The sequence below is a fragment of the Anthonomus grandis genome, chromosome 11, assembly GCF_022605725.1.
Source record: "Anthonomus grandis grandis chromosome 11, icAntGran1.3, whole genome shotgun sequence".
Classification (NCBI taxonomy): Eukaryota; Metazoa; Arthropoda; class Insecta; order Coleoptera; family Curculionidae; genus Anthonomus; species Anthonomus grandis.
In genome coordinates, this window is record NC_065556.1 from 20867784 (window position 1) to 20925160 (window position 57377).

At 29.8% G+C, this 57377-nt stretch overlaps 2 protein-coding genes across 2 annotated transcripts; both read left to right on the forward strand.

The window, feature by feature from the left end:
* The first annotated feature begins 1272 nt into the window (after positions 1 to 1272).
* LOC126742291 (LDL receptor repeat-containing protein egg-1-like) lies at positions 1273 to 52725 on the forward strand. Its single transcript, XM_050448923.1, has 11 exons — positions 1273 to 1611; positions 35860 to 36013; positions 40462 to 40593; positions 48241 to 48365; positions 48421 to 48666; positions 48722 to 48851; positions 48902 to 49113; positions 49163 to 49346; positions 49398 to 49518; positions 49572 to 49741; positions 52330 to 52725. The coding sequence occupies exons 1-11, from the start codon at positions 1576 to 1578 to the stop codon at positions 52362 to 52364; spliced, it is 1545 nt and encodes a 514-aa protein (XP_050304880.1). The 5' UTR covers positions 1273 to 1575; the 3' UTR covers positions 52365 to 52725.
* Positions 24786 to 26157, forward strand: LOC126742293 (uncharacterized). The gene is made up of 2 exons (XM_050448924.1): positions 24786 to 25254; positions 25313 to 26157. The coding sequence occupies exons 1-2, from the start codon at positions 24840 to 24842 to the stop codon at positions 26101 to 26103; spliced, it is 1206 nt and encodes a 401-aa protein (XP_050304881.1). The 5' UTR covers positions 24786 to 24839; the 3' UTR covers positions 26104 to 26157.
* Positions 52726 to 57377: the final 4652 nt, after the last annotated feature.

The window sequence follows — 57377 nt, forward strand, 5'->3', positions numbered from 1 at the left end:
AAATTGAACTATTTTCCAATATTAGTAATTTTATTAGCTTAATACTCTTCAAAACAATTCCAATAATTGAAATCGTTAAGTAAGCACTCGTTTTTAGTAAGTTATGTCAAAGTCAGATTTGTTTGAATAGTATTGTTTGAATTGTTCTTCCTTCCATGGCATTCTTATTTTTTATTACTTTTAAAACATTGCTGTTATAAATTATTACGTTATGCTAATTTGTCTTATCGAAATTAGTTTTAATCTCTGGGAAAACATTCAAGCGACGACTTTCGTCTAATTTTCATTGCTTAATTATAGTTTGGTGGTTCTAATATTTTATTATGTTATGTTTCCGGGAACATGCAATAAAGTGCTTTTAATTTTTTATCCTGCAAACGAAGAGAGTTATGTATGAAACTCAGAAGACAAAAAAAGTTGTATTTTTAGCTGCCTAATTCGAAGCAAATAAAAACATTGAAAAAAAGTCTTCCGGGACGCTACTGGACGTAATAATTTTAATTGGGGGTAAATTAGCCTCTTTGCCCATAATATCACTGGTTAATCTAAACAAAATCGACTCAAAGCTTATTAATATATTTAGGAAAAACGAGTTGACACCCTGTATCTTGAAAATAAAGCATTTCTGGACCTATGTTTACGTGAAATTTCATCTTGAAATTACTCGAATAGAATCACCTCCTGAAGTTTGGCCACGTATTTAAATAACACCCTGCATGTACTATCCCTCCACAGGAAATTTTAAAAATGAAATATATGCCTTATTAAAAACTAGAAAAAAAAGTGTTATTTATTTTAAAATATGTGCTCCGGAATATCTGACAGATGTGAAAAATTGAACATTCTCTGCACATCCATTAAATATATGCCAGGAATATGGCTTTTACATATACGGTATTTGGCATATTCGTGCGATATTCTAGCGTTGATTGAAAGAGTTCAGAAACTCTTTCAGTCAACGATTCTAGGCATATTGCAAAATATTTCATCAAATAAGATATAGATGGCTGATTCCACGGATATTAGGTGCCATCTAGGACCAGATCTTTTGCTCTAAATTTCCTTATTAAGGCGATTACTGCCTCTAACAATAAATAAAGAATTTACTAAGATTAACTTATCGCTATAGCTGATGCTCTTATCCCATTGCGATTCTCTTCCAAGGCCCCTAGGGCTCTTTTGGTGCAGATTTTCTTGATTCAAAAAGGGGGACTGTCGTCGTCGTCATCGTCGTATACTAGTAGTTGTCGTCTGCTTCTGCTTGTGCCATCCTCATCATTCACAACCACCAGCAAACAAACATACACACGCACATAGAGAGAGAGCAAAGCGGCAAAAGATTTTCTTCTGACACGGCATTCGTCGGGCGTGCTTTTGCCGAAACGGAACTCTTGCTGGTTTAGAGGGAAAAAAACGCGGTTTGCGATCGTTTTTTTGTTTGTTTCTGTTTTTGCCGGAAAATTTTACGTGAAAAATTTAAATTATTTAATTTTTTTATATGGAGATTTATATTTAGTTTTTGTGTTTGTATATGTCGTAAGAACTTTTTTTTTTGAGGGAAATTTGGGTCGAAAGATGAAGCGACACATTTTGATTTGTGTGATTTGGATGGTATGTATTGTAGGCACTAAATTAATTGTAATTGTTTTTTGCCTTGAAAATTGATATAAATTAATTTTTATTAATTAATTTGGTCTTTACATACAAAAATAACGAAAAGTTTGAAGTAATTGGAAAATATGTTAAAAATGTTTTATTAAAGGCACCTAATTTATCGTAATTATTTTTAACTAAGACTATATTATTAACTTTTTCTTTTTAATTAATTGGGTTTATGTTTACGCGAATTCCTGGCAGCCGTAATTTTTAAAAAATTTGGAGTAAAAGTTATTCTTATTTTACTGAAATTTTTTAGCTGAAATCTTAATTTAGAAATGTTATTGCATTGTTTTTTTTTTAATTTAAATGTGTATATATATTAATAAAAAAATAGGTTTAATTTTATTTTTTTTACTTATTACATGAAATATCATAATTTAAAGATAATTTTAAGAAAGAAAAAGCATAGAAAAAATATTAAATAAGAGACACAACAAAAGATCAAATATATAACATTGAAAAGTAGCAACAAGTTATTTTGTTTTTATCAAATAAAGTATAAAATGAAAAATATGCTAAAAAAGTCTTATTCAAGGCATTAAAATAATTGTAATCATAACTAATCAAAAGCGATTTATAGATTTTTACTTTGTACCTAATTATGTTGGGAATCCCTGGCACTTTTTGAAAATTTTAAAGAAATGGAGTGAAAATCATTTTAGTTTCACTGGAATGTCCTAGCTTAAATATTAATTTAAATATGTTTTTATTTTCTTAAATGTGTAAATAAATTAAAATAATAAAAAAAAATCTTAAAGAGAAGTAATGAAATTAAGGAAGAACTAACCTCCATAAAAGGTAAAAAAAAAATTTAAAAATCTTTAAATGAAAAAAATTATAGCAGGGCGAAAAAAAAGTAAAGAAATAATTTATAAAACAAAAAAATAAAACCGTTTTATTCCCCTTTTTTTATGGAATTTTTGCGCAGAAAACTAGTAAAAAGTTTTTTTTAATAAAATAATATATAAAATGAAAAACATGTTAAAAAATAGTAATATTGATCTTTTTACTTATTATATTGCAAACTCTTGACGCCCTAAATTTTAGACAATTTGTAAGAATTAAAAAATATTTTACTGAAAATTTCCTACTAAAATATTTATTTATTGAAGTTTTTATAGTGTTTTTTAGTTTTTTTTTAATTTATATATGTAAATAAATTAAAAAAATTATAAAAAATTGTTTTTTGGTTTATAATTATTAAAAAAAGGAAATACTGTTAAATAAGGGAGCTACCGACTCACGTGGCTCAAAAGAGTGAATGAATAAAAATGGTAATTAAAAAATAGAAAAAAAATAAATATAAGAAAAATTATTTTGAATAAAAGAAGTTTATTCGTTTGAAATTTTCAAAATTCTGATTTTTTCTTACGAATTTTGCCTTTTATGTACATAATTTAATTCTTCCTTAATTTTTTCAATTAATATTACTTTTCTTTAATTTTTTTTTCTGGAAATACAATTAAATAAAGTTTTATTAAGGAAACAAAGATGAAAAGAATAAGAAAATATATCACAAAACAAATAGAAGATAAAGTCGTTTTCTGAGTCAAATGATCAATGTATAGAAAACGCCTTTTAAAAAGATATTTTAATTTATATGGAGTTTTACGTCAAAAATTGAAAACACTTTATTTAATAAAGTAAAGTATAAAATTAAAAATATGCTAAAAAGATCATATTTAGGACACTAAATTAACTATAATTATCCTTAATTAAGACTGTGTTATTAATTTTTACTTTTTAAATATTTATGTTATGAATTCCTCATTCATGGACAATTTGGGAAATATTGAAGTCAAAATTATCAGCTAAAATATTAATGTGAAAATTTTTATTTTTTTTTAAATTTAGATTTGTGACTAATTAAAGACTTTTGCGGAGAAACTAAATCACGTGAAAAAAGGAATTTGTAAGAAAAAATTAAAACAATTCTAAAAATTTTTAATTGACGAAATTAATAAAAAACATCAAGAAGTAAAGTAATATAAAAGAAAATAAAAGAAACGAATGTTAATCATGAAACAAAGAAAAAATACAGTTATTTTGATCAAATATATATTAAATATCGTAAACATCTTTTAAAAAACAATTGTCTTTTTATGAAGTTTTTAAGTAGAAAAGTAGCAAAGTATTTTTTTTATAAAATTAATTATAAAATAGAAAATATGCTAAAGAAATCCTTTTTTAAGGCACTAAATTAATTCTAATTAAACTTAATTAAGAGCGTTTTATAAATTTTTACTTTTTAAAAATTTTTAGAATTGTGGTAATTTTTAAATTAACACAATTAATAAAAAATATTTTGGATTTTACTGAAAAATATAATTATAATAGTTTTCTTTATTAGTGCAAAATTTATGTTTTTTTGTATATTTCTATTGGTCCTATTTAATTACTAATTTATTTATTGGTTTAAAGCTTATTACGTATATATTTTTTTAAATAGTTTAGTCTTGTGTATTTATTATATCTTTATTCCAATTTGACAATCTGTACACGATTTTTTTTTTAATTTTTGGAATTTCTTACGCCAGAATGTTTTACGATTTTTTAGATTCCAATGCGGCAACCTGCACAAAAAACAACGATTTTTTAAATTTTGAGGTTTTGCAAATATATGAAGAATATAATATAAAAAATTAGTTAATAATAAATTTGTGTAATAAGTTTAATAAGTTTTTTACATTTTTAGCACTGTAACTGTTGGAAAATGTAATTTAGGTGACAAATTTTCAAATTTTATATTTAATTTTTATTTACTAAAATTATTTCAAGTTTAACCTGCACTATAAAAACAAAACATTCTCCTCTTAATAACTTCTTATCTGATAACAAATTATTGATTTTATCTATTTTGGCAAACAATTATATAATTTTTAAATAGCATATTAACTTTATCTATGTTTATATATTTATTACTTATAATCATTTACAAACTCAAACCCAAATCATAATACATTTAAATATTTATTTAACTAAGTAAATAAATTTTTATTCTTCTATTTTGACCAAACAATATGAAAAAAATAGGCACAAAAATTTATATTTAAATTCAAGAGAAAAACACTTTAAATATTTATTTAAAAAATACAGAGCATTTTAGATAATAGGGCACATAACATTTTTATTGAAAATGCCATTTTTGGAGAAGTCCTATTGCTCTATTCAACCATAGAAATTCATATATTCATTAGGCTCAATAAATCGAACTTTTCAATCAAAAAACAGTTTTGCACATGATTTTGGCTAATTCAATCTCTTCCAAGTTTCTTCAAGAAGTTGAGTTGGTATTGCTGGCTTTAGAGTAGAAAAGGAAAAATGGATAAACTCTCTTTGGCATCAAATTATCCTGGTTTAGTTACTTGAGTACTTTCAAAAAAGAGGGTTGGTCTTTCATCATACTATTAAATTCTATAATAGTCGATCTCCTTTATAAAGAGCCTTAGCCTATGGTTCACCTGCAATTAGCATTTCTCTTAGGCGCTCGAGCATCGCATTTCCCCGAACTGAAATCCGATCGTGGATATCAATAAAGCTAGAAGAAAGATCCGAGAGAATCGGGTATATACCTAGGCATGATACCAATTTAGGTGAACAAGACGGGTTTACAAAACGAGATGTGCCGTTTAATCTAGCGGATCGTAAGCCCACAATGATCCTTCAGAAAACCTGCACTGCTTATTTTTTTTTAATAATATGACCGTGACATGCTGACCAACAGTTAATTAGTTTATTTTCATGTTAAGGTGCTCTAATACTGGTATGTTTAACCTTAAGTGCTGTATAGCGGTGTACGTATGGCTCATTACATGTCTTAAGTAAAGTGTTGTATAACATCGTTATGTCGGTTAATAACCTTTTTTATACTAGACGTATGATGTTTGTTTAAGTAATTTTATTCAATCTGTGGTACAAATTATCACCGTTTTTTTTATAGCATTGAGAACCGGCTTCGTGACTTATGAATTAATTACGTAATTTTCTAATTTTGAACGTATATGACTCGTGTTTCTGGAGCGATTCACGATTTGTCGCAATTTTCTGTTCTTCACCTGCACGACTGAGAAAAAGATACTTTGGTGACCTTTTTTTTGTGTATCTACCTGATTTTTATCTATAATCCCAGGCATAGTATAATAGAATAAACAATAAAGCGGGTTTTCTTTGAAAAAGGTTATACTTCACAACGTACAAAAGGTACTATAGCTAGAAGGGCTAATATTAAAATATGAAAGAATTGTATACATTGTAAGGTGATATATAAATTCAACAGAAGAAAAAAACCATTTCACTGGCCACCCAATTCTCCTGATTTTAATCCTATGGATTTTGGTTTTTATGGACTTTGAAAAATATTACGTACACAAATAAAAAACTCATGAAACAAAGTCATGCAAGAAGCGACGGTATTTAGGTTAAAATCAAATAGTATCGATCGAAAATATTCGCTTTTTAGGATAAAATGCTTTTATTTATTGGCCGTCCTGTCTTCCTGATCTGAATCCTATTGATTCCAGTTCTTGGGGATTTATGAAGGATTTTATGTACTTATTAGTTTTCTCTATGTACTGATCAAGAAACCAAACCACTGAAGAAGCAGCGGAATTTCGATTAGGATCCAACATTTTCAATCTAAAATATTCGTCTTTGCAGAGAAAATGCTACTGATGGTCACTGGTTACCCCGTTCTCCTAACCCTAGTTCTATGGATTTCGACTTTTAGGGACTTATAAAGAGCGAACAATTTTTGAATATAGTGACTCGTTTTCCATCTTAAATATTCGCTTTTTAGAACAAAATGTTTCCATTCATTGACCACCCTGTGTCCCTGATCCGAATCCCGTCGATTTACATTTTTGGGGATTTATGAAAGATTTTATGTATCTAGAATTTACAAAACAAGTGTAAGAATTTGTGTTGTGATTCAAAAGCTTCAATTAAAAATATTCATTTTCCAGACAAAGTTTTCCTACTTACTGACCATTTTATTCTCTTGACCTTAATACTATAGATTTTGGTTTTAAGAGACTTAGAAACACCGAAAAATTTTTCAATAATATTCAAATAAAGAATATTCGCTTTTTAGGACCAAATGGATCCATTCATTGGCCACCCTGTTTCCCTGATTAGAATCTCATTGATTTCGGTTCTTGTGAAGGATTTTATGTAGTTAGTTTATATAAATAATCAATATTAGTCAAAGAACAAAATAACTCAATAATCGTCAGAATACGATTAGGGTTCATCATTTTCTATTCAAAATATTCGCCATTCCAAACAAGGTTTTCTAGTTACTGTCTCACTCCGTTCTCCTGATCTTGCACCAACAGATTTCGGTTTTTAGGCTCCTAAAATATTACGTGCCCTTGTTTCTTATAAGGAATAAAACGTTATAGAAGAAGTCAAGGCAGTGTAATTAAAATTGATTTAGTGGAATTAAAAGTGGAATTAAAATGATCGAAACAATTCGCTTTTTAGGACAAAATGCTTTCATTTATTATTTACATTTTAATATTACAAAAAAATTTTAACATTTTGTAGTAAATACTGAATATTTACAAAAAGTACTATTTTCTTATCATTTAATAAAATGATTTTAATAGCCAATGAATCAAACTTAAGAAATCAATGATCACAGAATAAGTTTCTAATTTAAGTCTGATTGTAGAAGAATTAATTTATAATTTATTGATGTAGAGATATTTACAGTTGATTATGTCAATCATGATTAAATTATGACCCAATATTCAAAAAAATCATTTTTTTACTGTGATTTATTAAAATAATTTCTAAACCCAATGAATTACGCTCAAGGAATCAATATTCAAAGCAAAAGTCTTTGATATAAACCTGATGCAACTGGTTCATAATTTATTGATTCAGAGGTATTTATAGTTGATTATAAATTCTCGGTTAAATTTTAACTTAATACTTATAAACTAGTTTACTATGATCCATTAACATAATTTTTAAAGCCAATGAAATACACCTAAAAAATCAATAATCAAAGCATAGATCTAATTGATTCCATTCATGATCATCCTATTTCTCTGATCCGAATCTTAATGATTTCGGTTTTTGGGGTTTAATGTCAGATTTTATAAGATATACTTCATTCTTCTAATAAACCAAGATCAATAAAAGTAAAAAATCACTGAAGAAGTAACATTAGCCTAAAATATCACGAATATCTATAGGGGATCCAGGTAAAAATAAAAACTCTGTATCTACAGTATTAGTTAATGTCTTAAAATGTAGTAGTTACTCAAAGACGATAACCGATACTCTAGATTTAGAGATCTTATTTTAAACTATATTAAAAATTAGTATCTTAGAGAACCATGGATGACTTTTTTCAGTTATCCACACGTGATATGCATTACTGTCATGAGTGTTATGCCCAACTTCAAGTATAAAGAAATATTCTCTTGCTAGGACAGAATGTCTCCATTCATTGGCCACCCCGTTCTCCTGATCTTAATCTTATAAATTTCGGTTTTTAGGACAAAATCCTTCTCTTCATTGGCCTGATTCGAATCCCATTGACTTAAGTTTTTGGGGCATTATGATCTACTTAGTTCCAATAATAAATCAAGTCTATTAATGGATTTTAGTCTTTAAGAGCTTATCAGAAATATTATGTATAGTTTTATTCTATCCTTTGGCCACCCTGTTTTCCTGATCTAAGTCTGATTGATTTTAGTTTTTGTAAATTTATGAAGGATTTTATGTATTAAGTTCGGATAATAAATCGAAATCGGTCAAAGAATAAAGTCATAGAAGAAATTTAGGAATCAACATTTTTGATCAAAAATGTTCGCCTCTTTAGACAAAGTTCTCCTAGTCACTGGCCTCTTCGTTCTCCTGATCCTATGGATTTCAGTTACTAATTTTCATGACAAGAGACTCCTATGTATTGCCCATTCTATGTCCCTGATTAGAATCCCATTGATTTCCATTTTTTTTTTGTTTCTTGATTCCTTTAATGAACCACGACCAGTTAAAGAACATCACTGAAGAAGCGTTGAAAATACGATAAAAACCCAATATTTTTGATTGAAAATATTCGCCTTTCCAAACCAAGTTTTCCTAATCACTGGACACCCCATTCTCCTGATCTTAATCTGATGGATTTCTATTTTTAGGACAACATCCTTCTATTCATTGGCCTGATCTGAATCCCATTGACTTCAGTTTTTGGGGCATTATGATCTACTTAGTTCCAATAATAAATCAAGATCTGTTAAGGAATAAAATAACTGAAGAAGCGTCGGAATTTCGAATAGGATCCAACATTTTTCATCAGATAATTATGAGAAATATTATAAACACTTTTTTCTATAAGATATTTTTTTAATAGGAATATTACCTTCTATTATTTAAAAAAACATATTGAAGATCCACAAATACAACTAATTTGTCTTTGTTAAAATTTTCGATTATTCCTAAACCCTATTTGTCTAATATATAAATTTTATGTTGTCTAAGTATTGTCGTAACTGTAGACATACATTTGTAGACAATAAATTTATTGGTCGAAAATCTGCTGGAATCTTTAGACTGCTTACCTTTGGTTACCACTTTTCTCCAGTGGATATACACGAATTAATTAAACGCAATAAATGACACTAAATAAATCTTTTACTAATTTCACACTTTCACTAATTCTTATAATTTTTTAATCCAAAATCATCTTATTTAGTTGCGACAGATAGGTATTTTTAAAAAGTGAACTTTGGATATTCAGAGAATTAGTTATATTAGAAGTTCATTTAATAATCTCAATACTTGCAAAAATAACTTGTATGCCATCTGAATAAAATGGACTAGTTTTTCTCCATACTTGCATAGCAGCATTTTCGATCAAGAATATTCACTTTTCCAGACAAAGTTACCCTCCAGATAAGATTCCTGGTCACTAGTCACCCCGTTCCCTTGATCTAAATCCTCTGAATTTCGGCTTATGAGAAATATTATCTGTAATAAATAAAGAGAAAACAAGGATCGGAGTCATAGAAGGGTGCACGAATTTCAAAGGCGTCAAAAACACTCCTCTCAATTAATATATTTTAGGCAATCTCAAAAAAAAAGAAACTTCTCAATAGACAGTGGCTATCCTCATCATCCTTCCCGCCTCACTCTTCATTACGCGTTAAACGTTTTACCTCTCTCAATAATAAAATCTCATCACGCTAACCTGGTTTCATCCTCCACCACCCCTCATATTCATTAACATCTCTCTGGCCAGTGACTGGCTAAATTTTTAATTAGCAATTGTGAAGTTTTCGGGACCGTTTGCCATACATCACCCCGGGTGACAAGTGAAACGACCGGACGGGGGATAAAAGGCTCGCCAACTGTTACACACTTTAATGAATAATTCTATTTATTGACGAAACCTGGACAACACAATATACCCCTGACCGCTCCACTATGTTAATGACAATCGATGAGTTTGCTTTGAAATTGCCGCTACTGCTGCTGATGCTTTATTTGAATTTTCAGTAACGTTTCATGTCAGTTTGATAATGCAACTATTATTTGAGTTTCTTGATTTAAAATTGAAGGGCATAGGGATTTTGAGAAGAATTGATTTAATTAGTCCAAGAGTTAAGTCCTAAAGTTAAGATTGATCAGATTTCTTCAGATGCAGTATCTCTCTCTGTGACTGCTTTAATATATCTCATATAATAATAATAATAATAATAATAATAATAATAATAAGAAGAATAATAATAATGGCTTTATTTGAAAAAATACAATAACAAATACAGTAAAGAGCTATTACTACAAGATATAATATGGCGCAGTCTAGCTTAGAAGCTACTCTACTGAACCATTTGATATTGGTCTAAATCTAAATAACAAATAACAACACAGATCTGTCATAATAATTAGCATATAACCCCAAAAAGCATTCACCTATCAGAAGAATATCAATAAAAAATAGCAATATGTATAAGTTAATAAATAAACATAGGAAAATCAACATTTCATGTACATCCAAATTTAAATGACCTTACTTACAGTATGAACCCAATTACAGCAACCATTTTCATAAAGAAATAACTATTGTATATATATCTATATATCTCGTATATATTTATATATCTGTCAATAATCAATAATATTCGTAATAGACTTGTTTCAGCATAAGATACTGAAGGCAGTAGAGTACTTTCATATACATATATCAATTCACGTAAGACAGAGGGATCTCTGAGGATGAAATTGCACAATGAAACGTTCTGGTGTAAATTTAAAGAGGTTCTCTAAGTAATTACCCAATACCCTGCAAAAGGATTTTTTTAAATTCCAACACTAACTGGAAGAAAATGTGGAAAAACTTGTCTGGGGATACCAGACTCAGCCAATGATGATAATCAGCGCTTTGCTTAACCTGGTTGACCTAGAGAGGTGAAATTCTGTAACGAGGTTTGTTGTTAAGTGACTCAGCACCATGTAAATGTATTTTTTTAAATTCTCACCCTAACCAGGATAAAATTTATGAAGACCGCTTCGTCTAGGGATCTAAGGCTTAACTAAAAGTAATAGATAGTATTTTACATCCGCTGGTCGGGCTAGAAACATGAAATTTTATAGAAAGGTTCTCTATGTAACCCAGCAAAAGGATTTTTTAAAATTCTGTTCGTGATTAGAAGAAAATAAGGAAAAACTTGTTCGTCTAGGGATTCTAGACTCAGCCAATGATGATAATCAGTGTCTTTCTTAAACCGGTTGACCTAGAGAAGTGAAATTCGATGAAGAGATTTATTATAGAAGCGCTCAGTACCATGCAAAAGTATTTTTAATAAATTTGAACTTTAACCGGATGAAAATTGGGAAAAACTATTCAACTATTCAGCATCATACAAAAGTATTTTGATAAACTCTGACCCTAACCGGGATAAAATTCAGAAAAATCTCTTCGTTTAGGAAAGTGGGACTCAACCAGAAGTGATAATTAGAATTTTACATCCACCGGTTGATCTAGAAACATAAAATTTTACAGAAATGTTCTCTATGTAACTGTTCAGCACCATGCAAAAGGATTTTTCTGAATTCTAGTCCTGATTGAAAGAAAATATAGAAAAACTTGTTCGTCTAGGGATCTCATATTCTTCCAATGATGATAATCAATCTTTTTCTTAAACTGGTTGACCTGGAGAAGTGAAATTCAGTAAAGAGGTTTATTTTTAAAGCAGTCAGCATCATACAAAAGTATTTAAAAAAATGCACACCCTAACCAGAATAGAATTTAGGAAAACTTCTTCGTTTAGGGATCTAAGACTCAACTGCAAGTCATAATTGGTATTTTACATCCACTAATCGACGTAAAAACAGAAATTTAACTGGATGAAAATTGGGAAAAACTTATTCGTCCAGGGCTCCCAGAGTCAGCCAATGATAATATTGAGTGTTTTTATTAAATTGGTTGACCTGGAAAAGTGAAATTTGGTAGAGAGATTTGTTATCTAACTATTCAGCATTATTCAAAAGTATTTTGACAAATTCTGACCCTAACCGAGATAAAATTTAGAAAAATCTATTCGTCTAGGAAACTGAGACTCAACCAAAAGTAATATATACTTCGGATCTTCCTTTAGTCGTAAATAGTTTTAAGGTGTACCAGTACGCTGACGATACTCAGTTAATTCATTATTTCGACCCAGATAACATAGAACGGGCTTCTGAAAGTATAAATAGAGACCTAAGCTTAATCTTGCGCTACTCGAAAGAACACAGTCATAATATTAATGCCAATAAGACTAACGTTTTACTTTTTGCCAATAAAAATCGTCGTGCTTACGTTGAAAAAAAATATATACATTAAATATGATAAGAACCGCTTGGCTTTTGCTAAGAGCGTCAAGATTCTAGGTTTAACTATTGATTCTTCTTTAAGATTCCAAGGACATGTTAGTGCTGTCCTGCAGAGGTGCTATTTGCGTATGCATTTGCTCTATGCTAACAAACATATTTTAAATTTTAAGATAAGAAAAAAAGTCTCAGAATCGTTAGTGTTATCCATTTTAAATTACTGTTTTATCGTTTACTATCCTTCTCTTCATAAAATAACTCAGCAGAAACTGCAACGTGTACAAAATACGTGTTGTGGATTTGTGTGTAATTTAAGAAAATTTGATCATATGTCCATATATATCTATCGATTGCAGTGGCTATAAATGTCATTTCTTTAAGTTTCATTTTCATACATTTATGTATCGGCTCTATAAAAGCCAAAAGCCAAAATATCTGTTAAAGAAATTAATTCCAAGAAATGCGATTCATGATAGAGATTTAAGGCATAAGACTCTAACATTGTCACATTATAGCACAGCTCTTTTCTCACGTAGTTATACTTACATTGCCGTAATAATTTATAATCGATTAAGACCTAATTTTTCAATTCTAATATCTCGTTTTAAAAATGATTATAAAACTTTGTTTTTGGAGGAACAATTGCACGATTAATTTTTTGTTCTCTGCGAATTTACAAGTGTATTTAATTAATTTTTTTTCTCTCAATTTGCTCTGTGGTTAATTTTTATATTACTATTACTGCTTGTTTGCCAAAACATTTGTAATTATTATTATTAGGGTTAAGAGATAAAAGTAGCTTTAGCTAATCTTCGCCTTATAGGGCAAATGTAATGTAATGTGCATTTGATATCAAATAAAGACATATTTATTTTGTAACTACTCAGCATCATGCAAAAGGATTTTTCTGAATTCTAATCCTGATTGGAAGAAAATGTAGAAAAACTTGTTCGTTCAGGGATCCCAGATTCATCCAATGATGATAATCAATGTTTTTCTTAAACTGGTTGACTTAGAGAAGTAAAATTCGATAAAGAGGTTTATTTTTAAAGCGGTCAGCACCATACAAAAGTAATAAAAAAAATGCACACCCTAACTAGAATAAAATTAAACAAGGAAAACTTCTTTGTTTGGGGATCTGAGACTCAACTGCAGGTGATAATTGGTATTTTACATCCACTAGTCAACTTAGAAACATGAAATTTGATAAAGAGGTTCTATATGTAACCGCTCAGCACTATGAAAAAGTATTTTTTTAAATTTCAACTTTAACTGGATGAAAATTGGTAAAAAAATTATTCGTCTAGAGATATCAGAGTCAGCCAATGATGGTAATGAGAGTTTTTGTTAAACTGGTTGACCTGGAAAAGTGAAATTTGAAGGACAGGTGCGTTATTCAACTATTCAGTACCATATAAAAGTATATTGATAAATTTTTACCTCAACTTGGATAAAATTTAGAAAAATCTCTTTGTCCAGGAACCTGAGGCTCAATCAGAAGTGACAATTAGAATTTTACATCCACTGGTTGGTCTAGAAACTAGAAATTTTGTAGAAACCTTCTCTATTTAACCACTCAGCATCATGCAAGAGGATTTTTCTGAATTCTAATCCTGATTGGAGGAAAATTTAAAAAAACTTGTTCGTCTAAGGATCCTAGACTCATCCAATGATGATAATCAATGTTTTTCTTAAACTGGTTGACCTGGAGAAGTAAAATTCGGCGAAGAAGTTCGCTATAAGATCGCTCGCTATTAAACATGCAACAGTATTTTTTTTAAATTGCAACTTTAATTAGATGAAAATTGGGAAAAACTTATTCGTCTAGGGATTCCAGAGTCAGCCAATGATGGTAATGAGTGTTTTTATTGAACTGGTTGACCTGGAAAAGTAAAATTTAATGGAGAGGTTCGTTATTCAACTACTCAGTACCATACAAGTATTTTGACAAAGTTTCACCCCAACCAGGATAAAATTTGGAAAAATCTCTTCGTCTAGGAAACTAAGACTCAATTAGAAGTGACAATTTGAATTTTACATCCACTGGTTTGCCTAGAAACATGAAATTTTATAGAAAGTTTCTCTATTTACTAACTCAGCACCATGCAAAAGGATTTTTTTGAATTCTAATCCTGATTAGAAAAAAATGTAGAAAAACTTGCTCGTCTATCATCCTCGTCATCTCAGACTCAGCCAATGATGATAATAAGTGTTTTTCTTAAACTAGTTGACCTGGAAAAGTGACATTCGGTGAACAGGTTCGTTGTTTAAACCGCTTAGCACCATGCAAAAGTATTTTAAAAATCGCTTACCCTAACGAGAATAAAATGTATAAAAACTTCTCCGTCTAAGGATTTGAGACTCAGCTAGAGGTGATAATTATTATTTTAATTTCACTAGACTATAGACCTAGGACTATGATACTTAATAGAGAGATTCTCTATGTAACTACTTAGCACCATTAAAAAGGATTTTTTTAAATTACAATCTTAATTGGAAAAAAATAAAGAAAATCATGTCTATGATCCTAGCAATGCGAATTCTTTGAGAATTTTCCATACTTTTAATGTAACAAAGGTCTGGTTGTTAAACTTTAAATTATTTTAGGCATTATATAGTGGGGTTTTATTCAAATCTTAGGCTCTTTATAATGAATTACTCATAAGTCTTACGGAAATTTTAAACATTTATTTAACTAACTAAGAACACATTTTAGATTCTACGTCTCAAACGAAATACAAAAAGTTCTCCTAAAAACACTACAAACGCCACTAAATGTCCAAATAAAAGAAAATAAAATCCAAATTTCAAGCTTTCATAGTCCAAAATGTTCCTTTTTGTATACAACTTACTGTAATCATCAAAAGTGCCCATGTTCTTCAAACGAGGATGTCTCGGTAATTTTGCCCATTTTTTTGTTAAGCCTGATACCACGGCTTGCCTAAGTAAAAAATTGACTTTTTCATAACCCCAGAACCCTTTTTTCATAATAAAAGTGGTTTGCATCGAAGCAACTCGCTCTCGAATGGCTGTCAAAAGGTTTTCTTTAGACGAAGACTTAAATATGGGTGCCATGTATTTAAAAAGACTTTGCTGGATCAGATAAGAAACATTTTTATGAACAGCTGACATTCTAAGACACTCTTCATACTGAGTGACTCCGCAAATGTTTGCTTTCTGCACCAATTGAAAATCATCAGTATCGTTTTCTTGAAAATATCTTTCAGCGTTCGGAGTGATGTATACTCCCAAGTTATGAGCCAAAATGTCGGAAGAACTTTTATATTTATCAGTATATTTATCAGAGTTGGTCAATATGCTTACCAAGTATGTGGTGTAAGTAGTATTAAATACCAATGCAAACAGAACCACCATGGTGAATATCCATCTAATAGCGAATGATCTCGGAAGCGGTGTTACTGGCAAATTAATGATTGCAGTAAGGGTAAATTGCACTACTGGGCCAATATTTTTGTAGCAGCTTTCTTCGATAGTGTTATTTCTTCCAGCAAATAAAATCAAGAATATGCTGCTACATATGAGGATGACCAAACTTATCCAGACGTCTTGGTGAACTCCTTCTAATAACCCAAACAGGATACCTAAAGGTACATGCTCATGGGGCACCACCCAAATCAGAATCTCTTCATGATAAGGCGTACTGACATCAAACGTGCGCATCCTATGAAAAGTTTGTGCATAACCTCCAATAGACAAGTCAGCTTTTCCTTCTAAAAGCAACTTTAGAGACCCAGTCACCACTTTTCTCGCATCAATTGACCCAATACTGTCAGACAGTATGAACTGCAAAGTTACATTCATGCAAGCAAACAAATTGGTTACTATTCCAATATCTAATCCGTGGTTAGCAAAATCTTTGACTTCTAAATGTGAGGTGTTACGTGACATATTGACAACAAACGGTGGAAGTTCTATATAAACCACTCTCAGTTGGCAAGACTTAAACGTTCTGGGAATGACAAAATTATGCCAAGGAGCTTCGAACTTGTAAGAACCATCAGTACAAGTATCAATGAGCTCTATGTCCGTTTCCATGTTTACATGACAGGATAAATTCCGAAAATGTATCAGTTTGTAAACATTGAAAGTCTGGTTAGCTGTCGCATGCCTTATGAGCAAAACTGCATTGCCAATGGCGAATTCTTGAAGAATTTTGAATACCTTTAATGTGATGAGGGTCTGGTTAATGAACCTTAGGGGGGACACCACCACAAACTTAGCCCGAGTATTTAGTATTTCTAAGTCGATTAAAGTTTGCAAAGTTTTCCTTACGTCTGTGGCATTATGAAAACTTATTACGTAGTATTTTATGGTTTGGGTTTCTGTTATTATTAATCCTGGTGGTGTAAGGGCTTCATTTAAGTTTAACGTTAAAATCGTTCGGCTTCGAAGGTTTGTGAGATTTTTAATTAACGTTGATGTATAGTCAAATGATTGCTGATCAGTTTCTTGAGAAACTGGAAATGATACTAAAACTGGATTACTTAATCTGTTGATGCCTTTTAAAACACAGCTTATAAAAGCAACTTCTTCATCATCACAACTTGCTACTGCTGAAATTAATATCAATATAATTAAGTACATGTTCACTTTATAAGCTAAAAGTCACAAAGAGTCCTAGGGACTAGTACATACCCTCTTTATATACACGTTTTAATTACAATCATGATAAAAACTTTTAACGGGTTAATAATCAATCAAGCCTCGCATTGGTTGTCCCAAGACGTTAAAATAACATTTACAGTATTTACGAGTTAGTAGGATATTAATAACGTTAATGTAACGCATTATTGTAGTAATCTGCATTAACTAAACAAATAGCGATGACCTGTTGATATTAGATTATCAGATGGGATTTTTAATAGTTGATCGTCACGTATCAGGTTCTATAGGGTGATGAGAAGATTGGGTTTCACCAGGAAGATCCACTAAGACTTTTCCAGTACTTGCGATATGCAATAAGATGATTTTCAATTGTTTTGAGGTTGCCACCACTGACACCACTGGTTTACAAACATTATTTGTTGATAACAAATGCTGTCGTTAGCTCCTATTTCTACTGACGTCTGATTAAGCGAGATTTAAGTAATATTTTGGCTTGTCATGGTGAATATTGGCCCTTATTAAGTCTCTGTGCAGGAAAATATTAGTTTAAAGTTTAAGGATGTTTAATAATAATTGATTTATTCTTGTAATTCCTTAGGAATCGCTTGTTGCCATTTTATTTTAACTTTTTGTTATTTGGAGTTGGATAAACGTGATATCTTTAGTATAAAAATTTCGAAATTTTACGACAATAATGAGTTTTGCTTTATGAGGTAAATTGTACTAGTAAACTATATAAGAGCAATACACGTTCTTTGCATGTTGGAATTTTTCTAAAAAATTACGTCGCTGTTTGACTGCTAAAAGGCAAATTTTTACTACCTAAGACTGAATAACAGACGTCCATTTAACGTTGGATTTGTCTAAGAAAATGTTTTATGGTTCGGTTAGTCTAAGATCGATAAATAACGTTTCATTAATTATCATGAAATCTGCTTCAAGAATTACGTGGTCGTTTGACATTATTAAGGAAAATTTTTAAGATGAGCTATTGACGTTCATTTAACGTTAAATTTTAACGTTGGTTTAAACAAAAAGGTTTAACCAAGTTTCCATCTAGAATCGATAGGCTAACGTTCAAGTATCATTGAATTTGCCTAGAAAATTATGTGATCATTTTACAGTTAATAGGCAAATTTTTAAATAAATATCTGTATAAGATAAAGAAATTGATGTCTATTTAACGTTGAATTTGTCTAAATAATTCCGTTATCGTTTGCTGAATCAAAGACAAATCCTCAATCAGGTTTTTACCTAAAATCGATAAGCCAACGTTTGATAATCATTGAATTTGCCGAAAGAATTACGTCGTCGTTTGACAGTAACAACGTCAATTTTCAACCGAATTTCTACCTAAGATACAGCAATTAATGTGTTGTGTTCTGACAATTAAGTAAAGTTAAATCTTTACTCAAATTTTTACGTAAGATCCAAAAACTAATGTTTGATTATCGTTGAATTTGATTAAGGACTTATGTCGTCATTTCACAGTTAAAAAGCAATTTTTTAAATTATTTTTTATCTAACGTCACTTTAACGTAGTATTTCTCCAAAAACTATTCCATGGATTGATGATTTGAATACAAATCTTCTGAATACAAATGGTCTAATGATTCAAATAAATTTCTTCCGAGAATCAATAAACCCATGTTCGAATATCATTGAATTTGCCTATGAAATTACGTTGTTATTCGACAGTTAAAAGTCACATTTTTGACTGAATTTCTACCAAAGACTGAGAAAGTTACGTCCGTTTACCGTTGGATTTGTCCAACAAATTATATAATACTTTAATGGTTATAAGACAAATTTTTAACCAAATTAAAATCGATAAACCAACGTTTGAGTATGATTGAATTTACCTAATAAACTATGTCGTTGTTTCACGGTTAAGACACAAAACAGAAAAAACTGTGAACATTTTTAATTGATTTCCTATCTAAGGTAGAGAAACTGATGCGAATTTGTCGTCATGAATTGATGGTTTCAAAACAAAGCTTCACCCCTGTTTCCACCTAAGATCAAAAAACCAATGTTTAACTATCTTTGAATTTACTTCACGAGTTGTACTGTCGTTAAAAGATAAATTGTTAATTAATGATTCCTTTAATAATTGAGTAACTGACGTCTATGTAACGTTGGATATTTCCAAGATCATATTTTTACGTTTTAAAGATAAATCTTTATTCAAATTTATACTTAAGATTGAAAAACTAACGTTTGATTATCATTGAGTTTTCCTAAAAATGTATGTAATCGTTTGATAGTTACACGGCAACTTTTTAATTAATTTTATAAAACATTTCTTCTCTTCTTCTCTTTAACTAAATTTTTAATCTTAGGTAGAGCAACTTACGTCAATTTCACGTTGAATATCTCCAGCAATTGTTTTATGGACTGACGGTTTAAAAACAAATTTTTACTATTAGTAAAATAAAGCAACGTTTGATAATGATTAAATTTGCCTAAAAAATTAATTAACTTTTACCTTACTACCTACCTACTAAGTCTTTGTGACGTCAGATTAACGTTAAATTAGTGCAAGAAAATACATCATAGTTTGATGGTTAAATTATAAATCTGCTTTCAAATTTCCACCTAAGATCAAAAAACCAACGTTGAATTATCATTAAATTTGCCTAAAATTTACATTGTTGTATAACAGTTGAAAGACCAATTAATTTTTAAGAAGGCAAAAAAATTAAACGGTAATTAGGAAGAATATAATTTAAAAAAAACTTTTAAATCTTAAAGCAAATATTAAGTATGTTACAAATTAAATACTTGTAACACTTAAGATTATTTATTTATACTTAGATAATTGTAAGTTACCAAAGTACTTAAATGCTTAGAATTATTATTTTGAAGGTACTTAAGTTTTACTTAATTTTAATTGCGTGAAATAAATATTTTTAAATTTTAATGCATTTTATTATAGTAACTAAATTTCTACGTGCATACGTAAGATATGCACCTAAAATTGATACCGATAAAAACCAATGTTAAGTATAATTAAATTTGGCTAAAAAATTATGTTATCGTTTCACAACTAAAAAGCAAATTTTTACCTAATATAGAATAACTGGCATTCATTTAACGTGGGATTTTTAAAAAAAGTAACATAATAGTTTAATGATTCAAAGTCAAATGTTTACCCCAATTTCTACTTGAGATCAGAAAACCAACGATTATCATCGAATTTGCCTAAGAAATTATGTCATCGTTTCACAGTTAAAACGCAATTTTTAATTTATTTTTTATCTAAGGAAGAAAAACTAACATTAATTTAACGTTGGCTTTTTTCAGAAATTACGTTATGATTAATAGACAAATCTTTACCCAAATTTCTACCTAAGATCGAACATCCAACGTTTGACTATAGTTGAATTTTTCTAAGAAATTACGTCGTTGTTTGACCGTTAAAGGACAAATGTTTAATTCATTTTCTATTTAAGATAAAGAACTGACCTCCGTTTAACGTTGAATTTATCCAAGAAATAACGTACTGGTTCAGAGACAAATCTTTAACCAAATTTCTTTTAGGAATTCAACGTTCTAATATCATTAAATTTTTCTAATAAAGTACTTCCAATTGTTGCTAAAAATTTTTTATTTGATTTATATGAATTTAGAGGAAAAATCCAGGAACTAAAATATTATTTAATATTTACATGGTAATTAAGTTATCTAATTTTTAATCTAAAGTTTAATTTTTCTTGCTCGTTTTCTATGTATACCTACACTTAGCAGGTTAATATTCAAAAAAATACGATGTGGTTTGATTGTTAGTCCACAAATATTTACCCAAATTTATACCTGATAAACCAACGTTTAATTCTCATTGAATTTGCCTAAGAAATTACGTTGTCGCTAAAAATCGTCGTTAAAAGACAATACTTTAACTAAATTTCCACCTAAGACGAAGCAACTATCGTCCGTTTAACTTTAGATTTTTTAAAGAAATTATGTCATGGTTTGATGGTTAAAAGACAAATCTTATCCACTTAAAATTGATAAACCAAAGTTTGATTATAATTGAATTTGTTTAGGAAATTACGTCGTCATTAAAAGACAAGCCTTCAGATATATTTCTAACATCAAAAATGGATTTGCCCAGGAAATTATGTTGTCATTTGAAAGTTAACCCTTTAAGTCATGGTGTACACTACAGTATACGCCTACTTTCATAAGATTTAATCCGTGTAGCTGGTTTCGAATAGGTGATGGTAACGTTGTACACGAAAGTGTTGTAGTGTCACTTTAATTCTCTAGCATCAAGTACAAATATTAACGTTTGATAATATTGATGTTTGTGTGAACAGTTTCCCGGCATATTCTCATTAGACACGTGCTTCTTTAATGTTTACAAAGTTTTTTACGCTATTTTTTTTTACAAAAAGGCGTCAGATATTTTTATTATAATAATTATTAGATCAGGTAAGCACAAAATAATAGTATTTTGCAAAAAGATTATTAGATAAGTAGATATGATGAATTAAAATTATATACAATATAGTGTACGTCATGACTGACAGATATTGGACTAAACCATTAGGGGACAACGAGTTGCTTGAACTCATCAATGGGGATGATTCCGAGTTAGAGTAATTGGGGTTAGAGGATGACAACGGTTGGAAAGAAATAGATAATGTATCCTCAAGAGGGATAATAACATAAAAAAAGTTTTATTTTTCGAGTTATTGCAAACAAATTCTTGTATTTTAGATGAACTTTTTGAGAGTCCTATTAGCCCTTGTCTCTATGACTTGGAAGATTCTTCATTCAATGAAGCCATCCCAGACCCGAGTGTAAGCTCCGAAAAATCTGAAGTTGCTTCTTGCCAGACAGCCTCTGAATATGCCAAGCAGTATTTTGATTCACAAAATCTTATACAAAAAAAAGATATAAGGTGGATAAAATGAGTGTATGAAATGTCATCTTCAATTCACTTTTTTCAACCCTCTCAATCCGAGGTAAGAAATTTGCCATCACCTTTGGATTTTTTTCCAAATATTTTATTGACAAATTGCTAGAGTCCTGTATGGAGAAAACAAATTTTTACGCAGTACAAAATGCTGTAGCTAACTTTTCAGCCACAGCCGTTCCTGAGCTGAAGACATTTTTTGGAATCTTGCTTATTATGGGAAATTTAAGTTATCCAAGGCCAAAATTTTCTATATCCCTAATATCTGAAAATATGTCTGTGAATCGATTTTTTAAGATAAGAAATAACATGCATTTTACTACAGAGGATGACAAAAATTCCGCAGATCGTCTATGGAAAATACGACCTTTATATAACTCCATAAAAAAAGGTTCAACTTGTTGGATCCCGAAGAAGTATACAGTGTGGATGAACAAATAGTTCCATTCAAAGGCTCCCTAAATATAAAACAATATATTAAAAATAAGCCAACAAAGTGGGGCATAAAGTTATTTTTATTATGTGGAGAGTCTGGAATAATTTATGATTTTATCATTTATCAGGGTGCCGCTACAGAATTAAAAACAAAATATCAATTATTTGGCCAAGGACCTGCTGTTGTTATGCAATTGTCAGAACGGATGCCATTACAATCTAAACTTTTTTTTGACAACTACTTCAGCTCGTATTGGCTTTTTGAGTGGCTATCTAAAAATCAACTTTATGCAGCCGGGATGATTTGAAAAGATCGATTTTCCAAGGCACCATTTACGGACCGCCAGGAAAATAAGAAAAAATTAGAGAGAGGAATCATGGAAAAACTTATGTGTCAAAATTCCGGTGTTATCTTGACCAAATGGGTCGACAGTAGTGTGGTTACTCTTGGTTCAAATTTTGTTGGAGTTTCTCCACATGACATGTGTCAAAGATGGGATAAGAAAAATAAAAAATATATAGAAGTTCGAAGACCAAAAGTAGTGTCACTTTACAATAATAGAATGGGAGGTGTGGATAAGTGCGATTTTCTGATCTCCCTTTAAAGGTTCTTTATTAGATCAAGAAAATGGACATTTCGATTTATTTCACATGCCTTAGATGTGGCTGTTGTAAATTCATGGTTAGAGTACAAGAAAAATGCTGAAAAGCTTGGTGTACCTAAAAAAATGTCATTGATCTAATTCACTGAATCTCTTATATTATGTGGAAAAATACCTACAAAGAAACGAGGAAGACCAACGACTTCTTCAGGTGTGGCAAGTCCTCAAAACACTCCGTTGATACCTACTCAAACCATTAAACAAATTAGACCTGTCTTAGATGTACGTTTTGATAATATCGGCCATTTTCCTATATTTTGTGACAAAATAGGGAGGTGCAAAGAAGCTCAGTGTAAGTCCCGCACATATATAAAATGTTCTAAATGTAATATATCTCTTTGCGTTAATAGAGAAAGAAACTGTTTTCACGGTTTTCATATCAAATAAACTGATATAAAGTAAGTTATAGAGTATTTTTTATATACACTTTGTCAATACTTGGTCATGGTGTTCACATCTCTAACCTTGACGATCTAAGGTCATAGAAATCTGCAAATAGTTTTAAAAATTTTTAAATATTACCAACAGTTAAAAAAAGCACAAACAAAAATGTTCACAAAGCGTTCATAATTCGTGACTGAAAGGGTTAAAAGACAAATGTTAATTTTCTACCTAGAATAAAGAATTAACCTCCGTTTAACGTTGAATTTATCCAAGAAAAAATCATTTAATTTTCATTAAATTAGTAATTTAATGAAAATTAAAAATCATTTAATTTTCATTAAATTTGCTTTAATCCAACATTCCAATATCATTGAATTTTGCTAAGAAACTACTTCTAAATATTTCTAAATTTTTTTTAATTTGATATGTAACTAGAGGAAAAATCCAGGGACAAAGTTAGTTAAGATTGTAATTTTTTCAAGAAAGTTGAGGCTATGATTTCTTTCTTTGGGATATTTTATATATTTCAGGCTTCAAGTGCCATTTTGATGAAATATTTTTTTTAGTGTTTAAGTCATCTCAAGTTTAATTTTTATCGCTCGTTTTTATGGTATTTAAAAAACACTGAACAAGTTAAAATGATTAGATTTAATAATAAATGAGCACATTTCAACAACAAAAAAAAATTAACTCAAGTGAAGAATTTTACCTTGATATTGAAAAATCTTTTTTAAAAATGGATATTCTAGGAACAAACATGCCCATATCTTTAAAATTTAGGAAGTTTGTTTTTAATCAAGAAAATAAAAAACTAAAAATAAATTAAAAACTCCTATGAATAAAACCTCCGAAACTAGAAAGAATAGAAACAAACAATAAAGGACAAATACAAACTTGAAAATTAAAAAGCAACTTCTTCTAATCAAATTATTAAAGTTTCAGCTTTTTCCCACATAAAAACTTAAGAGAGAAGAAGTCTTACTTTAAAGCTCCTAAGGACCATATTATCACATTTTTTTGCAATGCTTTAAAATCCAAAACGATAAGTAATAAAATGCAATTTAACTTATTATATTATTATAAGTAAAAAAAATCAACTTCATGCTTATCTTATAAAAAAATCTCTATTATCACAACTGCATGATCTTCCGCTCTCTCTCCTATCAATAAGTACTACAAACGAAAATGTTCAATTATCCGTGAAAAAAAAATAATCAAATTATGTTTACAAGGTCACGACTATCTCACAAAAACGTTCAAATTTTTTAATTAACCACTTTAGGTTCAGTCGTGGTTTATCCGTTATATAAGTAACACATTAGAAAATGGTAATCGAAGATCTCGACGGCCTCTTACGTCCTCACATCAAGGGAAAAATAATCGATAAAAAAATCACAAGACTGACAGCACCCGGTGAGAACTATGGCAGTTTAATGTTAAAAGTGGATCTTATAGTGCAAAAAGATGGTGAACAAGAAGAGGTTTTTCATGCTGTAGCTAAATGTGTACAACCCAATAAACATATGCAAGAAGTCTTCAATACTCCTACGACTTTTAAAAATGAAATTGGATGGTACGAAGAGGCGATTCCCACTTTAATTCAGTTTCAACAAGACAAAGGGGTGGAACATGTTGCTGATTATTTTATGAATTTGTTTGGGGCACGAGTGAGTGTTGACCCTAACAGCGAAAATGTGGACGATACTGCTGTCATACTTGTGGAAAACTTAATTGAAAGAGGTAAATTCATCTTGTAGTCAGAAATAGTTTTTCAGAATGTTTGTCTATTTTTTTTTAGGTTTTAAGAATGCCTCTCGCTTAAAAGGATTTAGCCTAATCCAAAGTCAAGAAATCCTTAAAAAACTAGCAAACTTCCACGCTACCACGATAGCCTTAAAATCAGAAAATCCTGAGCTACATAATAAGAAAATCAAACAGTTTTGCATGCAAAAAGACAAATTCGAGCCTCCATCTACGAGTCTATTTGATGCAGCACTACGGTTCCTGGAAGAACAACCTGACACTGCTCCTCACGTCGATTTAATAAAGAAGAACTTATATACTCCCAAGGAGGAATTTTGCCGTCAAAATGACCCTCTATGGACAACTGCAGTACATTCCGACTTCTGGGTGAACAACATAATGATATCAGAAGACAATCCCCCCAAAGTGATCATTTTGGACCTTCAAGTTTGCTCGTATGAGTCAGCGTTGGCAGATTTAGTCTTTTTCCTTGGAACCTCATTGGAACATGAGGTCAGTGAGAACCACTTCGATGACCTAATTCAAGTTTATTATCAAGAGTTTATTAAAACTTTGAGGGAATTAAAGTTTGACCAGAGCAAACTAACTCAGTATACACAAGAGAATTTTAAAAAAGAACTTGAGAAAGAAGGAAGAAAAGAGTTCAGCCACGTAATGTTTTTCATACCTGTTATAACGGCTGTTAAAGAGACAATAACCGATCCTACTCACGAAGAATATAATCTAGAGGATGGACTGAAAAACATGTTTAATGTTGTTTGGGAGCATCAGAAGGAGAAATATAATGTAATGATTAAAAATTGGGTAAAACATGGATGGCTGTAAAAGTAACTTGTACATTTTAAATTATTATTAAATAAAGGCGATTTTCACTTTGAAGTTACGTGTATATTATTTCATTGGCTGCTTAATAATAGTGCCTTAGTTATGACTATAATTGTCAATCTGAGTCCAAAATTTGCCTTACAACTAACTCTCAATGAATCTATTTATTTTAGTAGAAATTGGTTTCAAATGAATTAGTTTGCTTTATATTTATATATAGCCCTATCTGGGTCTTAAAATTAGAAGTGGATAAGAATATAGTTATGTCTTTCGGGTATAAAAGGTATAAACCCGCTATGGATGAAAAATACCATTTCCAACGGATCCAAACACTTCTTAGAAAATGAAACAATGCTATATAAAATAGATGGAAAATGGAATTTTCATTTATGTATCCCTTTCTTATTTTAAAAATTTAAAGAGGATAGAAATAAAATTATGTTTTTCGGGTGTACTTATGCACATTATGGAAGAAAAACACTATTTCCAGCTGTTACCATTATGCAACCACTAGTTAGAAAATGAAACGATGATACATAAAATAAATAGAAAAATCGAATTTTCATTTATATATTTCTATCTTAGTCTGAAAATTAGAAGTAGATAAGAATGAAATGATGTTTTTTGGGTATAACTAGACACGTTATAGAAGAAAAACACTATTTCCAGCCCATCAAAATATCAATCAATCAATCAAACAATCAATGCTTTATTATCATAAAATTTAAAATTTTGTCGACAAAGCTATTATTTAAATAAATCATACAAACAAAATATACACAAAGACAAAACAGCAAATACAAATATATAAAAATAAAAAATACAACAAAACATACAAAAAACTCAACAATTTTATAATAAAACCATGATATAAAATAGGTCGAAAAATCGAATTCTCATTTATGTATCCCTATCACAATCTAAAAGTTAGAACAGGATAAGAATTAAATAACGTCCTTTGGGTATAATTAGACATATTACGAAAGAAAAACACTAAATCTAGCAGATTCAAACACTATTGAGAAAATGAAACGATGATATATAAAATAAGTTTGAATTAAATAAAATTGAATTTTCATTTCTATATCCCTATCTCAGTCTAAATATTAGAGTGAAATAGAAATGAAATTATGTTTTTTTGGAAATAATTAGACTTACTGCGGCAGAAAAACACTATTTATAGACGATTCAAACACCATTTATAAAGTAAATTGATGATATAGAACATAGATAAAAAAAAATTTTAAAAACAACACCCATTTAACCATAAGACAGCGTTTTGCTTCTAGTATAAATTTTTAGGTTAGTTTCAATTTCTAGGTATATTTAATTAGAAGACTATCTTGCAAATGTCATATATGTAATTAATTTTTTTTACTGAATCTTACGTTAACCCGGCGTTAATTTCTTTCCTCTAGTATCTGTAGATTAATGGCTCACAATATCATTTAGAACGTTAATTTCAAATAGAGTATTACGTCAATTTTACCAATTATCAATTGCTTTACCACTAAAAGACAACGTCTATTTAGCCTCAATACCAAATTTGTCAGCAAAAAAAAATAACATTATGGTGTTACAAAAGTGTAATTGTTCATTATTCTCATAGTTTTTGTAGTGTTTGGCTCGAATTTTGTACTTTAATTCAATTAGTTCAGTTTATTTATGGTTCTACTGACGTTTAGTTTATTATTTTTACCTATAGTGTCTAGTTTTTAAGAAGTTCATCTTATTCCAAATTTGGTTTATATAGGTTATATTATTGTAAATACCTGCAATTTCTAGAATTTACATGGTTGCTTCACATTAAATAATAAAAGTTTACACGTATTTCGCTCTAGTTAGAGCAACATCAGAGGCCTTCTTCCATTAATCACGTTGCTCTGGTGACTTTTTGCATGGAATAATCTGCTGTTAACACTATGGTTCCTTCAACAATGTCTATTTTTTGACCTCGAAACTTATTATTCTAAGTCAAATAATAATAATTAATACGCAACATTTTTAGCATTTGCTTAAATAATTCGGTAAGTTTTTTTTTAATTTATTTAACTTATGCGTTTTTCAAAAAAATATATTTCTTTAATATCAATCCTTTATATTTTCTAAAGGAGTTGACCGATTTTCAAAAAATGAGCAGCAACCTATAAAGAATCTATAGCACTTTTTAATAAGGTAAATTTATATTCATTTAAAAAAAATTAGGGGATAACACCCCCACTTATGAAGACGCTGACAAATAAAATTGACGTGTTTTTGGGTTTTCTGAAAAAAAAATTCCCCAGTAAAAGAAATCCTTCAATCTTTATATCTTTCAATTATCTTCTTAGTTTTATTGATATGAACAATTTGTTACTCTTAGGGAAATCAATAAAAACGACAATTTTAAAAATAAATTTAAACTTTCAAATTAAAATCCCTCTTTCTCTCTTTAGATACAGTTGAAAATTCTTAAAAAATTAACCTTAATGCAGGTGATTTAGGTTCTGACGTTAATATTCTCATCATTTTAAATATTGAAAAATGCTCTGGTAACTATACACATACCAGCAATAAATTAAAATCCAATACTCTTTTATATCTGTTTCTCATAAATCCGACAGAAAACGTGCAAATAATATCGCTTATTATTCAGATTGCTCTGCATGCCATCAAATGCCCCTGAAAGTGCAAAAACATGCACCGATCTCAGCATATTAGCGATTCTAGTTAACGTCAGCATGAGCCGAACGGGCGGTCGGTCATTCCGGTCCAGTAGATGCTTGTTAATTCTGATTAATAGCACGGTGTCATGATCATCACACGATCTGATCGACTTATTGCAATTACATGGCCAGTGATGCGTGCCTCCCCTCGCCTCCACCACGCTCCCTTCGCTCTTCTACCGCGATTAATTTCTATTTTCCCCCCTTGGGCACCGGGATTTCGTCAATAAGTAGTTTGCCGATCGTTTCTATACTAGAGAAATTGCTATGAAGTACGTATCATTACGATATTATACTTTAGTTTCTTATAAGTTGGATTCAGTACTTCTATTAATCAATCACGCTGTAACCAAACTGCATCAATGTTTAAAAAAATTGTTTTCATGACTCTCATCTTTGAAATGTATTAGTTGACATTAAAATAGGTTTTTAACTTAATCATCAATTGCTTCAATTAGTTTCTTAGGCGGCGGACAAACTGCATCAGCATCTAAAAAAATTTTAATAACTCTTTAGAGAATCACGATCTTTTGTTAATCAACTTTTATTGCCAATGAAATTGATTTTTAAATGTCACATTGATTACTTCGATTAATTCATTAAGCTGCAAACAAACTGCATCAATGCCTAAAAAAAGGTTTAATTAGTTGGGCTGCAGAAAAACTGCATTAGCGTCAAAACAATTTCTTTGATAAGTCTGTAGAAATCATAAATCTTTTTTTAATTAATTTTTATTGTCATTGAAATTGATTTTTAACTTCCATATTGAAAACTTCCATTATTAAATTAAACTGTAAGCAAACTGCATTAACGCCTACAAAATTGTTCTCATATCTACTGCCTTTAAAGGCGTTAAATGACATTAAAAAAGATTTTTATTTTATACATCAATTGATTTAATTAATTACTTGAGCTGCAGGCAAACTGTATCAACAATTAAAAAAAATAAAATTGATGAGTCTTTGGAAATCCCGATCCTTTTTAATCAACTTTGATTGCCATTAAAACTTATTCTTAAATTTCACGTTGATCACTTCCATTAATTAATTAGGCTATAAACAAACTGCATAAACGCCTAAAAATTAATTTTTATCTCTTAAAGGCGTTGATTGAAATTGAAATTGATTTTTAATTTCTGCATTGATTATTTTCATTAATTAATTAGGCTGTAAACAGACTGCATCAACGCCTAAAAAATTGTTTTCATGACTCTGGTCTGGTAATGTCATTAATTGCCATTAAAATTGGTTCCTAAATTCCACAAATAGATTTTTAATATATATATTATTGACTTCATATAATTATTTAGGCTTCAGACAAACTGCATTAGCTCCTATAAAAAAAAATAATTTTAAAGGTCAATAAAATGAATTTTTAATTTCCATATTGATTACCCTTATTAATTAATTAGGAGTTTGTTTAGGTAAACAAACTGCATCAACGACTAAAAATTTGTTCTTATATTTTAAAGGCGTTAGTTGACATTGAAATTGATTTTTAATTTTTGCATGAATAGCTTCAATAAATTACTTAGGATACAGACAAATTGGATCAACAAATTTAAAAAATTATATAAGTCTTCGATCTTTTCTTTCATAATTTTTTATTGCAATTGAAATTCATTTTTAATTTCTGCATTGATTATTTCTATTAAATAATAAGGGTGTACACCAAATGCATAAAAAATTTAAAAAAACTTTTAGTATGTCTTTAGATATTACAATCCTTTTTTTAATCACTTTTAATTGCTATTAAAGTTGGTTCTTAAATTCCACATTGATTACCTCTATTAATTAATTAGGCTGTAAACAGACTGCGTCAACGTCTAAAAAATTGTTCGCATGCCTTTTGTCTCTTAAAGGCATTATTTGACACTAAAATAGATTTTTGATATTTATATTTTTGACTTCATTTAATTATTTAGGCTTCAGACAAACTGCATTAGCTCCTAAATAAAAAAAATTACTGTAAAGGTCAATAAAATGAATTTTTAATTTCCACATTAATTACCCTCATTATTTAATTAGGCTGTAAACAAACTGCATCAACTAAAAATTTGTTTTTATATCTTAAAGGCGTTAGTTGACATTAAAATTGATTTTTGGCTTAGGCTGCAGACAAATTGCATCAATAATTAAAAAAATCACAATCCTGAAAAATACAATCCTTCCTCTAATCAACTTATATTGCCATTGAAATTGATTTTTAATTTTAGTATTAAATATTTTCATTAATTAATAGGGTGTAAACCAAATGCATCAAGAATTTAAAAAAATCTTTTGGTGTGTATTAGAAATTACGATACTTTTCTTAATCACTTTTAATTGCCATTAAAATTAATTCTTAAGTTCCATATTGATTACTTCTATATATTAATTACCCTGTAAACAAACTGCATTACCGTCTAAAAAATTGTTCTCATGACTTTCATCTTTTAAATTCGTTAGTTAATATTAAAATAGATTTTTAATTAATTCATCAATTATAATTGCTTCAATTAGCTTCTTAGGCGGCGGACAAACTGCATCAGCGTCAAAACAATTTCTTTGATAAGTCTGTAGAAATCATAAATCTAAAAAAATTATTTTAATAAGTCTTTAGAGAATGACGATCTTTTTTTAATCAACTTTTATTGCCAATGAAATTGATTTTTAAATGTCACATTGATTACTTCGATTAATTCATTAAGCTGCAAACAAACTGCATCAATGCCTAAAAAAAGGTTTTATTAGTTGGGCTGCAGAAAAACTGCATTAGCGTCAAAACAATTTCTTTGATAAGTCTGTAGAAATCATAAATCTTTTTTTAATTAATTTTTATTGTCATTGAAATGGATTTTTAACTTCCATATTGAAAACTTTCATTATTAAATTAAACTGTAAGCAAACTGCATTAACGCCTACAAAATTGTTCTCATGTCTACTGCCTTTAAAGGCGTTAAATGACATTAAAAAAGATTTTTATTTTATACATCAATTGATTTAATTAATTACTTGAGCTGCAGGCAAACTGTATCAAGAATTAGAAAAAAATTAATTGATGAGTCTTTGGAAATCACGATTTTTTTAATTAACTTTGATTGCCAATAAAATTGATTCTTAAATTTCACATTGATCACTTCCATTAATTAATTAGGCTATAAACAAACTGCACCAATGCCTAAAAATTAATTCTTTTTTCTTAAGGGCGTTGGTTGACATTGAAATTAATTTTTATTTTATTATAGATTTAGACTATAGATAAATTGGACAATCAACAATCAACAATTAAAAAAAAAGTTTTATAAATCCTTAAAAATCACGATACTTTCTTTCATAATTTTCTATTACCATTGAAATTAATTTTTAATTTCTGCATTGATTATTTTCATTAATTATTAAGGGTGTAAACCAAATGCATAAATAATTTAAAAAAATCTTTTGATCTGTCTTTAGAAATGACGATCCTTTTTTTACTGACTTTGAATTGCCACTAAAATTGGTTCCTTAAATTCCACACTGACTACCTCTATTGATTAATTAGGTTGTGAACAGACTGCATCAACGTCTAAAAAATTGTTTTCATGATTCTTGTCTGCTATTGTCATTAATTGCCAATAAAACTGCTTCTTAAATTTCACATTGATTACCTCTAATAATTAATTAGGCTGTAAATAGACTGCGTCGACGTCTAAAAAATTGTTCTCATGACTGTCTCTTAAAGGCATTATTTGACATTAAAATAGATTTTTAATATTAAATTTATTGCGTTCATTTAATTATTCAGGCTTTAGACAAACTGCATTAGCTTCTATAAAAAAAATAATTCTAAAGGTCATTAAAATGAATTTTTAATTTCCACATTAATTACCCTCATTAATTAATTAGGCTATAAAAAAACTGCATCATTGCCTAAAAATTTGTTCTAATCTCTTAAAGGCGTTAGTTGACATTAAAATTGATTTTCAATTTATACATTAATTGCTTCAATTAATAACTTAGGGTTACAGGCAAATTGGATCAATAATTTAAAAAAAAATTATATAAGTCTTCGATCTTTTCTTTCATCATTTTTTATTGCAATTAAAATTGATTTTTAATTTCTGCATTGATTATTTTTATTAATCAATAAGGGTGTAAACCAAATGCATAAACAATTTAAAAAAAATCTTTTGATATGTCTTTAGACATTACGATCCTTTTTTAAATCACTTTTAATTGCCATTAAATTTGGTTTTTTAATTCCATATTGATTACCTCTATTAATTAATTAGGCTGTAAACAGACTGCATCAACGTTTAAAAAATTGTTTTCATGACTCTTGTCTGTTATTGTCATTAATTGCCAATAAAATTGGTTGCTAAATTCCACATTGATTACCTCTAATAATTAATTAGGCTGTAAACAGACTGCGTCAACGTCTTAAAAATTGTTCCCATCACTTTTGTCTCTTAAAGGCATTATTTGACATTAAAATAGATTTTTAATATATATATATTATTGACTTCATTTAATTATTTAGGCTTTAGAAAAACTGCATTACCTCCTATAAAAAAATAATTTTAAAGGTCATTAAAATGAATTTTTAATTTCCACATTGATTACCCTTATTAATTAATTAAGCTGTAAACAAACTGCATCAACGCTTAAGAATTTGTTCTTATATCTTAAAGGCGTTAGTTGACATTGAAATTAATTTTTGATTTTTGCATTAATTACTTTAATTAATGACTCTGGCTGCAGACAAATTGCATCAATATTTAAAAAAAATGTTTTATGAGTCTTTGAAAATCACAATCCTTAAGTTCCACATTGATTACTTCTATAATTTAATTACCCTGTAAACAAACTGCATTACCGTCTAAAAAATTGTTCTCATGACTTTTGTCTCTTCAAGGCATTATTTGAAATTAAAATGGATTTTTAATATATGTATTATTGACCTCATTGGCTGCAGACAAACAGCACAAGCTTTTATAAAAAAATAACCCTAAACGTCATTGAAATTAAAGTTCCACATTAATTACGCCCATTAATTAATTAGGCCATAAACAAACTGCATCGACGCCTAAAAATTAATTCTTATTTTTTAAAGGCGTTAGTTGACGTTGAAATTGATTTTTAATTTATACATTAATTGCGTCAATTAATTCCTTAGGCTGCGGATAAACTGCATCAACAAAATATAATTTAAAAGAGTCTTTGCAAATCACGATCCTTCTTTTAATCAACTTTTAGTACCATTGAAATTGATTAGTCCTATTAACTAATTAGGCCGTAAACAAACTGCATCATTGCCTTAAAAAATATTTTCATGACTATTATTATTTAAAGGCGTTAACTGACATTAAAATTAATTTTTAATTTATACATTAACTGTTTTAATAATTATTTACTTAGGCCGCAGACAAACTGCATCAACAATGAAAAAATAAATGCTGATGAGTCTTGTCACGAGGAAATCAAGATCCTTCTTTTAATCAACTTTTATTGGCAATCAAATTAATTTTCAAATTGAGTTCGCATTGAGTTCTTTCATTAATTAATCTTTGGAAATTGGATTCTATGTCTAATTAAGGCGTTAATTGATATTAAAATTAATGTCTAATTTATACACGTTGATAACTTTCAATAAATAATGAAGCTGCAAACAAACTGCATCAACGCCTAAAAAATTCTTTTCATGACTCTTGCCTTTTTAAAGCATTAATTGACATTTAAATTCATTTTTTAATTAATACCTGAATTGTTTCAATTCATTAATTAGGTTACAGACAAACTGCATTAGCTTTTATAAAAAACAATTTTGAGAGCCATTGCAATTGATTTTTAAAAATGTTTACATTGATTCGGTTCATGATCTTTTTAAGGCCTTTAATTGCATATTTCACAATACTTTGCTTAATAAGTTGGGATTAGAGGCAAATATTCGCAGTTTTATTTTTTGTAGAGTTTGATATTAAAATACATTATAACTCATGAAAATTATTCACAATTATGTTCTTAATTTTACATCAGTTGATATATTTAAAAAGTGGCTTCTTAATATTATTTATTAAAAAGACAGGCTCTATCTAACAACTTTGCTTTTCTGAAAAACAACAATTTTTATGCAAAACTTTTATTTTTTAAAATAATTGACTTAACACCCGATACAAAAAAAGAGATATAGTAAAATATTTTCTTATTAGTACCTGTTAATATTATAGTAAAAAAAGACACAGAATGTAGCAAGTATATGCTAGTATAGGTATAGTGTATATGCGATCTTTACAAAATGGTGATCTTTCTTCGTAAGGACCATAAATACATAGGAACAAAATATTTCAAGATAATTTAGGATGTACATGAGGGGTGATAAAAAAATTCACTTTTGACCCAATTTACCTCAACGCTTTGAGTTGTTGACAATTACACTAAACATACAATATACATGCTAAAATACTTTACTCAACTAGTGAACGTCTATTTGGCCTGACTTTGCTGCGACTAATTTATATAGTCCTAAAGTATACTCAAGCTCCCTTATTATACCATAATTTATTTACCGAAATTCAGTTTCCCGAAGACGTAGTACATCCCTCACTCACTCACTCACTTCGGTAATATATTTTGCTTAGGCCTCGGGCGAAAGACGGATTGTTTCTTAAATGAGCCCCTTATCAAGATTTCCCGACCGAATTTCTGGGGATCAAAACGACGAGGGAACTACATTGTCTAAATTGAAATGTAATGGAGTGCTCCAGAGGCCTCCAGGAATGGCTTCTCGGGGAAAACCGTTTGTCTCTCTTCTAGTTTACTCTCATTTGTGTTAATTGAAATTTATTGTTAGGAAACTGCTTTATTTCCCTTTTAGAAAAACATTTTTTTTCTTATTAATGCCGTATAAGTAGTTGGAAATTATCATATATCAGTCCACGTTCATGGTTGAGTGAATCGGATCATACGTCTTCGTGGTATCTGAAGCGTTAAACATTTATGATTACAAAACGTGGTATTTTACCGTGCGTTTACTTTCGTTACGTTTAACCTTGTTGAAGGCTTTTTACTTATTTGTTTATATTTTGTTTCAGACGTTTGTTGAAGTGACATGGAGTTACATGTTGGGAGATGAATGCAACGCCGATTGGGAGTGTAGAGAGCAGATCATCGGGTCGGTTTGTTATAAAGGGAGGTGCGCATGTCAGCCTTTTTATGCAAGAGTTAATCAGAGCACCTGTTTACCTTGTAAGTTTAGAAATTATTAAAATTTTTTATTTTTAGACTTTAATTTTTCAGTTTTTATTTTATTTATAGATTTTTTTACTTCGTTCTAATTCTTTCTGAATATTGTTATTTTTTTTAACTAGGACTAGATTTATTATATAAATTTCCTTATTAGTTTCTTAAACTGAATTAATTTTTAAATTATATTTATTTTAAAGAGGTTTTTTTTTGTTTTTCTATATAACTAATATTTGATGCAATAGTAAGGATTTATGAAAATATTTTATGCCATTTTTTTCTGTATTTTTAACAAGCCTATTTATTCCTTTATTCATTCCATTCCAGGAAATTTTATCCCATAAATATATTTAAATTTATGCTTGGACTTTTATTTTAGTAAGAGGTTTATTAAAATTTAAGTTTTACTTTTGTTTATTATTTTTTTATTTTTATTTTTTAGTGCTATAATTTAATTGTTTTATTGTTGTCCCTTAGTTATCATTTTGTTTTGTTCATTTCTTGGTCTTTATTAGAATTTTTGTAACTTTTATTTATGATTTAATTTTATCTTTTGTCATTAAAAATTTAGAAAAATATTTTATTTTATTGTATTTCTTTAAACTTTGACTGCAATTTTAATGGATTTATAAAACTTTATTAATATAAATTTTCATTTTGTTTGGTGCAATTTTATTTTAAATTATATTTAGATAAGATTTTCAATTTCAAAACATTTTTTTAGTATTTATTAAATTATTAAATAAATTGTTTTTAATTCCTAAAATATTTACTCTCTTTCTATTTTTTTGTTTTTTATGATTTTTATGTTGATTATTATTAAAATTTTGATTTTAGAAAATTAGTAAAAATTTGAAAAAGTATTAAAAATATAATTACTATCAAAAGATTGAAAAATCTATAAAAAACATAACTTTGCCAATAATGCTTTATATACTGCTTCTAATATATTTTTATTTTTGTTTCATGTACTTAATTAATTTTATTTTTTAATTCTATGCTTTTTATTTAATTGTTTGAGTTGCATTATATCCTATTAATGAGTGTTATCAAAGTTTTCACTTTTTCTTATTAATTTGTTTAAAAGAATCATAGCTTAGGTAAAATTGTTCTTATTCAAATATTCGTATTCAGTTATACAATGGACTAATTGAATTATTAGTGCTATAAATTTATTGTATCTTTTTTGTACATTATTGATAATTTTTATCTTGATTTAAGTTTTTCATTTTCATTTTTTTTTAGTTTTCTGATATTTATTAAATAATTAATTTTATAAAATAATTACCCTCTTTCTATTTTCTTTATCTCATATTCTTTTTTGTTCTTTATAATTTTTATAGTATTAAAATCTATCAAAAATATCTCAGAAATATTAATAAAGGAATTATAAAAATACAAAAAAGCATTAAAAATATAATTATTATAAATAGATTGACAACTTTATAAAAAACATAAAATAATTATACCCCTAATGCTTAATATACTGCTTCTAATAAATTATTGTTTTATGTACATGCGTACAAGTCCCTTTTAATAAATTCCGAGAATTTAAATTTAATATCTTTCTAATCTTTGTATTTTTTTATATTCTACAAAAATTAGTATATACAATAAATATATAACAATTAATAAAATTAGCTTATTAATATAATAATTAAAGAGTATGATTTGACCTAATTTATTTTATTGGAAAGTTTATTAAAATTTAATTTTTACATTTGTATCATTGTAGTTTTTCTTTATTTTTATTTTATACCTTTGTGTGTTTTTGAACGGTATTGTATTAAACTAAGGGTTTTAATAAAGGTTTTCATTTTTTCTCAATAATTTGTTCGAAAAAATCACAAGTTAGGTGAAGTTCTTGACATTTAAATTGTTCTTTACTGCTATAAATTAATTGTTTCGTTTTTGTCCTTTATCAACCCTTTTTAATTTGTTTTTTTTAAATTTCAGTTTTATCTTTTTTTTACTTATTATATTTAACCTAATTCTTTCGTTTTCTGATATCTATTAAATAATGAATTTGTTTCTTTTCAATTCTTAAAACGCTTCCTCTGTTTCTTTTTTTATATCTTATCCTTGTTTTTATCTATTTTTATTTTACTAGTATAACTAGTCTAAAAATATATAAAAGTTTATGAAAAAAAAAACATTTAAATAATTATATCAATAATGAAAATAAAATTTTGAAATAAAAAAAAAACGTTTTTGTTCTTTTTTTAATTATGCTTATTTTTGTTTTATGTACAGGTTTTGAAGAGAATTTTATTTTTATTTTTTTTTTCTAATCTTAGTATTTTTTTCTCTTTTTTTATTTTAAAAATATTCTATACTAAATGTAATTTAAAATTTGTTTTTATATATTTTGTTTGGTTTTGCTGTACTTATATTTGTATTTTTTTATATTCTACAAAAAATAGTATAATAATTAAAGAGTATGTATTTAGTACTAATATTAATGTACTTGGAATTTGAATTCTTTTTTTACCTTATTAGAAAGTTTACTAAAATTCAATTTTTAGTTTGTCTAGTATATTTCTTTATTTCTATATTCTAACTTTGCTTTCGATTCATTTGTTTAATTTGTTTTATATTCTTTTTTCTTCTTATCTTCCTCATTTCCTTATTAGTTTGTTTAAAGCAATCATAATTAACTTTTTATCTTTATAGCTTAGATTAATTTTTTTAAATTTTATTAATATTAATTGCTTTCATTTAATTTTTTCGTTTTGGCCTCTTATTAATAATTTTTGTCTTATTCGTCTTTAATTTATTTTCTTTTACTTATTTTATTTGACCTAGTTCTAGTCGATTTTTAAGGCTTCATTAGTTTTTAATGCGTTTGATGTAATTTCATTTTTAATTATTATTTTTGGGTAAGAATTATTTCTGTGTTTTTTATTATATTCTTTTATTAATAATATATTACCTTTTGTTGAAGTTATTTAAAATATACGAAAACAGAAGTAAAGAACCAATATAAAACGGAAAGAAAGAAAAAAGAAAAATAGTTACTCATATATTGCAAGGAAAAAAAAATAATATTATAAACATTTTTATTAAACAAAAATAAAGTTAGATATAAAGTACAATTAATTTAAAAAAATGCAACAGAAATAATATATAATTTTCGACTTTTTTTCACACATATCTTACTCTATAATCACTATGTAAAACATTATAAATCTATAAAAAAGTAAAATATTAGAGTTTATAATAATTTAATTAATTTATTACAATATTTATTAAATTATTACATATTGATTACACATATATTTATTTAATTAATAAATAAAAACAAAATTAAAATTTATGTTGCACAGTGTAAAAAAAACAAAAAAATGAAAGAAAATATCTTAAAATTTTGTCTTGAATACTTCGGTTTTTTCATACATTTTTTACGCAATTTTTCCACATTTTCATTATTATGATAAAAATACTCCCTATAGAAAATGGTCAAATAATGAAAAAAATATCTTAAAATTTTATATAAAAATTATGATTTTTTTTTTTAATTATGGGAATATTCGTATTTTTATTTAGTTTGACCAATATTTGTTCACCTTTTCAATAATTTTTTTTAAACTTGTTTTCTTTAATTTATCAAAACTTTAAGACTTTAATTTTTGAAAGGATGGCACTTCACCAGCTTATGAAAAGCTGAATAAAAAAATTAAAAAAAAAGTATATAAAGCTCAATAAATTAAAGATAATAATACTTTTAAGGAATATTTTTAAAGCTGTGTACCTCTCCTGGGGAAGCAAAAAAAAATCACTAAATCCATAAAAAAAAAACGTTTTCAGTCAAGACAACACATAAAAACAATCATAATTAAGAAGAATCGCGTAACAAGACAATATGTAAGAAAAACAAATACATTATGAACTTTAATTAAAGACATTCCATACCTCTTCTGGCCTCTTTCTCAAATTTTCTATATAGAAGTTACTAAAATATTTCTTGAGCTACTGAGACGGAATGCAATAAATTTCCATGTACTAAGGCCATAAATTTTCCTATTCATAATTCAACCATTAGCTCATACAATTTTTTCATACTATAACGGTCCAAATGGTAATTTTTACGGGTACTTCCTCTAACCCATCCGCAAATGTTCGGCGTCATGAATACCTAAGTAGAATAGCAGGTTGAGAATGCGGTTTTATCCATTCAAGACGCAATATTTTATTGTACAGAATCACAAAGTGTAAGATATCAAAAACAATTAACATAGTTTCGGATAATTTATCATTTATTATTCTCTTTATTTTTTATGGTTTCGAATGCGTTACACTTTCCTTCCAACCGGACCACAAAACTAACTAAACGAGAAATGCTACAATGAGAATAATTTATATCATAATCTGCGATAAATTGTTGGAAAATTTGGCCTAGTTTAGTTTTTTTTTACGTAATTGTTTTTGTTACTATTGAATTTGTTTTACAGCAACTCTTTTGGGTTACGAGTGTCAAGTGCCGGAGCAATGTTCCCTGAAGGTGGCCAACAGTAGCTGTTTGGATGGCGTATGTCGTTGTGTCGATGGCTTTTTGCAATTTAGGAAACACACTTGTCTTGGACGTAAGTTTTTTATTTAGTATATATTTTTCAAGATATTTTCCTATAAGATTTATATCCTTTTTAAGTGCCTTCTTTTATCCTTTTTGGCCATTTTTTATCCCACTTTTCTTCCTTTCTTTTATTTTTCCTCGCTTTCTTTTAATTCTATTTTTTTCTTAATATTTAAAGTGTGAAATTCCTTCTATTATGAATATTGAAAATAATTAAACTAAAAAATATATAATTAGTAAAGAAATCGAAAAAACTATAAAGAAATATTGAGAAACCAAATTATAATTTATTAAATGCCGAACATATATTTTAAACAACTTTTATTACATTTATTAAATAGGAATATTAAACAGTTTAACCAAATTGAATTTGATTAGGCCCGATACGACTTTAGTACTCTCTAAATACCGAGATCTTCCTCTTGGTGTTTTATTTTGTTCCAATCCCAGCCAGTATCAAGTCGAGGATAGTAGTTATTAACAAATAAGCATCTTTCACCTATGTTCCGGAACTTCCGCCATTTTTCACGTGTGTCCCGAAATGTCGCGATATGTACCTACGGCTCGTCCCATCCTTGTTCAGTCTTTTCGTCAGTTATCTTGAGTGTTGGGATTAAAGTGAGACAGCTAAAGGAAGATGTATTACAAGTGCATCAGAGTCTTCTGTTTCTTTTGCTTCACTTTGCTGTTGACCCAGTTAATCGTTCTATCTCTTTAAAACTAATTGACTTATCTTAAAAAACAAAATTTTCGGTTATTTGCCATAAAAAATGGCACAACTACTGCAATTTTCATAGCGATATGCCTTGTTTTCATGAAATAAAATAGGGTTTTATCACGTTTTACTCGAAAACCTTCAGGTTATGTGAGAAAAGTACAGATACACGAACTACAAATTTTTTATCACCTATAATTTTCGTAAAAAGTATTTTTCTTTCAGGCAATTATTTTCTGCAAAAAAAAACGTTTTTCATTAACCCTACCTTTACCCCCCCACCCACCTCACACAACTTACCTCTGAGAAATTGTTTTAAAAAATTATTGTTTTCCAAAATAATACGCATGAATAGCAGCTGGTTTCGTCATCAATTTCCATTCTAATAATACAGTTCGTTTATTTAAATTTTATATAATTATATATTAATAAATATTTAATACAAAACAGTGCTATTAGATTGGATATTATAAACGAAAGACAGTGTTTTTTTAAAAGAATTTCTTACTGGCCAAATGTTTGGGGTGGGTGGGGGGGGTAAGGATTTTATTGATAAAAAACAATGATTTTGCAGAAAATATATATGCAATAAATATGTTATTAACACTGTTTATTTAAATTTGATATAATTTTATATATTAATATTTAGTATAAAAACAGCGTTATTAGATTGGATAATATGGTCGAAAAACTGTGATTTTTCAGAAGAACTTCATCAAATATTCGAGGTGTAGTAATCGCGTCTAAAAACTAGATATTTAAATCCCGTGCTAATTTTTTTAATTGCCAAAATTTTCTCCCTTTTGAAACCAGAATAGTATATGATATACGTATATTCTATAGTTTAATAAATATACCTTGACCACGTATGATTGGTAAATATATCAAAACTTCACTAAAAAATTCTTGAATAAATATATATATACGGTACAGTTAGCAACGTATTATTTTTATTCCTTGTCCTATTATACTGATGGAGTTCATAGGTATTAAATAGTGTATTTATTAGTGAATATCCTTATTAAATACATATTCATGTGATGTGAAAAAATCGTTTAAAGATGCTAAGTCGATAAGGGAAATTAGCGAAGGAATATACACCATAAATATGTAAAGATTCTTATTGTGAATAAAAAGCTTGGCGCCTATAATGCCGATTTTGTCTGGTAGAGTGGGTCTTAAATTAATTAGTTTTAATATAGATTATTTCAAGTTGTGATTGACCACATTTATATTTAATAAAAGAAAAATATAAAATCAGTAATAAATTCAAGAAATTATTTAATTATAAGTCTAAATTAAAAATACAAGAAAGTGAAACAGAACTTTTCTACCTTTTAAGCCGTATCTAAATACGTAATTATTTCTATATTTTTATTCATTTTCTGGTATAAATTAATACTTTATACTTTTATTGACTTTTCATTGAATTAAATACATAAAAAAGCTACGCCGTTTTCGGCCAATAAACATTTTTAAAACTGGGTTAATGCGAAATTTATTTCCGGTATTAAAACCGTGATAAACCGTAATTGGGATCAATGGCGTTAAAATGATCCCAGCTCTTTTTTACCGAATATCTTCATATTTTTACGATTTGTGCTTAACGGGTTTTTCAGATTTTAAGCATTAAATTTATGCGCATTTTCCCACGTTCGTTCAGTTATTTTTATGGTAATTAATGCCGAAAAATTGACACTTTTAGTAGAATTAATGTTTGGCCACTAATAGCGTAGAAAGGGCAATAAGAAGAATATAATGCTGTAGGAAAATTTGATAGCAGTAGTTGAGAAAAATGTACAATTCGGGATCTAGGGGTTGGACATAATTCACTTATAAAAAAATCAATTATTTTAGTCATCATAACCCATCATAGACTCAAGATTTAAATTACGTGAGTCAACTTACGTAAGTGAATTAAAATTTTAACAGTAATAAAGACGTAAATATTAGTTAGGACAACAAAAAATTGAAATTCACCTTAAATCAATCAACTCGTCAACAAAGTCATCTTTTGATCATAAGTCAATCCCATTTAAAAAAAAATAACTATACAATTTTTTGTTTTACCATCTCTTTCTACCTGTAAAAACCCTTATATTACCCCATTTTTTTTCTCCCCCTTTAACCAAAAAAAAAGCGAAACAATAACCCAATCAACGCAAGTTTGCGCTATACCGTGAGTTTATACACATGTATGGACGTTCTTTATGTCTCGCAACCGACTTCCTGTGTCGCATTCACCTGTCGTCCTTACACAAACCCGACGTGACTTTTACGTGACTTTGCACGGCCCATACTAATTTTCAACTCACTGTTTCCACGTAATAACTATCAACTGGTTGCGAGTTCTTTTTGACCATCATCAGATCAAATTAACAAAAAACCAGATACAATCAAGGGTTCCTCTGAGATCCACTAGTTTGCCCAAGGAACTATTATTAAAACCCAATCGAAATAATATAATAAAAGTAAAACAGTAGGTAGATAGAACCGTTATATACTACTATACGGACGTTAAACAACAATTACTATTTTTACCATAAAATATAAGTGGGAAGCACCGCGAGCAAATATTAATGCGTGTATACCGGCGTATTATACCATCATCTATATGCCGCTCACGGCGTCTTCCAGAATTTCATTTAAATTTTAAATAAAGTTATTACAATAAAATTGTTATTACCTGTCCCCGGTCTAGCAAGCGATAATGGATCTTAGGGCATTTTCGAATTATACAGTAATTTTATTCGATAATGATAGGTAAAAGGAAGTGAAAATATAGGGTATCTATGCAGGGGCATTTCTGCTTGGCAGCGATTTGTTCATGTAAGTAGTTTTTTTTTTGTTTTCTTAAATCTTCAAGTTTTCTCAACACAATTAGAGAAGAGAGAGAAGCATCCAAGAATTTTCGTCACCACATTTCTTTAATAATTTTTTCTCTCATTTCCTCCTTTTCCAGCAATATAAAGTAAAAAAAGGAATGAAGAGCACATCAAGGACCAAGCAGTCAAAATACGTTTTCCTACTTATACTCACTTCAATGATAAATTTAATGATTAGAACTTCTTGGCTTCATCATTTATTTCTTTAGAAATTTTATCACTCTCTTCATCCTTTGAGAGTCTATAAAAATCAAATGAAAAGTATGAAATAAAAAAGAGGATGTAGTAGTAAAAGTCCATGACTTGGGAGTCAAAGAACAGCAGTAATTTTTCAGGTGAAGTCGTCTACTGGCTAATAGCAAAAACTCAATAACGATCTTGGTGCAGCACTATGAGAAAAAAAAAGGGGGAAAAAACTATAAGTCCAAGACGAGGCACTCAAAGATCGTTCCATTAAATTATTGAGCAACGATCTTTTTCCATTAAATTATTTTCAAATTCTTCATCTCTTGTTTCTTTCGTAACTTCATAATTTTTTCTTGCTTTGAGGCTCTACAAAAATTAATCCTTAAGAATTCATTTGATTGAACAAAGTAATGTCTTCATTTCCAACTGTATCAGTATCATTTTCACTCCAACATAGCTTCTTTATAAGGTCACTTAGGATTTTATCAAATTTAACATAAACCTTATTTGAGGAATCAGTAGCTCACAGGAAATAGAAGGAGTAGTAAGCCATAAGAAAATAGAACGCAAGGGAATAAACTAATCAGTAAGTGCAAAAGATCCTTTTAGGCATTTTCCGGTCTTCTTCCTCAAATCTTCTTCATTAACCTTAAGTTCTTGTGAACCACTGTGGCTTATCTATCACTTATTTATCAAACTTAGGCCTTTTTTCGATTCTTGTTTCTATAATATTATTAAATCTCTTAGAGATTATATTTGTCTATGACTTATTGGTACTTCAAGCCTTCAGGAAATCACTTGTAATTAAATATATGATACTAGTACTATTGATTGAATATCTGTGAATGAATTTAAATATATCCCAAATATTCAATCAATGCTAATATTTTCAAAAGACTAATATAGTGCAGAGATTTTTCACAAACTAACATACTGGCATCTATAATATTATTGTAAGTCAGCTACGTTCGTTTATCAATGTTCATTTATGATGAAGCATGATACTAAATCAAGAGTATATTTATGTGTGTTACCAGCATGTAGAATCATGACTTCATCAAGCATTTTTTAATTCTTTATCTGTTTATTCTTTAGTACCTTTATCACTTTTTCATTCCTTTTTTTTTGAATTAAAGCTCTACAGCTATTAGCAATTTGAGAGAAAAAAGAAAAGAGAGCAAAATTCCAAGACAAGGCACTCAAAGAACGTTTTTCCTAGCGTGAAATAATACCATCAAGCATAAAATAATGTCATTATTGTCAATTGCGTAAGTGATTCAATATAATTTTCAGTCCATCATTTGTACAACTTCTTTATAAGGCATTCTTATGCTATGAAATATTTTTGTGTGTTAACAGTAGCAATCCTCCAGGTGGAGTATCTTAATCCTAAGATCCTAAGACTTTGACGACGATCTTGTTCTATTAAAACATTTTCTAATTCTTCATCTCTTCTTTCTCCAGTAGCTTTATGACTTTTCTTTTTCTTTCTTGCTTCAGTGCTCTGTAGCCATTAATAATAAGAGAAAAAAGAACGAAAGGGAGCAAAAATCCAAGATCAGAAACTCAAAGAACGTTTTTCATAATAAAATAGTGTCATAATTCTGAAGGATTCATTTGATTGAACAATGTATTTACTTGCAACAACATCAGTAATATAGTATTATCGTCATGTTATCATTAACACAGCCTCTCTATAAGGTATACCTATGCTTAAAGATGTTTCTTAATATGAGGGTCATGGAGAGTAGTATGAGCCATCAACTTCTGCATGATGACCAACTGAACTGAACCACGATCTTGGTTCTTTTAAATTTTTTATATCTTTATCTCTTTTTTTTTAAAGCTCTACTGCTCTCTGCAATAATAAAGAAAAGATATGAGAGGACAAAATTTCAAGCCCAAGCACTCAATATACGTTTTTTCCATCATAAAATAACAAGAAAGCTTAAGGATTCATTTGAATCAACAAAACTATATCTTCACTTCCGATTGCATTGGTGTCATCTAAATAGACTCCATCATAAGCACAGCTTGTTTATAAGGTTCAACTAAGCCAAAAGATGTTTCTCAAGATGAAGGTCATCGTAAGTGTGTTAATAGCAGCAATCCTCTAGGTAGAATTATCAATTTATCCTTAAGGGGTCAAGATCTTTGGCCATTAACGTTCTTTTGAATTCTTTAGTAACCCTATTACTTTTTCTTTCCTTTTCTTGCTTTGAGGCACAACAGCCAACACGAAAATAAAACAAAAAATGAGAGAGGAATAAACTTTAAAGGCAAAGCAGTCAAAGTACGTTTTTCCTCAATTGATTGAGTTTTGATTGAATAAAACAATGTCTTTACTTGCAACTGCATCAGTAATTCAGTATCATCTTCACATCATCATTAGCACAGTTCTTCGAATTTTTCATCTCTTATTTCTTCAGCAACTTTATCACTTTTATTCTTTCCTTTTCATGATTTTAAAAATGAGATATTAAAAAAACTATCATCGACAGCATCAATGATTCATTTGACTGATTAAAAAAAATGTCTTTACTCTTTACTTGTAACTACATCAGTTATATAATATCATCGTCACTCCATCCTTAGCGCAGCTTCTTTATAAGGTTCAATTAGGTCAAAAGATGTTTTTTTACCTGAAAGTCACGGAAAGTATCTTTATCTTTTTATTATCACTGAAGCAATCCACCAGGTAGAGTCATTATCATATCCCTATATCCCTAAGAGGACAAGAATCAACAATGACGTTGTGCTATTGAAACATTTTCAAATTCTTCATCCATTTTCCATCTTCAACTTTTAAAGATAAAACAGTCAAAGTGCGTTTTCCTATCACATTCAAGAAAATAACATCATAAGTCTGAAGGATTTATTTGATCGAACACAACAATGTCTGCTTGCAACAGCATCAGTGATTTAGTACCATCATCAGCATGTTAAGCTAAGAAGGCTTAACTATATCTAGATATTTATGAAGGTCATGGAAAGTGTGTTAATCATAGTAATCCTCCATATAGAGTCATGTCTCATCCCTGAGAAGTCAAAGCTCAATAGCGATCTTGTTCTATTAAAGCATTTTCGGATTCTTTATTTTTTAACAGCAGCAAACTTCCAGGTTAACCTTAAGAGGCTTAACTGACTCAACAACGATTTTGTACTATTGAAGCATTTTCGAATTCTTTATTTCTTATTTTTTCAGTTTTTCATTATCAGTAACATGAAAGAAAAAAGAAAAAGTGTCTAAGATTAGGGAATTAAAAAACGTTTTTTTTTTCGTATTAGCAAGAAAATGTAACCGTAAATCTCGAGGATTCATTTAATTGGGAAGAACCATTTCTTTACTACCAACCACATCAGTGATTTAGAAATATCTTCACTCAACATTAGCATTAACACAGCTTCTTTATAAACTTTGCCTTAAGAGACTAAAAATCTCTTAGCAAACTAGCATCCCTTGAGATTGAATTAATAAAAATTGTGTTAACAGCAGCAATACTCCAGACCGGGTCATCATTTTCTGCATAATACTGCTGGGCAAAACTCAACAATTATCTTGGTCCTTTGTGGAATTTTTGAATTATTTGTGCGCTCATCTATTACGTCCTCATTCAATACATCACTCATTCCTTGCTTTTCTATCTTTGAGCCTTTAAAACCACCAGAAGCGTCAAACAAAAAAGGAACGAGGACCCAATTTCAAAGACCAAGGAGTCAAAGTACGTTTTGCCCGGCATATCAAAAAAGCACCACTAAAAACCTTTGAAAAAACACACCATTCTTCTCTCCCAACTATAAAATGATTCATTAACATCTTCTGCTCATCTTCTGCACACCTTCTGCAAAACTCAAGAGTTAACTATTTTAGCTGCCAGGCCTGGAAACGTATGCTACAGCAACGATCACTGTAGGCTCTGGTCGTCAGACAGCCACTGTGACTTCCTCATTCCCAATCTCTTCGGTAGATGTCAATGTAATGCTCCATTTAAGAAGGTAGTTTGATCTCACTTTGTTATGACTTTGTTTTGATTATTTTTTTTTAATACAGCTGGGAGACGCTTGCGTTAGAGCGGCAGCACAAAATAGTAAGCCAGCCACAACAACTGTTTCTGCCCCAGAAACCACCACGTTCCATGACGATATTGAAACTAACGTGATTGTGACCCCGAAATTAAGACCGAGTAATAAAAAAGCGCCTGGAGGAAGTAAGAAGGGGAGCGGTAGGCGACCAATGGGAAGAAGAACCACTACCACCACCACCACTACAACTACCACAACCCCTGCTCCCTTAATAGTAAGAAAATATTTAGGATTAACAGGCATTTTCTGATTATTTATTTAATCTACAGATATCAGAAAGCCCTATAACAACGACAATTAGCTCTACTGCCTTTATAGATGAGACCACCATTACAACGTTAAGCAGTAGAATTACCACTATGGAGCCAGAGGCTACACTTGTTACTCTACAGACAACTTGTAAGAAACTTACGTAATTCTTTGACAATAAACTAATGCAAAATTTCTAGCTCTACCTCCCACCACAACTGGCATCCGCACCAGAGTAGATAACTTCAATGAAGCCATAAGTTTAGGACTACCATGCGTGACAGATCTACAGTGTAGAGCTGCAGATCCTGCATCTCGATGCTTGGAAGGTGTATGTGACTGTATCATCCAAAGCAATATCACCAGTGCTTGTTCAGCTAGGAATACTGGATGTATTCCAGGGACTTTCCAGGTAAGAAGTCTTTTAGAAATTTATTTAAATACTTATAGTCTTATTTCAGTGTCGTAGCACAGGAACATGTATAAGCTGGTTCTTTGTCTGCGATGGTAGAAAAGACTGCTCCGACGGATCAGACGAGGACTGTCGTTCGAACAAATGCCCAAACGAGTCCTTCCGGTGCCGAGACTCTGGAAAATGTATCTCCAAAGCAAGCAGATGTGACGGAGTTAAGGATTGCCACTTAGGTAACAAACAATCTGAAACCTTGAGCAAATCTGAAACGTGAAAAATTTCAGGTGAAGACGAAGCCGACTGTCAGGCCCTGGGAAAAAAGAAATGCCCTCCGGATACCTTTCAATGTGCAGACGGAAAGTGTCTTCCTGAGTATGAGTTTTGTAATGCTATAGTTGGCTGCAGGTAATAAGAGTCATCTATTTAGCAGTCAGAGTTTTTAACGGTGTATTTTTTAGTGATGGTAGTGATGAACCAGCTCATATATGTAGAGGCAGAGCTCGAAGGCGTTTAAGGGGCTACTGCCCCTTGAGATGTGGAAACGGTAGATGCAGGTCCAGTGCAATCGCTTGTTCTGGCAGAGATGGATGTGGTGATGGCACCGATGAGAGTCATTGTTCTGTTTGTCGTAAGTATTGTTTGGTATTATTTGTAGTAGTAATTCCGAATTTCAGATTGATAAATCAGCTAAAGAGCTGAAGGTCATCTTCAGATATTGTTGAGTCTGAATCTTCTCATTAAGAGTTTTTGTGAAGATCCTCTTGATCTGTTCAAATGTTGACTGAATTATTGGTTTTGTTCATAGACTATCAGATTAGGGATAGTTGGTGTCGTTGCTCATGGAAAATGTTCCTTGATTCCTTTGGTGCATGACAACCTAAGCCGAGCCTGAGAGTGTTGTTTCTCTCTAAGAAACTTCAGCAAGAATAAGAATAGTGATTGCATCAACTGTCTGTAATTGACAAAATATTTGTATCTCTTCCAGGTTATTAAAGAAGAAATTCCAGGGGATTAGAAAATTGATTTAGTAAACCATCAACTGTTTGGAATCAGTGAAATATTATTCAGCACTATTTTGTCTAGGAACTTGAAATAGAGAGAACGAGCCAAACATCTTTTGGATCTTCCGGCAAATTTAAGAAAGGGGATTCCACTAAATACTTGGATTTTCTAAGATACTTCTTCGATTACAAGATACCTACTTCATCTAGGAGAAAGCTAATCATCCTCAGAGATTTTTCTTTATGAGAATTCCTTTGAATATTTTTATGATCTTTTTCAATATTGCTTAATTTAGCATTTTTCTTTGTTGTCAAATCATTCAGCTTTGGAAGCATTACATTTAAAATCATTGAATCAGTCACACCTGAAAAGCTGTGACAAAATCATCTTCAAATAGCTTACTCAGCTTGGGTCTTCTAATCCTTTGTTATCAGTTATTTAATTTTTTAATAAGTGCTCATGGATAATATTGTGATTTCTTTTTAGTTGTTGCACGATTTTTATATATTGAATTTCGTCATTCTTTGTTCATGTATACGTGGACATTCTGGATCTCATTTCGATTCGATAAAGCTGATCATCTTCAGAGGTTGTTCTTCTTTGCTGTTAAATTATTTAGCTTTAGAAGCATTGCATTCAAAATCGTTGAATCAGCAACTCCTGCAATCAGAAAAAAAAAACTTGGTATTTCAATAATTTCTTTTGTGCTGATTGTAACAATTTAGGAAGTTTGATCAATTAGCTGACTGAAGGTCATCTAAGACAACGTTAAGCCCGGATCTTCTTATTGAGAGTTTCTGTAAAAATCCTCTTGATCTGTTCAAATGTTGGTTAAATTCTCGGTTTTGACGTTGTGAGATTAATCAGATTTAAAATCGTTGGTCATAAAAAATATACCGTGATGCCTTTTTAGTTGTTGCATGACGTGTTGATTTCCACCAATCTTTATTCAGGTAATCACTTATTTAAATCACTTATTGAAAAAAGTGATTGTTTCTCTCTCTGAGAATCTTCAGAAAGGGTCATAGTAGTGGTTCTATCAACTGCCTATAATTGACAAAATATTTCTCTTTTTCAAACAGTCAACGTCCTGGAATTAGTTTAAAATTCTTATCACTTCCGTCAGGTCAAATAGAAAGAGATCCAAATACAAACAATCTGAAAAATATTCGTTTCCTGGAAAATTCTAGAGGATTAGAAAACTTATTTGATAAATCATAAACTGTCTGGAATCACTAAACTACTATTCATCACTTTCTCGTCCAGAAACTCGAAATAGAGAAAGAGAGAGAGAATGAGGTGAATATCTTTTGAGTCTTCAGGAAAATTTAAGAAAGGCGATTACATTAACTGCCTGGAATTTGTGAAATACTTCTTTGATTACCAGATACCGACTTCAATTTATTAGGTTTGAGAAGCTAGTCATTCTCAAAGTTTGTTCTTCTTGAGAGTTCTTCAATATATCTTCATGCAATGTTGCTTAATTTATCAGTATTGTTTGATGCTAATCAGCTTTGGAATCGTTGCATTCAAAATCATTAAATCAGCGCATATCTTGCTATGAGAAAAAAAATTCTAAAAGAATGCTTGTTTTAGCTGAAAGGTTTTATCATTTTCAAAGGTTCCTCAGCAAGGATCTTTTAATTAGTGTTTGTTGCCAGTTTGGAATCATTGCTCATTGAAAATATTCCCTGATTCCTTTTTAGTTTTTATATACCCTTATCTATATCTTGAATTCCATCATTCTTCCTTCAAATATACGTGGACATTCTGGAAGACTTAGAAATTATTTTTCTCGAGAGTTGTCCTAAATATATTCAGGATCTTTTCCAATGTTGCATGAATTATTAGTTTCATTTATTGCCTATTATTTCCTCTTCAGCTGAAAAGCTGAACAATTTCAGAGTCTTCTCAACTTGGATTATCTTATTGAGGGTTCTCCTTGACACCTTTATGATCTTTTCATAAGTGACTTGAATAATCATTTTTGTTTTTAGCCAGATTCTTCAAATTTGGAATTACTGTAGTTCCTATTTTGCCTAATCTAAGGGACATAGTTTATCACTAAAAACTTGAAGGTTTTCAATTATATTAAGACAATTATTGCAAATAAACCTAACACTTTCATACTTTCGCCATTTGTTGCTTAAAAATAACACCACTGCTTCGCCATTTTATCAGCAACAATAAGTGTACAATTTTTTTCTTTTTCAGGTTGTCCAATAGTACAAGGCAGAAATTTGTCGTAGTTCAACTAACGTAAAGTAACTCTCTCGAATTGTACCATGCCAAAAATTATGTTAATTTTTTAAGTAAAGGACACTTTATTACCTCTAAGCTCTTTATAAACTAGTTTTTAGTGTAAATGTACGGTACAGTAATTTATTAAATAGTAAACTACCCTCGTAACTCGACTTTATTGGGGTGCAGTTAAATGCAAAATGAGGCTCAACGTTCTTATATAGATGTTTATTTATTCTTGTTTGCATAGACCATCTTAGACTGTAATGTATATGTAAAAATAGGCTAAGATTAGGTATATGGTAGCTTAAGTTAGTGTATAGTAGGTATGTAAGTACAAATTTACTTTAATATATCTCGTCCATCGTAGATACGTGATTTTTTTTTTAATTATATTAAAAGTTGCTTAAAAATTAGTATTTCTCTAATAATAACTTTAATGGTACATACCTCTTAATTCTTCACTTATTCTTAACTGGGGTGATTTATAATATAAATTTTACTTATAAAGAGTGTTTTTTTTAGAGGCGGAGAACTTTCATTGGCAACAAGGCGTTTTTTATGACAGCCGACCTGTCATTTCTGGGTTATTTTTAGATTAGTTTGGTTTGGCAATTCATCATAAACAGACTCACGGCGGAGCAACATTTCCAAATTGTTCAAATTTATTTTGAAAGACATGGTTCTATTCGAGAAACACATCGGGCATTACGTGAGTTTTATGGTGCTCATAATCGTCCTTCAGAGAGATTAATTCAAGAAACTGTTGATCGTTTTCGCAATACTTTTACTCTAGTCGACAATACGCATCGTAAGACGCCGTACAGTGCGCACGCAACAAGCGATAGCTGTTGTGCAGCATAGTGTTGATAATGATCCAAATGTGCCAATTCGTCGTCGTTCTCAACAAGTGAACTTATGTCCATCCACTTTATAGAAAATTTTGCGCAAAGATCTCGGATTGCGAGCATATAAAATTCAACTTGTCAGGAGTTGAAATCCCAGGATCATCTTTTGCGCCGTACATTAGCTGAATGGGCGGAAGGAAAGATTGCTGTTGATCCACGTTTTCATATGAAAATTTGGTTCAGTGATGAAGCACACTTTTGGTTAAATGGCTATGTAAACAAGCAGAATTGCCGAATTTGGGAGGATGAGAGTTACATCCAGAAAAACTAACCGTTTGGTGCGCTTTATGGGCCGGTAGAATCATTGGTCCTTATGTCTTCAGAAATGCTGATGGTCAGAACATTACAGTAAACGGTGAGCGATACAGAAACATGATAACCAAGTTTTTTGTGCCTCAATTGGAAGCCGTTGCAGGCGTTGCAGAAATGTGGTTTCAGCAGGACGCTGCCACGTGCCATACAGCGCACCAAACAATTAATATACTACAAGAGACATTCGAGAAACGAATAATTTCAAGGAATGAAAGAAAGAAAAAAAGATAGAAAATTTGCTATATCACGTAAGAATAATCTTGTGTACAAGCATCCTACAAGCTAAAAAAAAAACAAAACAAAAATACATTTTCAAAAATTGACAAAACAATGAACAAAATTAAACACAAGCAGACAAAACTTTTTGTACATACTTGAATTAAAGATAACTAAACAAAACAATCAATTACTAAATAAAGGTTAACTTGTTGACAAAACTAGAGAAGAAAAAAGGGAAAAAAAACTTTCCAACATGTCCAAGGTTAAAACCTATCATTAAAAAAGTCATCCAGGTAATAATATGCCTTAGCTAATAAAAGCGTCTTTAATTCTCTTTTAAATTTCTTAACATCCGATATATGACTAACACATAGAGGAACATGATTGTCATTTTCTTTACTTATGTAAATTAATGAGTTTTTGGTAAGGGAAGACGTAGGAATAGGTAGGGGAACTTCATTTACAGGACGAGTCAAATGGCCAGTGTCAGAGGGTAGTTTCGGAATTTTGTGAATAAGAGCAGCTGTTTCTAAGATAAAGAAAGAAAAAAGAGTTAGGATTTTTTCAGAAATAAAGAGGGGTTTGCAAGAATCTCTTAACTTAGCAGAACACATGTATCTAACTGCTTTTTTTTGAATAACAAAGACAATGTTAAGTAGCCCCTTATTGGGTAAACCCCAAAAAGGCAAGCCATACCGAATATAAGATTCAATAAGTGAAAAGTACACTGAACGTGCAAACACCCCTCCCAGCTCTTGTTTTGCCATTCTTACTGCGAAACATCCAGAAGATAATATCCCAGCTAAATGTAAAATATGATCTTCAAACCGAACGCGACCATCAATGGTAATTCCTAGGTACTTGTAGCACTCTTTATTCTGCAAGAGGGAATTTTCGTCAAACATCAGACCCTGAACATCGCACTTAAACCACACAATAGACGTCTTTCTTACATTAAACACGAGCCTGTTAGAAGCACACCACCCTGATAAAATCTGAAGGTCTTCAAAGATACAAGTCTTAATATAATCAGAATTTGTATGGCTCCATAGTATGGTGGTATCATCAGCAAACTGAACTACCTTGCCCTGCATTTTCAATGAACTTAAGTCATCCACATACAGTAAAAATAACAGTGGTCCCAACACTGAACCCTGGGGAACGCCCCATTTTTTTAGAGATCTAGAAGCAGACAAACGCCCAGACACTGTAACCTTCTGAGTACGATTTGATAGATAGGACTCAAGCCATCGCAACGCTACGCCCCTAAAACCATATTTATCGAGCTTATATAACAGTATTCCATGATCCGCACAGTGAAATGCTCTAGATAGATCACAAGACACTGCCGCCGATGACTTTCCAGAGTTCAAGGACACATAGACGCTCTCCAAAAAGCTAAAAACAGCATCATGAGTCCCTTTACCGGCTTGAAATCCAAACTGATTTGCAGACAAAATGCCATTATGATGCAAAAAGGACAAAATTCTACTTTTTGTTTTTCAACTATCTTAGAGAGGGTAGACAAAATAGAAATGGGAAGGAAATTACAAGGCTGATCCAAATCTCCACCTTTATGAAAGGGATAACCACTGCCTCTTTTAAACATGAAGGAAAAATGCCAATATGTAAAGAATTGTTTATGGCAGAAACTAAAGCATTTAAGGCTGAATCAGGCAAAAAGAGTAACAACCTCGAAGACATTCCATCAGCTCCAGATGATTTATGGTTTTTTAGGCGTTTGATTTCATTTTTTTCTTCGGTAAGATCGACAGAATGAAAGAAAAATGAATGCTCACCCGACACTTGTTGAAGATAGTGTAAGGGATCAATGTTACTACGAATGCCCTTGAGCAAGATATTAGGTATATCACAATAATAGTCGTTTAAAATGTTAGGTCTTAACTCCGGTTTAGATACTTTTCTATGGCAATGTCCAAAATCATTAATAATCGACCAACACTCTTTTTGCCTATTTGATGGCATATTTAAGTGATCCCTAAAATAATTAGATTTTGCTGCTTTCTGTCTTTGTGTACAGACTACGGTATTTCTGATGATATACAAGGATATTTTCATTTATGGTATATTTGCACAATTTAGTCAAAAAACGGAGGTTTTTAGCTGAAATTCTAAGGCCTCTTGTAACCCATGGTTTTCGTTTCTTAGTTTTAAGCCTCATTTTAGGAAAGCACTGATTGATCTTATCACACAGAACTTGAAAAAATAAAGTAAGTGGGTCAGAAGCCGTTTCAAGTGCAGTTTTAATGGACCTGTAAACTGGCCAACTCGTTCGTGCGACTTGACGCCATTAGATTATTTTCTTTGGGGCTATGTCGCATGTCTACGCTGATAAACCCGAAACACTTGAGCACTTGGAAGCCAACATACGACGCGTGATTGCCGAAATACAGCCTGCAGTATTATTGGAAAGAGTGTGTGAAAATTGGACCTCTAGATTACGCCACGTACGCGCCAGCCGTGGGGGTCACATGCCCGAAATCATTTTTAAATATTAATGCCAAAAAAAAGTCTTTAATATAAAAGCAAATTCGTTCATATCAATAAAATATTTTGTGTTTAATTTCAATTTAAAGTTCTCCGCCTCAAAAAAAACACCCTTTATTTACTGGTTATTGGAATTAATTCCTCTATCTCAATCTAGCTCAGAATTAAAAATTGATTACATAAAATTTACACAGATTTCTGCGATTAATTATTTTAATTAATTAACAATTTTATTATTTAAACACATAAGAATCCTGGGATGTACTTTACACTCAAAAATCATAATATTTGTCCTATAAAAATCCAATGGTCTCTGGTTCGATCCCTATGTTTTTTGAAAAACCTTTTATTTTTATGTTAGTGTGAGTCAGTGTGCAGTTTTTTGTATTTATATATTATTATAGGTATGTCTTTTCTGTTAATTAGCGTTCTGCTCCGTATTATTTAATTTTGTTAATTTTACTTAGGTCTGATGATGCCCTAATGCGGCGAAACGCGTAACCTTTAAATAGACGCTTGATTGATGAGACTTGGACTTTGAGTTTACTTTCTCCTCCCCTTTATTCATATACTTAAGTCTCTTTGGGAATGATGGATGATTATTTTGAATTACTATAAAAATCCCACAAAAATTATAACTTTAATTTTAATAATGTAATAATTACATTCCCCATCCCTTATTACGGATGTGCCATTAAAGTTTTTTTATTGTTTCCATATTTCATAAAGTCCTGAAATATTGGTACGTTCCAAAAAATTAAATGGTTAAACACATTAAATGCGCCTAAATTTATCAGTATGTATTACATATAAAAGAATAAAAATAAGTTTTTTTTTTGCAATGTAGTAAGTTTTAGAACATCCAATTAAAGTAAATAAATAAATCAATCAATATCTCACATATCTTTTAAGCAACCTTAAACCTTTAGTATCTTGGTAACATCCCTGAGATCTCCTAAATAAGTTCTTATGATGATATATTGACCATATTTTTGTTTTGTAGTTATATAGGACCTACCAAAATAGTCCTATTTGTAACATTTTCAAGGGACGCTGTTATAAGGTTAATTTTTA

Excerpts from the sequence above, each read along its gene's own strand:
- LOC126742293 (XM_050448924.1), top strand. The coding sequence starts at position 24,840 with ATGGTAATCGAAGATCTCGACGGCCTCTTACGTCCTCACATCAAGGGA. Across the intron at positions 25,255-25,312 it reads GGAAAACTTAATTGAAAGAG|GTTTTAAGAATGCCTCTCGC; the intron begins GTAAATTCATCT and ends ATTTTTTTTTAG.
- LOC126742291 (XM_050448923.1), top strand. The coding sequence starts at position 1,576 with ATGAAGCGACACATTTTGATTTGTGTGATTTGGATG. Across the intron at positions 1,612-35,859 it reads TGATTTGTGTGATTTGGATG|ACGTTTGTTGAAGTGACATG; the intron begins GTATGTATTGTA and ends ATTTTGTTTCAG. Across the intron at positions 49,114-49,162 it reads GTATTCCAGGGACTTTCCAG|TGTCGTAGCACAGGAACATG; the intron begins GTAAGAAGTCTT and ends GTCTTATTTCAG.